Source organism: Eutrigla gurnardus (assembly GCF_963514095.1).
Source record: "Eutrigla gurnardus genome assembly, chromosome: 17".
NCBI lineage: Eukaryota > Metazoa > Chordata > Actinopteri > Perciformes > Triglidae > Eutrigla > Eutrigla gurnardus.
In genome coordinates this window covers 2,378,795-2,450,883 of record NC_139928.1, presented here as the reverse complement: position 1 = coordinate 2,450,883, position 72,089 = coordinate 2,378,795, and the positions used below count along the sequence as shown (strand labels likewise).

The 72,089-nt window shown below is 43.6% G+C and overlaps 4 protein-coding genes across 5 annotated transcripts in view; 2 read left to right on the top strand and 2 right to left on the bottom strand.

The window, feature by feature from the left end:
* Positions 1-3,682: 3,682 nt before the first annotated feature.
* On the top strand, positions 3,683-7,515 carry LOC311027868 (neurensin-1-like). 2 transcript variants are annotated; one of them, XM_084032050.1, is made up of 4 exons: positions 3,683-3,784; positions 5,176-5,243; positions 5,358-5,507; positions 6,473-7,515. In XM_084032050.1, the coding sequence occupies exons 2-4, from the start codon at positions 5,184-5,186 to the stop codon at positions 6,890-6,892; spliced, it is 630 nt and encodes a 209-aa protein (XP_083888176.1). In that variant the 5' UTR covers positions 3,683-3,784; positions 5,176-5,183; the 3' UTR covers positions 6,893-7,515. The 2 variants fall into 2 exon arrangements, with proteins under 2 accessions (XP_083888176.1, XP_083888177.1); XM_084032051.1 differs by having other exon boundaries at positions 3,768-3,784; positions 5,179-5,243.
* A 24,579-nt stretch (positions 7,516-32,094) lies between these two features.
* Positions 32,095-33,009, bottom strand: LOC311027451 (nuclear apoptosis-inducing factor 1-like; the record flags this gene model as incomplete). The annotated part of the gene is made up of 2 exons (XM_084031476.1): positions 32,463-33,009; positions 32,095-32,327 (listed from the first exon to the last, which is right to left on the bottom strand). Exons 1-2 carry the CDS (start codon positions 32,893-32,895, stop codon positions 32,095-32,097), a joined length of 666 nt encoding a protein of 221 aa, XP_083887602.1. The 5' UTR covers positions 32,896-33,009.
* Positions 33,010-38,487: 5,478 nt separating this feature from the next.
* On the bottom strand, positions 38,488-64,922 carry LOC311028214 (lysophosphatidylcholine acyltransferase 1-like). Its single transcript, XM_084032602.1, has 14 exons — positions 64,683-64,922; positions 55,437-55,576; positions 53,912-54,126; positions 53,104-53,216; positions 52,893-52,953; positions 49,101-49,159; positions 45,799-45,833; positions 44,785-44,839; positions 44,524-44,606; positions 44,285-44,410; positions 41,566-41,719; positions 40,631-40,729; positions 40,294-40,435; positions 38,488-38,937 (listed from the first exon to the last, which is right to left on the bottom strand). Exons 1-14 carry the CDS (start codon positions 64,767-64,769, stop codon positions 38,804-38,806), a joined length of 1,503 nt encoding a protein of 500 aa, XP_083888728.1. The 5' UTR covers positions 64,770-64,922; the 3' UTR covers positions 38,488-38,803.
* A 6,592-nt stretch (positions 64,923-71,514) lies between these two features.
* The window catches only part of ndufs6 (NADH:ubiquinone oxidoreductase subunit S6), a 1,773-nt gene continuing 1,198 nt past the window's right edge, over positions 71,515-72,089 (top strand). The window contains exon 1 of the mRNA XM_084031975.1: positions 71,515-71,694. Within this exon, the coding sequence (XP_083888101.1) occupies positions 71,551-71,694 (144 nt within the window). The 5' untranslated portion in view covers positions 71,515-71,550. The remainder of the gene's footprint in view (positions 71,695-72,089) is intronic.

Below are 72,089 nucleotides of genomic sequence, written 5' to 3'. Positions count from 1 at the left end.
CTAGGAGGATCAAGGAAAACGGCTACAAACTTAAACTACGCTATTTAAAAGGTACAAACAAAAGGGAACAGGCCGATTCTTCACGATCAGTTCCTGTGTTTATATACAGGGACTGAATTACTAAAACACGTAGCAGCGCTCTTCTGGCTTGAACGGGATCCGTTTTGCACTATAACAATAAAGAAGCTGAAAGCAGCCGGAAGTAGCCTGAATTAGCTGGCTAGCGGGAAGCAACTTTAATGGCTGCTGGCTGCGTCCGCAAAGGCAACTCTCCCATGAACCAGACACGACTTCCCTCGTCCAGCACCGGTCCGTCAACGGTAAGGTGCAGTCTGAACGCACCCTGAGGCTTTTTCCGTCAGTCAGCAGCGATTGGTCTCCCAGGTGGACGGAAGTATGCTGCGTTTACTTGTAATGGGAAATCAGTAACTTCCTGCTGCTGAGTCAGGCTCCCTCTAGTCTAAAGTGTTTGACCAGGTACATTTCAGGATCAACAGGCAGAGAAAGAAGACCATTCAACTTCCAGTCCAAGAAAAAGAAACAACAAACTAATGGAAGTGAAGACGGAAAGTCATCAAGAAGCAAAGTGACCGACAACGAGGGGAAACCACGGACCTCCTTTTAGTGTGGAGCATTTGAAGGCATTACTCAGATGAGAGACAGTCACACTGTTGGTGAGGGAGATGAGTCCCAGAGGCTCACCTGCAGTTCCATCTACCGCCACAGATGCCGCTAGAAGCAATGATCTCAGATCTTATGGCGTGCTACTTTAAAGCTAAGTCTACAATTTGGAATAAAAAAAATCCATTCAGTCTATCAGCCGTAGGCCTGCATAGAAATTGACCATAGCCATTGCTCCGGAAGGCTCCCATTGGCCCCTGCTCCTCGTCATCCCGCCTCATCCCCTTCAACTCCTGCCTCGTTGAATCATGGAACACTGAGGGGAGGGGTTTGGTTGGGGGGCGGGATGCTTTATTCAAATCTGTCTCAGAGGCTCAACTGATTTTCAGAACGTAGACCATAGCTTTAAGAACCACCTGAAAACTTTTCTTTTAAAAAAAGAATGTTAGTAAACATGCTTTTTTTGTGCTGCCCTTAAACCAGTTTTCATTCTGCTTTTATTTTGTTTTACTCTGTAGCACCTTGAAATGAAACATTGATTTAACAATGAAAAGTGCATAACAAATAAAATGTATTATTATTATTATTATTATTATTATTATTATTATTATTATTATTATTATTCCCCCAAAAGAGGCACAAAAATAGTTCTGTGCACTCAAATGTCAGACTGATTGAAAAAAGCAAAGATGAAAACCAGATGTCTGCCAGTGTGAATGTCTCTATATCTCTATTAGCGCTCCGCAGACCTGCCAACTGTGTCTTGCAGTGCATGCTGGGATAGTGGTCACTATCGCTACCACCCTGATGAGGATTAGCCAGGAACGGAAAAATAAAAAGCTGTCTTCTCAGTCATCAAAACCTAAATATTGTGGCTTTGGAAAATGGTTTACCCTTTCTATTTGACAAGCCAATAAATGAAAGGCTTTTCACAACTAATTAACTTGATAGATCGGATGTTCCACTGTATTGACAGCGGCTTTACAGGCTGCTGTGGGTTGATGCACAGGTTATTTTTAAAATACCAGACGAGCACAATGCATAATTCATCACACCAAAGGATAAAGCTCCCGAGCTGGTGAATAAAGGAAGTAATAAGGGCAGCAAGGCATGCGGCAGAAATGACTGGTAACAGGTTCTAAATAGAGTAGATGAAAAAAAAATCCTGTTTGCACATCATCTTAAAAGGAAGTGTAATTATCTAGCAGCCAATCAGCACTGAGCACTCACTTCCTGTGTCTGACCTTGCTGGACTCGTAACCATGGTAATTTCTTTCTCTTTCTCTGATAGAGCAGATTGGTCCTTCACAAACCTGTGAATGCGTGTGCGTGCCCGTGTGTGTGTGTGCGTGCCAATGTGTGTGTGTGTGTGTGTGTGTGTGTGTGTTTGTGTTTGTGTTTGTGTGGAGGTGAATGGCAAACAAGACCAGTTTCCCATGTCTTTCTTTTACAAGGGCACCTTGGAAACAGTCTTATCCTCCCTTTTATGGCTTACCATACTGTGTCCAAATATGAAGTGATGAACCACTACCCCCATGCACACACACACACACACACACACACACACACACATATTCTGCCTGGTAGTAAATGTAACAAATTTCCACACACAGATCGGATAAATATGTGAAAATGACAGTATTTGTTTTCTTTTTATTTAGGATCTGTTATGACAGTCTGCATAAATAATGCATCTTCAGGAAACTGAAATATTTACAGAACACATATTGGCACATCTCTGACTCTCTCTCTCTCTCTCTCTCTCTCTCTCTCTCTCTCTCTCTCTCTCTCTCTCTCTGTGTGTGTGTGTGTGTGTTGTTTCTTTTAACATTATTTTAGAGATGGACTGTGCCTTGAAGTGAGCCTGTCTTTAATGAGAGGTAGCGCTTCCAGAGGCAGCAGCGCTTCTTTCCGTTCCCAGAGGCATTATCAGCCATTGACAGCTGCCGAATGCAGCTCTCGCTTTAAGTAGACTATCCTGTCATTTGATGGACAGTTAAGAGACTTTAGAGTTGTGCAAAAACTTACCTTACCGGATATACCGGAATATTCATCTCATTGTTGGTGAGAAGTTGAAAGGATTCAACCATGAATCGAAGGACTATTGAGAATAGATAAAACGTCTGCATTTCTTTTTCATTGAGAACTTATTAAAAGCGTTCAAGACAAAAAACCAACAACTTAACTTTAAAACTGATTATGGAGTAGAATTTCTGTAAAAGTTCTCGAGGATGTTTTAGTTACTTTATACGTCACAATACTAAGGTTGTGATACGAGAAAGATCAATCTTAATCAATTAAAAATACACATTGACAATAAATACAAACGCAACAAAAGCAAAAATGCAGAGAAATAAACAGTAACAGGAAAAATAAATACACTGCGTTGCAAATTCATAAAGTTTTGTCACAAACTCCATAGACAGTGAAATGATATTTGCTGTGACGCAACCATTAATACTGTGTTATTTCATCCACCCTGCCTGCATGTAAAATACCTTGTTTATGGGTTCTTGAACCGAGCTTAGAAAGCCCTCTTCCTCCCAGTAAAGATCTGTTTCCACACAAGCAGGACTTCCGATGATGAACAGACTCACGGTTGTTGTAAAATTGGTGGAGTGACACTAACATCCTCCATTTTTCATGAAAGGCATTTTCCACAAGATTTTGGAACCGAGCTGCGGTGTGCAATAAGGCCCAGCTCACAAATGGCTTTCCAGTTCATCCCAAAAGTGTTGGATGGGGTCGAGGGGTCAAACAGCTCATCCAGCGCCAGACCTATAAGAACGGTTCAAACATAGAGGCACATTTTGTATAATTCCGCTGAATATTCCTTTAGGCGTAGTGACTGCATGGTGAGTTTGGTGGCTCATGCTTTAATCTCCTGGGGCATATAGACTGCTTTTTGTGTTATGTGAAAGTTCTGGCTCACTCGCTCATTAGGACTTCTCTAAACTAACTGTGGAGGAAACACTCATAACGATACGGCTTAACAGACATTTGTCATATATAATGTTTTGTTTACACCCCCATCTGCACGCATGCTCAGTGTCAACGTTCAGCTGATCCACCATCAGCGGCAGCGTTGGAGATCCGGCGGTCCGACAGCGCTGGATTGGGGACAGCGCTCCCCGCTGAGCAGAGCGACCACTCCGGCAAGGGGGTAAGACTGCCTCCGCTGTAGGACTCGAGGCTCCGAGCGCGGAGAGGCGCATTGAAAGAGTGGGAGCAAGGTAGCGTGATGGAGAGGAGCGCCGTCGGCTCGGCTGCATGGCCGCGATGACTCACAGGCGTTCAGCGTGTCCGTCTGTCTGTCCGTTGAAATGATAGATTGATGCTGCCTGTTGTCAAAGAATGCGATCATAACGCGACACGTCTTGTCTCGTCAGAAGGCTATTCGTGTGAACTCGTGTATATATAGTGTGGGACCTGTTTGTGGTTCCCATAAGCAAAATGAGGAACGGTAACAAGTTTGCCTCTTCAGCACCACGGACAGCGACCCATCTGTTAACAGGACATGATGCTGGAACACTATAATACTGAATAGGCCGTTTGAAAAACAAATACATAGATGAATGACTTTACTATTGATAGTCAGTCACCAGTCTTCACATAATGTAAGTGTGAAAGAAACAATTAGATGTGGTGTAGAACTACTCCATTAGCAGTAAAAGGCCTGCATTTAGAACCATGCAGCAAGTATTAGCACTTAGATGTGGGCAGAAAGTTTAGTGTCAGATTGTTCTAGTGTTGTACAGAGGTGCTGCTAGTTCAAACTTTTAGATTGAGTTGGGTTTAGTGGAATGGTTCTATGGGCCAAATCTAAAGGGTTACAAATACATTTCATGAAATGGTTACCTGCATAGACAAATTTCTTCTTTGTGAATTATTATACAAGTTTGCCTCTTTGGGGCTCAAGCTGTTATTTCATGAAAGTAAAGCAAAGTATCTCTTTGGTTGAACTGGAGCCACAACTAGTTACTGCTGTATCATGAGGGCTGATCTCAAACCAGACAACCTCTGCTATAATCATTGAAAATGAATTGCATGTTATGAAGGAATAGTTTTAAATGTGAAATCCTATGAAGGGAAATGTATTTGTGTTGCTCTTCAAGTCAAAGTGGACTCAAGAAGTCAAAAGCACAAACTGCAACAGGTCATTGAGAGCTTATTCACGCATGGACAGAAAAAAGTCTACGTTCTCACCTTATTTGTATGTGTTTTGTTCATATGCTCTTAATTTACATGGAGGAGGAGAGCAGGCCATATAGAGCAGAGTTTGCCTGCTGCGTGACTCATCCATGGGTGGTATTAGAGCCACCTCGCTAGCCGTCAACAGTTCCCACGCAGCAACAATAACTACGGGCAACCTGACGACACAGGCCCCAGATTTATCACCACACTCTGAAGGGATGGAGGCTTCTATTCAGGAGAATCCATACTCAGCAGATAAACAGTGTTTGTGTTCCAACGGCTGACGTGCAGACATCGATGTGCTCAGGGCTGAATGTGTACTCACACCGTGCATCTGTGTCGTTGGTGTCTTCGGTGTAGCAGGTGCCATGGCGCTGTGCTCTGAGGCCTGTGTCTCAGGCTCGGGAGGAGAATCCACCGGGAGCGAGGTGAGCTCAGTTTCATGTGGGTGACGATGGAGTCCCACTTGATTTAAGCATAAAGAGATCAGCGTTCTGCAGACGTGCAGTGTACGTGTGATGCATCGGTCCCTCTCCTTCCAGGCAGCTTCTAGCTGTCTTCAGTTCGGCGTTCGCTCCTACCTGCACCACTTCTATGAGTGCTCGTCCTCCGTGTGGGAGAGAGACCCGGAGGATCGGGGGTTCGTCCAGAGTCAGAGGTCAACCCCGAGGTGGAACTCAGCAGTCTGGAAGGTATCAATCCGTTTACTCACCGTCATATAGTCTTTGTTCATGGAGCTTAAAACCCTCATAGTGTCTCTGTGTTTTCATGACTCAGCCTCTTTGGAATTTCTTTGCATTGTTTGATAGTGAAACATATTGTGTATTTCCCTTAATCAGTCCCTCTGTGACACGGCACAGAAATAAATGTGATGTAACACATAAAGGTTAAATCCACCATTGGATCTGTTACGTCCCATGAGAAATCATACATTCATACAGTGAAGTGTTGCATGTTACTTTTCACATTTTCTTTGATACATTTCAATTCCCTGGAGAGAGAGAGGGTGTGGTACCCTCTTTTTTATTATTTTTATAGAAAGTGAATGAATCTTCTTTGGTAGGAAACTGTTCAAACATAGTAGGATATGTCCCATAAAACCTTACACATGAAGTCTATTTGTTTACATCTCTTTAAGTTAATCTTTATGCTCACTCCCTGGTGCTGTATATAATATAATGGTGTTACTACCACTGACTGTAACTGCATCAATCAATGCATTTGATTGGTGGCAGTGTGGCTCACTGTGATTGTAAAGGATTTTTGAAGTCCACTTTTTTAAAAATACATGAAGATCTAGATATGGAAAAGGTGTAATTTTTTTATTCCAACTAATTTAGAAGTGTCCCATATTATTCTCCAAGCTTAGACTGCCAATTTACCATGCTCTGCCCTCCTCACTGTCAGCCACCCCCCCCCCCCCCCTCCCCCATGAGTATATCAGAGCAACTAAGTAGTCGTGTAGTTGCTCTCATATATTCATGTAATATTGTGATATTGTGCATACAGTGCACTTTAAACTGTCTCTGCATGATGAAGTGCCAGCAGTGGTGTGGTGGTATTTGTAAAGGTGAGGTTGAGCGTTGAGCTAATAGAGGCAACAATAGAAAAGAAAACGGTCCAGGGCTGCATTCCTCCTTCCTGTCTCTGTCTCCAGGTGTACTTGGCGCTGGGTCTCCTCATCCTGACTGCAGGCGTTGTCGTCCTGTCCGTCCGTTATTCCACTCCGCTTAAGATCGAGTCGTTCGGCGAGGGGGAACTGTTTTTCGTGGACAGCCAAGCCGTCAGCTTCAACTGGGGGCTGCACCTCAGCACCGCGGCTGGGGTTGTGCTCTCCTGTCTCGGCTCGGCCCTGGCGGCGATGGGGGTCGTTATGATCCTCCCCAGGGCCAACTTGAAAGAGAGGCTGTTCCACGGACTGGGGGAGGGGGGACGGAGAGGAGAGGCGGGTTCAAAGGGGAGGGGATTTAGGGATGTGGTCACTAAGCCGCCAGGTGTAGAGGAGGGGAAGATACTGGTCACACCTCCGAAAGCAGAAAATGTGTGGTCCACCTCATTCAAAAAAGATCCTCGCTGAGCCAGCTGGTGTTCTCGTCCCGGGGCCTCATTTACCTGCTCTTATTACTGTAGTTGAAGGCACCAAGTGTCATTTTAGCGTGCACATGTTGTTTTGTGACCTGGTTATTATAGACATAAAGGTCTGGACACCAGAATTTACATCTATTAATTCCAATGGAATCTACTATCAGAGGAGGCTGAATGAATATGTGCAAATGTTGTGTGTTCAGTTTAGGGGATGGGAAGCTCTGATTGTAGCTTAATAGCTTTCATTTAACTGTCTTGTTGGAGTGAGAACTGGCAACTGTGGATTTATTGTGCCATAAGCGACCGAGCTAACTGACCCTTCGCAAGCTGGTTACCTTGGGTAGCTTTATTTTCCCTCTTCAATAACTTTGACTTTTTACTGCGCAGTGGAGAAAAATGCCAGGAGGGAGCAAACAGAAGAGTTGAGAGAAAACAGAGAGGAGCGACTCTGGCTGATTGGTTATTAGTGTGCCAGCTCTACAGGCTGATGGGCCTACTTTAAACATATACCTGGGTTAAAAACCACTACTTAATATGAATCACTTTTTTTAATAAATCTGTATTAAAGTGTATAAATGAGGCCCCCAGACTCCAACCAGATGTGTTGTGGCTCTCTTCAACACCTTTATTATTATTATTATTATTATTATTATTATTATTATTATTATTATTATTATTACAGGCTGGGATGGAGTTGTTGTATACTGCGACTGCCTTTGTGCAGTGCTCCACTGTTAGATTTTGAAAACAGACCTAACCCTCAAAATAGAGCACAATCCTAATGTCTGGTGGAAAATTATGTCTTGATGTTTTTATTCACATAATATTGTTTGTCTATATATTTATGTTGTATTTTTAAAATAAAATAATAGCAGTTCTATGTGATCCATGTAATATCACCACCTTGTTCATTTACATAGTTGAAGAATGAAATGATACATTAACCATTCTGTAGCCACATTTCCACATATCTCCATGAATGTTCAGCCTGCTGGTTTTCAACATGTACAGTCACATACACTTGCACTCACCCGTTCTCTCCCACACACACACACACACACACACACACACACACACACACGCTCCATTGACAATATCACCTCTTTTCTCCCCACTGTAATCTGGCTCCATAATTGACTGAATGTGTGCACTGAAAGTGCTCCATTTACAACGCCGAACAAAGACTATTTTTCTGATTGGCCCGGCACTTGCCCTCTCTTTATTTTAAACCAATCAGATTCTTTTGTTCACAGGCATACAAAGTGATGAAGCGGCAGGTGTGGGAGTTGAGAGGAATTTGCACTGGCACCTTAGAGGCAACCTGTTTGATGAGGTCCTCCAGTTTAGTCCAATGAGCCGATAACAGAGAGGAGTTAGGAAATGTAAAAAACAGATTATCCTAATTGATTAACTCTACTGATTTCACTGGATGTTATTATTGATGTGTTATTGTTTCTATTATTGATGATGCTCATGTTATTCCACATCTGCCATATTCATCAAGTGTCACTGGTGCAAAACAAATGGCACAAATAATAAACTTGTAATCTGCAAACCCCACGTGTTCGGCTTTCTCAGTGTTTGGCACCATTTAACAAATATGTTCTGAATCTGGTAAGTTTATGAACCCTACACTGGAAGCAACTTTTTTATGTTTATGCTCAAACAAATGTTTCTTGAAATGGTTGCATGTAGCAGCTTGATTTGGTTGACCAGATATTGGCAAAGTTCTCTATACTACGACATTTTGACATGGTATACGATGAATTGTTTATGGGGTACGATTCTATGGTTTCAATTATTATGACTTTTATATGGCATATTCTACAGGGTTTTTAACAATATACTATGCTTGAAGTTTTCACAGACATTTACTTTCACTTTGTGATGATAGACAGACTGTCTTTTTAACAATGACGGTCCATGTTCCCAGGGCCGTGGGAAGTGAGTTTTGGTTGGGGGTGCTGTAGTGGGGGGTAGTTTGCCAGAAATCCATAAAAATAGGCTTCATTTGAAATGCTACAAAATTGATTGTATTTTATTGAAACGCCTCTGTAACAGGACAGCATACTAGCATTGCATGGCACACAGCACAGGCATACATCACTGTCAAAAAAAGGCAACAAAATGCAAAACGCACACAGATTGATACTAACGCAAACAAAGTAACCGTTTGCTAAGGTAACAAATGTTGCTGTACGCTGTCGCTGCCCTTTGATTTCCCCGATGCGGAAAGCGCGGACTGAATTTCGTTGAATTTAGTTTAGGTGCGGTGACAAAGGGTTTGTCACCCGACTAAACCGAAAGAGAAGAATAAAAAACACGTTGTCCAGAGTCTCTACTGTGTTTTAGGAGATTACATTTTTAGATTAACTATACTGTGATCTTTTCATCCATAGCCCACGAGATCCCAGCCTCTTCTTCTCCTCACATCTGTGAGACTTTATCGTCAACACAAGTGAACCAGACCAGGTACACCGTATATAGCAATTTGGGGGGTGTTGAGTCTGCTAATCTCAAGTAAATGGATTAGCATGATTTCACAAGCACTACACTGATAAACAAGGTGGTTTTCATCAAGCTGGAGCAAGCTACAAAACATGTGTGGTATGAGCAGACATCATGTCAAAAAGTAAGGGTGATAAGCATAGGATGAGATGAATGAAAGAACATCTAACAGCTCAGATATTTCCAGACAAAAACAAACTTTAAAGAGAACTAGACTTGTGGCCAGAGGTATTTTTTTGTGTGCCTTCTTTTGATAAAAAAACTAATAATAATATGTAGTATAATGTACCTTTAACTCAGCAACAGTCCTTTGACCTAAATGTTAAAACCCAGCATACTAACATGCAATCGGTGTTGGGACATTTTGTTCAAAACCACAAATGGGAACCTGCTGGTGACACTAAAATGAGAGGGTTGCCAAAGCCACGAGGGTTTATTGTCAATATGAATGTCAGTCCCTTATCCTGTGTCAATCCATATAGTAGATATTGATATCATATATGTTACTCATGTAATAATCATGGGCTATCCTTGTGACAACTGAGCAAGTGAAAATTATGAAAATTCAGATGCAATTGAAAGCTCCTAAAAAAACTAGAATGTGGAGCTGGAGTCAACATTTTTGTTTTTTAATCTTTTTTCTTTGCCGAGTAAAAGGAGCTAAATGTATAACTTTAATGAAATAAATATAAAAGCTCCGCTATGTAACACCAAGGTTCTTCAAATCCTGAAACGTTGACATTTTAGAGCTTTACATTTTTAATCACTTAAATATTATGCAACAAAAGACGACAAGAGCAGCATGTGTAGTCTCACTTAAGGAGTTTGCAAAAGTGCAAAATGTATAATCTACCAGTGAGATCTGGTGTGTGTGTGTGTGTGTGTGTGTGTTTGGGTGCTGTATTTATGTCTCAATGAGAACATTGTGTTACTTGGGGAGATGAGTCGCAGCTGCGAGTGTGACTCATCTCGTCTCCGTCGTACACCAAATGGAGGGACACCTAATGTTCATGGAGACAGCACGACCGTACACACACTTACTCTCGGTCACAATCAGATTTATTTTGCAGCAGCTATAGGCCTGATGACGTGACACAACTTTTAATATGCTTTTTTGGATATACTGAATGAGTGCAGATTTGATATTTAAATATGGAATTTTTTTTAAAGCTAAACAATTCTTTCTTCCTGTGGCAAAATCATAAACCCAGCATGCCTGCATGTGAGCGTCAGTGCCATCACGGGGACTATTTTCCCTCTGTGATGTCAACTTGCTTCTTGCACACTTTGAGTGCACGTTTGCACGGCTGATTGGAGCGTCCTGGGTTTATTAGCGACTGTATGTAAGTGCATAATGAGATAGAGAAGTGAAAGTGGTGGCGGCGCGTCCTGTGAAGATGGAGGCTGACACGCTCCGCTGACTGCAGAGCTTGGAGTGTGAGTCACACTGTTGTGGGAGAGAAGCACACAGCCGAGGATTGGGCTGCAGTCTGATTGGCAGACCCATCCATCCCAGCGTGTGTGTGTGTGTGTGTGTGTGTGTGTGTGTGTGTGTGTGTGTGTGTGTGTGTGTGTGTGTGTGTGTGTGTGTGTGTGTGTGTATGTGTGTGTGTGTGTGTGTGTGTGTGTGTGTGTGTGTGTGTGTGTGTGTGCATGTGTGCATGTGTGTGTGGGTGCTGTATCTCTGCATGCTTGGGAGTCTGCTGCACTGATATGAAACCGTAACATCTCCTCTGCTGTTGAGCAGATAGGAAGCTGGAATGTTTCCCAGCCAGTGTGAGGGGTCGGGGATTCTTTGGACAAAAGTGGCTCTGTTGGCAGCCATCTGGAGAAAACATTTTTTCAGTTTTTCAATTCATCATTATTTAACCAGGAAAACTTGACGGAGATACAAGACAGAACCATGACCATTATGCAACATGAAGCATAAAAACATCAATAAACATGACGATAGGAGCCAGAATAGCTTCTGTGCATTTAACTTCAGTAAGGTCATAGAGCCAAAATGTGTAGCCAAGAGATTTTTAAGGAAAACAAAAGCTTAACACTGTGTAAATAACAGCTGTGTTGGCTTAATTTGTTGTTTGGTGTTGCATTTTCCATATTCCCACAGATGGCAATGCAGATGATATGACTCCATTTTGACATATTTAAAGCAAAACCTCCATTGAGTTGGGTGTCATGAAAAAAAACAAAACAGGTAGAATCACAAAGTAAAAAGAGTCAAATGAAATTAGGCTTTATTCCTGAAGAAAAAATAACAGCTCTTCTACTTCATACATATTTTGCTTTTAAAGTGGCAGTCCGTAACATTATCATCTATTTCATTGTGTTAAGTTCCTATCTATCAAAGAGTGAGTTAAAACAATGGTGGTTGATCATGTGACCACTAATGAAAGTGCTTGTTGCTGCTTTGTCCAGAAATAAGATCTCCTGTCTGTGGCCACATTCCAGCTAAACTCTAAATGAGTTTGATCTTTTTTCGTCAGTCAGCAGCGGTTGGTCTGCAGGTGGAGCTCCTCATAGAAGTATGCTGCGTTTACTTGGAATGGGAAATCAGTAACTTCCAACTGCTGAGTCAGGCTCCCTCTAGTCTAAAGTGTGACCAGGTACATTTCATTACTGCTGACTCACAATGGGGGATCAACAGGCAGAGAAAGAAGACCATTCAACTTCCAGTCCAAGAAAAAGAGACAACAAACTAATGGAAGTGAAGAAGAAAGTCATCAAGAAGCAAAGTGACGCCAACGAGGGGAAACCATGGACCTCCTTTCAGTGTGGAGCATTTGAAGGCATCACACAGATGAGAGACAGTCACACTGTTGGTGAGGGAGATCAGTCCCAGAGGCCCTGCAGTTCCATCAACGCCACAGAGGCCGCTAGAAGCAATGATCTCAAATCTTACGGAGTAACACTTTAAAGCTAAAAACATGTCTGCTGTCTTACACAGAGATGCTGCTAAAACGTAACACAAGACTGAGACAGCCAAGCTAGCAGCTGTGCAAGGCTAATGAAAGGCAATGCGTTGATACGAGCTAACATTCTAATGTCAGTATGCTAACATGCTCATAATGACTATGCTAACATCTCACCGTTTTAGCTTGAGAACATTTTTGTGACTTGCTAATTAGCGCTAAACAACCAATCACAACTCTCCGTGCTCACTCCTCACACACGCCTGTAGAAATTGCACATTAGATTGTATTGTGGGAATTCCCTGTGACCATGCAACACCAAATGGGGCACAAAATCAACTCGGGCACCTTCTGAGAATCTGCAATCGCATTCTGACAAGTCGCTGATGTTTCTGTTTCCACTGGCAGGTAGGACCTGCTACTCACCGCTGTTTCACCCTCTCTGCTATCTCCAACCTTCTGCCTCCTCGCCCTCTGCTGGTATCATATTACCATAATCACAATGACATCTGTTGCCTTGTGCATTTAGGAATCTGTGATATCTCCGTGATCTGTATCTACTCATGTGTGTAGCTCTCTGTGCTTTCATCAAAATCGTGTGCAGCTTGGATTCATTTGGGGTGCAGCCAGGGACTAACCATCCACATTTGGTCTAATTTAAATAGTCTTAAACCATTTAACATTAAGTGTGACAAACACAAAAGAAAATTGAAATTTCATTGAATATCATTAAGATGTTTGGAAAAAATAAATCTCCAAGAGCCAATGTTGGGCACGTGGGACCATTGTGAAGAACATAACACCCGGACAGGGAATATGTGTCATGTCCTAGAGAAATATGCCATAAGAGAAGAGAGGCATTCTCACTCTCACTCCCATTTGTCATTACATACCTTCAGGCTGAAATTAGCATTTCCCTTTTTTTAAAAAAAAGAAGAAAAAGCCAACCATGCACATAGCTCCATTACAAGTGAAGCAACAGCAGGCAATCACATTGCCAATGAAGTCATCAAAATTCTAGTGGTTATGGTTGACCATACTGATGTCTCACACATCACGACATGAAGAGATGCTATTTTCCTCCACTAGCACAACTCAATCTAAGCATTCGCAATGGCAGAACTCTTATCCGAGCAGCGCAGTGTAGAGTCCATCAGCATGAAAAAAATGCAGGCCACATGTATGTGTGCAGGAAGTTGACACGGCGATATGGAGAAACTCATATCAGTTGCTGAATGCTTGTATCCAGTTTAATTTGAACTATATGAGTCCTTCCAGTTGTGCACTCTAGTGTTCAGTACACTTGGGGCCATATCAGCTGTCAGATGCACTCTCCATACATCCAATATGAGGTTCTTCACATCCCACAACCAATCAACTTCTCCGCAGCTGACATTAGAGGCTGCAGAGATGAAACGAGATGCGGTGGGCAGACACCACCTTTCATCAGCCAAAAGTCTCATTACACGAGCACATCCTTCCACAGGGAAAAGAAAAACATGCAAAGACGATATTTACAACTGGCATATCTTCCAATCAGACACTGAAGCTCATTCCATAGGAATTAAGTTGAACATGTCTAACTATAAAATGACTTATTCAGTAAATAAACATTAAGGCTGATCCTCATGACACCTGCAATGAAACAAACTTAACTTAATTTACAGTGAATTACTGCTGATTAGTGTAGGGACCTCACCATTGAGACTACACAATGCAGCCTACACAGAGACCAAAAGCCTTCACATGTGGTCAGGACAAAGGGACAAAGGGGATGAAAACTACAACCAACATTTTGGTTTCACTTCTCACGAGGTGCGAAGTGCAACGTCACACAACTGGTGCCCTATTGGCTGACAACCACGGGAGCAGCCGTGAGGTATAAAACCCGGCGCCACCGCTGCAACAGGAGGCAAACTTTTAACGTCTGCAGCGTTTCCTTTGTCTTAGGCCACAGTCTTTTTCCCAAACTCGCTGAACGAGCGACAGACTGTTTTTTCCCGTTTTCCGCGACTCGCCCCTTTTCTTTAACTCATTTTTTTGGATCCTGAGGAGATCGCCGCAACCGCGCGATTCTTTGTTTGCCTGCAGAAGAGGAACGAACGGTTCCTTTATTTTAGCGACCAGCAGGAAGGATAACCTCTGCGCCCCGCTCCTGTCTGAAGTCAGCTGACTAAATCACCAAGCCGTGCGATTCTATTGTTGCCCGCGGAAGACAATAACTGCAACGCGGAAGGATAACTGCAACGCCCCACTCTCGTCTGGACTCAACCGACTCGTCGCGTCCCCCGCTGCCGCGGAGGTCTCCGCCGGCGTGTCAAGAAGCACCGCGGCCGCACAAGACAGACTTACGCACATCGACAAAGTAAGAGGCTATTTGTCTGGGCAGAGATAGAAGTTTGATAGTGTAGGATATGTTTGTAATTCTTGTTAACGTGTTTTAAGTTTTGATCACGGACCGCCGATTCCGTTGTTTTATGTGTTGTTGTATTCGAATGCTGATTGTGTACCCACGCCGCTGGGTTTCATTTCGGTAACAGTGTGTGTCCAACCTCGGACACAGTAAGTGATCTACCATCAGTTAAAGGACCGGGGTCCCACCAAACGAACGCCAGGTCATTCACGAGCTACCGTGTGATGGTAATAGCTTACTGATCCCTTGTGGATTACACGTGCATTCCCTCTCTCTTTGTTCTGGCTAACACACATGTGCACACACATACACCGCCCCCACATGTATCCTCCGCCAGCTGTTTCCGTCTCCGGACGCTAAGGAAATAGCTCCATCTGGTGGCTGTACCCGGCCATCTCTCTCTCTCTCTCCCTTTCTCTCTCTCCACACGCGCACACACACACACACACTCCACGTGTGTCTCTTCCTTTGTTTAGCTTAGCTTTGTGTGTTAGGTAGTTAGGTAATAAGGCTTTGTTGATTGCTGTGTTATTGATCGTGATCATTATTACTGATTTTAATAAATCTTATTATATTATAACTAGCGGTCTCTTGTGCTTGTTGTGTATATGTCACTGGATAACAGCAGGTTGTGAAGGCTAGTGCTCGAATTTCATGCCTTTTCAATTGTTCGATTGTTTTTATACTTCTATGCCAATGATCACGATGATTGGCATGTGAGTATTTATATTGAGACTGAATACAGTTTTAGGTTATCTTTTCCCTGATCCCAGGGTGGTGCCCCGTATATTTATGATTATATCATTATAATATATTAAATATAATTACTAATATCGATTATCATATTGACATTGATAATTATCTGTTGATAACCAAATATGCTCCTGCTACTACCCCAACATTGGTTAGCAACCTAAGTTCTGTTGTTGTATGAGGTTAAACCCGAATCATGCTTCTGTTTTGTTTGTTTTGAATATGAAATGTTAAAAATGTGTCGTTAATTAGATTTTTCTGTTGGTCCAGACTTCAATATCTAAATAACTATTGAATAGTTTGCCATGAAATGTGACGTGTGTATATCTGTGATGCCCAGAAGAATCTAAAATAATGATTTGGGTAAACTCCTGACTTGCTCTGGAGCACCACCATGAGGTTCATAGTTTTGAGTAACTACTTTACTGCAGCAGCTATTTGATGGACTACAATTAAACTTGTGTTGGGGCAGGAGCAGACCTGGTTATATATTGATAATTATTAACATCAAGAAAATTATTGATATTAATAGGATTACTAATATCATCAATAATAACGGGGCATCATCCTTTAAAAAGGAAAAATATAACTGAAACTTGACTCAGTCTCAATATAAAGGGGTTTGTACTCAAATGCCAATAATTAATACCTATTAGCATGAGTACAAACAGTTGAAGGATTTGTGAATTCAACATTAATAAAAACAGCAGTATAAGTGTTATTTAATTATACAAAATGTGTAAAGGAAAGTTCCCAAATGACAAAATGTTTAAAATCCTTGCAAGGTTAATAATGTTGTTTTGGGTTGCCTGTTTGTTTTTGTATTTTGCTGATGTCTAAAAGCTATCATACAGGCCATTGTGGGATTTTTGATGTATATGACATGACTAAAAGGTGACTGGGATTTTAAGCAGGGACCTCAGAGGGCAAGGGGAGGAGCTACGGGCAGGTACCAGGAAGCAAGTAGTGAACACAGGAAATGTTTGGGGAGAAGAGATGAGATGGGTGGCGTGTTTGGGAATGGGGTAATCCTGGAATCTTAAAGCCCCACTAAAATCCTGAGAAGGTTACAGAAAGAAGACAAACTTTAACAGTTCGACCTGGAGGTAAAAAGGATCTAATTAATGAAGAAAAGGGATCTACTCTTGGAATATACTGTTTGAGCCTGCCGTGCCGGTGAGAAATTTTTTTTACCTTCCTTGTTGTTGTCCAATGCATTGCTAAAGGACTATTTTTGCGTGTTTTTTCGGAATACTTTCTTATCTTTTTGGACTTTGGTGCTGGACTTTATGGGACTTGGGGGGAAGGGAAATTAGGGAAACTTATTGCGAATGGAAGATTTGTTTGGCTTGAAGTGACTGATGGATTGTGAACCGGCTGATACAATTATCCAATTAATTGTTATTTATTGTGATTTAAAATGAGTTAACTTAATTATATTGTGTAGTTTTCTGAACAAAATAGTGGCAATCTAATGGAAGAAGAAACAGTGTGATTGTTACAACATCAAATAGAAAATCACTTGGAAACATTAATGTCATCACACTTTCTTGAAAGAGGGTTGCTTGTTGCTCTGAGGAAAGGTTGCTGACTTCAGGTTCCTGTGAGGAAAGTTGCTGTCCTTGAAGTTGTGGATGGAGGAATTTCTAGTGAGATGCGTCTCGACCAGGATTAAATTATTTACCAATGTTGTTAGATGACAGTCTTCTTCTGGCATTAGCATTTAGCATTTAAAGCATTTAAAGCATTCAAAGCACTGCTGTACCAGTCCAGCCTGACAGAGCTGCTAGTGTGGACTCTTGAAGCCATTAGACACCAAGTGGTGACGAATAAATCTTATGAAAATCTGCCTCGAAATACTGGATCCTTTGAATTTGGATCATATTCATACAAGCACCAATGTGGATTTGCAACAATTCCAGTGATTTTTCAATACAAGAATGGATCCTATTGACCCAGAGCAGCGTTTCATGGTGCGAAAAGCTCCTGAAAATGTACCCTGTTACAAAGTAGAGTAGTAGTTTTTCACTGCTTAATGTAATGTATCAATATATTCACATGCAAAGTAATCACACAAAAAATGACCCCCGAACAGTAAAGGCCTTCAGTCTTGTAAAAGTAATGTTTATGTCAACAAAACAGTGTTTTGACTTTCAAATGTTTAAAATGTTGAAGTAACGTGTTTAGTGCTTTTTACAATATACATTTTTTTTTATTATGATTTACTTCCAGTGATTTTTTTTTTTAGAATTGAAATTCAATAAATCCATTACTTTGTGATTTTTATAAAAATTTTATTTCCTGTTAACAACAAACCTGTGAACAATCTGAGCATAGGCTAACTGAAAGGCTCACGTTCCTACCAGCTTTTTAGGGCAGTTTACACGAGTTTTAACGAGAATCAACACAGAATAGACAAAATTAAGGGTGCTGAAAATTCAAAATTCAAAGCTGAAGATCTCCGATGAACTTCTCTGGTGGTTGTCAAAAGTTATTCACTGAAATGCAGGTAATCAGTTGATCAGAATTACAAAAAAAAAAAAAATTTAAACATTAACATTAATATTGTGATATTGGTGGAAAAGCAGCATTTGGATGATCATTGTATCTTTTATCTATCTATCTCGCATAAAAGTGTGGCGGAACAAGTGGAAATCTCCAGTAAATGTTGAGTTCTGTGACTAAACCAATTTCCGTCTTTTTATCAATAACGTAACAGTGTATCTGGATAAGCAGTGTGTGCGCAACACTAATTTAAAAGCTGCGAATGCAAATCTGTGTGATATTAAAGTGGGTAGTATGTAAGATTGCTCCACTTAGTGTGACAACAGAAGTCAGCTTTGTCATCCCTGATAAGAATGACGAATGTAAAGAAGGTATGTTTGTGTTCATAGGGGTTTGACAGTGCTCTCTCTTACAGTGTATTTATTAAAGATTATGTCTTTTTCACAATGTCAATTTAAAGTCAACTGACAGGAGCGTCCAAACGCAGCACTCACCTCATCAAAAGTTTGCATTGTGCAAAAGTTATTTTTCCCTCTCCTTTGTCTGAAAGCCATCAGGAGACTTTGGCACAGTCAAACACCTCTCTGCATATTTGCAGTCACCATTGGTTTGTTGAGCATTAAAAATGTTAATTGGAATTTTTAAAAAGGAAAGAAAGTATCGCATTACCATCCCACCTCCTCCAGTCACAGGCAGTCAAAATGCAATATTCCAAATTAGATTGTATTTGGATAATCTTTTGAACTGTAATAGGTTTTCAGCCAGCAGGCATATTACTATTGGCACATCATTATTAAACAAAAGTGACACCGAACCATCACTTTGCAGGCGGCGCCAGATAAACGTTCGACACCGTGCAAATAATATTAGTTCTGCCTCCAGAGTCACTGGCTTATCTCTGGGATGCTATATTGGGTTCATATCCCTGTCGGCTGGCGAGGGCCTTCTGACGGAAGTGTCTAAATTTATGAGTAGGCCTAGCCCATACGTGTGAGGTGCATGTATGAATAGGCTGCTGTGTGTACTATGTATAACGTGTGTGTCGCATATTAACGCTTTTATATGTAAATGCTGTGTTTGTGTGTGTGTGTGTGTGTGTGGGGGGGGGGGGGGGGGGGGGTACATGAGTGTGTGCCTGCTTGTGTGTGTGTGTGTGTGTGTGTGTGTGTGCGCAAAACTGGCTGCATTCATATGTAAATAGGCGGTGTATGTGCGCCTGTATATGCAGACGCGACCCATATCATGGCATAATGAGATCCGCCACTGTTGGTTACCCTCAGACAGTGGTAATTAAGGTTGCAGGGAAAAGGACGGATGCTGAAGGCAGGACGGACGCTCACACACACTAACATATTCAACCACACACTGGAACTCAGTCCCACTGACAGCCTGCTGCAGGCAACATGACGACCTGTCCATTTGCCACTGGGATGGGAATAGGATGCCGCAAACTGGATATGATAAATTGGCACCGCGTTCACTTTCTAATCAGCTTCGCAAAACGTTATACCTGTTATAATAACACCAGAAAGACACAGGACATTCAGTTTTGTCAAGTCAATAAAAACATGAGAAAAAAACCTGATAAAGAACATTAATATAAGACAGCATGATGCAATGAGCTTCCAAAAAAACAAGAATGTTTTTCTGTATTCAGCCATATCATGTAACTCACTTAGTTTGATACGTCTTCTAGGAATGCCAAATCAAACATCACAGTTCCTAACAGCTAGTAAAGTGGTCTGTAGGTTGTAAGAAATGGACCAAAAACACGTCCCTTTGATCTGATGGAGGGAAAGGCTGGTTTGTAAAATAATCTGCGATGGTACAAAAAGACCAATAAATTGATTCTACCAACGAGGAAATTCTATATATTTAAAGCCTGGCATATCTGATTTCTCTGTGTCATAGAGATCCATTGTTGCCTAAAAAGAAAAAACATGATTTTACATTATCTATATTGAGTCAATTCTACAGACACAGCCTGACATCACCAGACCAATCTAAATGCCCCTGGATGCCATTGGATAGACCGGTAAACAAGTCAAACATAAACACGCAACTTTAAAATAACTCAACACTTTGAGTCCCAAACTCTGGTCTCCTGGTTGCAAGTCATGTGTTCGTTTGGATCAGTTGCAGGTGTGCAGGTATGTACCAGGGTGAGGAAGTGTTGAATGAGACGGTTTTTGTTTTGAGGGGGGCCAGAGTGTTGAGTGTAGGTGGAGTTTTTTTCTCTGAAGTTACACAGAGAAAATGAAAGCCCTGTGATAGACTGGCGACCTGTCCAGGGTGAACCCTGCCTTCGCCCAATGACAGCTGGGATCGGCTCCAGCCCCCCCGTGACCCTGAATACGGGATAAGCGGTAGACAGTGGATGGATGGATGGATGGATGGATGAAAGTGCACAATGTCTCACATCAAAATAATTATATACTTGATGAGAATCAATCTAGTCGAACGAAAGTGTGAAGGATTCGATTTTCATTGATCGTGTCGTTTGTTGTTAACACCATATTAAAATAAATGGAAGCCAAAAGATTGCCTTTGAGGTAACGAGAACATGGTGAGAAATAGTCAGTTGCTTAGAGTGTTTGTACCTGTAGTGTTCCATTCATAACATTCATCATCACTGTAATCGGCCTTGTCCTAGTGTTTCTCACGTATACAGCTGACAAGCCCTTCTACCTGATAGGCTCTACATACTGTTATCAGACTCACAGTCAGCCAAGCTCAGATTTATTTTCTTGGTACTCTCCTCGAACTGTTAAGCAACAATTCCTGCTCTCTTTACATCTCTCCATCTCTGATCTCTTTACATCTTCAAGCCCGCCGTTGCCTCCAAATGGCTAATGGACACCACAAAGCATGTCTTTTATGGTGAGCTTCCTTGATCAAGTGCATGTTTCAATGCCACAGTATATGCGACATAGAAAAAAACCATAAAAGATTCATTAGAATTATGTGACAATATTCTATATGTTCAGCCTATTGACCATGCAGCACTCAAGATAGTGGGCGCATGCATGTCAGGGAGCTGGAACACGCGTGTATCCATTTACAACTGCTTTTAACTTCACTTGGATACGTTTTGGATGTGAGGTGAAAGGGTTTACAACTACTTGTCAACCCACATATTTTTTATTTAACACCCACTTATTGAGCATGTTTATACTGCTCGCTTAGTGTGCTTATAAAAAAACCTCATATTATTGTTGTAGCTGTAATATACATGGGAATGAAAAACAACTAAATATTCTGTTTTTGTAATAAATTATTGTTTTTAGTCTCTTGTTCTGACAGTATCAGTCATATGTTTGGATATAAATTGGAGGAGGGATGTTAAAAAGTGAGCAGGTTGGATTAGAAAACATGAAAAGACTCAGAAGAATTTGATAAAAGCGTGATGTGTCCCTCCTTCAACGCCTACATGTTTGGAGCAGGCAGTGCACGTAAACCTCATGAGGCACAAGAAAGAAAAAAAAAAAGGAGTGTGGTGTGAGGCCCAAACCAGTGTGAGACCTCCAGAGAGAGCCCACAGATGTCGTGCTGCTCTTCACATCCAACCAGGACAAAGCGAGTTGAACCAACAGCCAATCACATAAAAGCAACAATGTTGACTAATTCCGATTCATAGCGTGTCACATTTTAGCATGACAACCTGTCGACTAAGGAGTGGATGTAGTCATCGTGACGTCACCCATTGGTTTATGGAGACTGTTTTGAAGCCCCCAAGAGTGTCATCTTGGATTTTTTGCAACCGGTGAACGGACGTGACCATATTTGGACTATGGAGGAGTCCTCATTCCTGGGTACATTTATTAATAGAGTAGATGTAATTTCCTGTATTCTGACGAATATAATATAGCTATAATATGAGAAAGAAATATAGGTACGTTTTGTCAAGTGTTTGGCTCCTGTCAGATCACATATTTAAAAATGTGAAAAAGAAAAAAGTATATAAATTGATTCCATGACTGATAGATTGATAGACATAAATAGATCCTCTGATCTATTTATGCTTGCATGCAAGTGTCATTTCTGTTGATCTTATCAGATGAATGAGTTAAAGGGATAGTTCGGAATTTTGGACATAAGACCTATTTTCCAACTCAGCCGGTGTGTTCGAGACGTCTGGAGACGTTTTCAAGACATTTCATTCAGTTCTTCTAGTTGCCGAGTTCGCTTGTGCTATGGCTAGCGCAAGTCAATGGTTCTAGTTAGCATGGCATTAAAAACAGTCTTGCCCACTCCACAGTGCACCCGAGGCAAATCAATTAAAACACAAGCCATAGCACAAGCGAACTCGGCAACTAGAAGAACTGAATGAAAAGTTTTGAAAACGTCTCCAGACGTCTCGAACACACCGGCTGAGTTGGAAAATAGGTCTTATGTCCAAAATTCCGAACTATCCCTTTAAGTGGAGAAGACAACTGTGGTCAGTATATTCTCCAATCAACTACATTTCCCTATCGTGGATTATTCCTGACATATTATATTCTTTCTCTTTGATAATAACAAGTCCGTTAACGTGAGCTGAGCTTCCATTAAGAGCTCAGTTTCTCAAGTGACAGAAATCAACACCATGTTAATTAACTACAATACATGTTGAGGACCAGTCACGCTTTTATCTGTGAAAACCCTTGTTACAAGGGATTCAGCTGTTACACTGAAATGAACTGATTCACAACTGAAACTGAAGCACTGAGTGGACAGACCGACAGATGTGCTGACTTTTGACATGGAAAACGTGTGGAAGGTCCAAGGTAATGATTTTTAAAAGTGAGTGAGTCCCACCCTCATACTGTGGGTCTGACACCCATGGATCTGCAGCAACTCCATCTGGCTCCATCTGGATTCTGGTGGGAAGCGTTAACAAAGTTAGCTTCTATAATCAAGGTCTTTACAGCTAAGTGTTTCAGTCTTCTTAGTCGCTAATTGCATTGGTAGCGATGGTAGGGAGGCTGGTGTAACCTGTCAATCACAAGGTAGGCCCGCCCCCTAAAGCATGCCCTGCTTTCTGGTCTGTTGGACTCTAAATGGACCATCATGTACTAAATGAACATCATGCTGGATTGAAGAAGACTTGAAACTAGAGATTGAGACCATAAACTCATGTTTACAATGTTTACTGCGAAAATACATCAAGAGAGAAGACTTCTATACAATCAGCCTTTATGAAAGTAATACTTAAATGCAAGTGTAACACCCTTTAGTTACACACACCCTGTAATCCCCAATATTTCTAGTTCAACTATGTTGAGCTATACAGTCTGATTGAGTTTTGTAGATGTAGTTCCTTTATTTCACCAGCAGGGTGCGTATTCCACACACGCAAGCGCCGCTCATGCTCGTAGTTCCTTGTATCCCCTGCTTGTTTTTTTCCTTCACTGATGCCGATGAGGACAGACACACTAGCCGAGAAGAGAGCTTGCTAATGTTAATAGCTAGACTAAAAGTGGTTAAAACTTTATTTTGTCTTGAGTTATTGATCCGTGAGGTATCCACAATCCGTGAGGAGTTTTTTTTGGAGTACCGGACATTACCGTGTTGTTGTGTTTTGTCGAGGAAAAACTCCGGTGAGTAGCAACAATTAGCGCTCAGCATAGCATGCTAGCGGATGCCGACCACGGCTAATGCTAACTCATTTCATGAATAAATCCTTAGTATGTGTCGATATGTTTCTGAGAAAATGTTTAAAACCAACCGGAGGTATGTAAGAGTGTGTATTTGAGTTGAGAATGTGGTTAATGTTGTATTTCTGTGTGGAAGTTATCAGTGCTAATCGAGCTATATTGCTATTTGCCTCGTGCTATGGCTAAAATGCTAGTTAATGCTAAACAGCTAACCAAGCTGGTTTTGCGAGCTGAAACACGTGCAGCTGTGTGCATTTGAGTTAGTGAGGGACCAGGGGCCTCATTTATAAACGTTGCGTACGCACAAAAGAAGGCGTACGCCACTCTCTACGCAAACCGTGGGATTTATAAAAAGAGAACTTGACGGGAAAATGTGCGGTAGTGATGTGTCGGTCGCGAACGATCCGGCTCTAAGAGCCGGCTCTTTGAAGTGAACAACGGGAGCCGGCTCCTCACTGGGAGCCGATACATTTTTTTTTTTTTTTTCCCTCCGCTAGTTTTGGTGAAAGCCACAGGTGATTGGTCAATATGTGTGGCGGCAACTGCGTGTCCATACACAGAGCAGTGGGGGCGGGGGACAGGGAGATTCAGACACACACAGCAGTGAGCACACGCACATGCACACTGAGGGAGACAAGAGAGCGAGAGAGAGGACGAGAGAACGAGCGAGTTAGAGAGAGAGAGAGAGAGGACGAGAGAACGAGCGAGCTAGAGAGAGAGAGAGAGCGCGACGAACAAACGGTGAGAAAATGAGTGACAGCAGCAGGAAACGTAGTAGAATTTGGACCCATTTCAATGCTATAAGCAGCTCAAGGGCGGAGTGTAACTTGTGCAAGGTGAAAATATCATAAAGAGCAGGCTCCACAAATAACCTGCACAGGCACATGAGGACCCTTCACCCAACAGTGCAATTTGAAGAAAGTAGACAAGCAAGGGAACCTGCAAATGAAGGTGCCAGTGTGTCCACTGCAACTGTTGCTGCTGCTGCATCATCCAGTACACCACCACAACCACCTAGACCTACCCAGAGCTCTATGAGCCAGTTCTTGCAAAAGGCTATGACCCCAGCCAGACAGAACACAATTGATGAGGAACTTGCAAAAATGGTTGCACGTGATTTCCAGCCATTCTCAATTGTGGATGACAAAGGATTCAGAAGCTACACACATGCTCTCAATCCAATGTATGCAGTTCCAAGCAGAAAAACCCTTTCCCAAAAAAATCATCCCAGGCCTATATGATAGAGAACGTGCTTCACTCCAGGAAAGGGTCCAAAAAGCCACAGCTGTTTGTTTAACAACTGACTGCTGGACATCCCGTACCACCACATCATACATGTCAGTCACATGTCACTTTGTTGAAAACTACAAAATGGTGTCATGTCTGCTGGATTGTTTTGAGTTCAGTGCCAGACACACTTCTGAGAACTTAGCAGAGGAGCTGCTCAAAGTGGCAAAAGAGTGGGGTGTGGAAAACAAAGTGGTTTGCTGTGTAAGTGACAATGCAGCTAACATAACCAAAGCAATTAAAATCCTGAAATGGACCCACCACCCGTGCCTTGCACACACTATCAACCTGTTCATAAGAGATGCTCTGAAGGTGATGAAGCCGACTGTGGACAAAGTGAAGGCAATAGTGGAATTCTTCCACAGGAGTACAACAGCCACAGAGAGGCTCAAGTCTACTCAACGGCAGATGGGCATGCCTGAGCTGAAGTTCAAACAAGAGTGTATTACTCGGTGGAACTCCACCTTTTACATGCTAAAACGGATTCTGGAGTCCAAGGATGCAGTGATCTCAACCCTGGCCGTCATTAAAGGAGAAATCCGGTCATTTTTGACCCCATGTCCGTTGTCCTCAGGGTCATCCCGACTTATTAGAAGCAAAAAACCCGACAAAAATTGACGTTGCCTAGCCCGAGATCTGTACCTGCCTGGCAGCCTTCCAGACTCGCTACAATGCTAACCCATTGGGGCACCGTTGTATCTGCTTTCCTGGGCCTCAGAAAACAATTCCAAGACCTATGCAACACAGGTTGGGTCCGTACGAGACACCACGGCGCTCGTTTAGCACAAATAGTGTGGCAAAACGACATAAATATGTGTGTTTTAGCATGAAGTTACTCACCTCAAATCACCCCGTAGAGTAGACATTAGCAGTAGACAGCCGAGCGCCTGTCGTCCCTCCCAGTCACCGCAGAAACGAAAACGTTTTTCACGTGGTTTTGATTTTGTATCCATAAAGAAACGACTGAGCAGTGCAGTCGTCCTGTCCCTAATAAATCCATGAAGCTGTTACGTCCGTATGACTGTTACAACATAGCAACATAGCTTCAGCTAGTAACGTGCCGGGCGCTCGTCCGTCCCACTCACCGCAGAAACGAAGACGTTTTCCTCGTAGTTTTGATTTTGTATCCATAAAGAAACGACCGAGCAGTGCAGTCGTCCTGTCCGTAATAAATCCATGAAGCCGTTATGTCCGTATGTCCATATAACATAGCAACGATAGCTTACAGCTAAACAGTAGCCGGGAGCCAAAACAATGCAAGTCTCGCGCAAGTTCCCGTCTGCCGTCCTCACTCTGGAGCTGTTTTCAAGCCAGTACAGTGAAACATCTTGGACAGTCGCGCGAGGGTCACTTTGTTCTCACTCTGTTGATGAGAGACTGCAGTCTGCACGCGCTACACGCTACACGCTACACGCTACACGCGACACGCGACTCCCACTCATGCCGTCAACACAACTAGCCTACTGAGACTGCGCAAGATTTGTTGTCGCTGTAGCAGCTTCAACTGTCACAAAGGCTAAGCAATATTACTATGTAGGCTAGCGCCAGTTACACTGTCATATGGACATGACGGCACTACTCGATGGAAAGAAGTTTGTCACTAGTGGCTTGAAAACAGCTCCAGAGTGAGGATGTCGGGAGACGGGAACTTGCGCGAGACTTCCATTGTTTTGGCTCCCGGCTACTGTTTAGCTGTAAGCTATCGTTGCTATGTTTCTGCGGTGACTGGGACAGACGAGCGCCCGGAACGTTACTAGCTGAAGCTATGTTGCTATGTTGTAACAGTCATACATATGGACGTAACAGCTTCATGGATTTATTACGGACAGGACGACTGCACTGCTCGGTCGTTTCTTTATGGATACAAAATCAAAACTACGTGGAAAAACGTCTTCGTTTCTGCGGTGAGTGGGACGGACGAGCGCCCGGAACGTTACTAGCTGAAGCTATGTTGCTTTGTTGTAACAGTCATGCATATGGACGTAACATCTTCATGGATGTATTACGGACAGGACGACTGCACTGCTTGGTCGTTTCTTTATGGATACAAAATCAAAACCACGTGAAAAACGTTTTCGTTTCTGCGGTGACTGGGAGGGACGACAGGCGCTCGGCTGTCTACTGCTAATGTCTACTCTACGGGGTGATTTGAGGTGAGTAACTTCATGCTAAAACACACATATTTATGTCGTTTTGCCACACTATTTGTGCTAAACGAGCGCCGTGGTGTCTCGTACGGACCCAACCTGTGTTGCATAGGTCTTGGAATTGTTTTCTGAGGCCCAGGAAAGCAGATACAACGGTGCCCCAATGGGTTAGCATTGTAGCGAGTCTGGAAGGCTGCCAGGCAGGTACAGATCTCGGGCTAGGCAACGTCAATTTTTGTCGGGTTTTTTGCTTCTAATAAGTCGGGATGACCCTGAGGACAACGGACATGGGGTCAAAAATGACCGGATTTCTCCTTTAATGCACATGTCGATCATCTGAGCCAAGAGGAATGGGACGTACTGCAGGAAGCGTGCACTGTTCTGGAGCCATTTGAGCAGGTCACTGTGGAGATCAGTGCAGACAGGCACAGTGTATAAATGTTATCACACTATTATTATTATCATCATCATTTTTATTAGTTGTTACATTAGTATGAAACACAAATTAGACATGACTGGAAATAATCACATATACTGATAAATAAGGATAATTTTAACACTTCTTATTTATTCTTTTTCAGCTATGTTACAGCCTCTAAGATGTTAATCCTGTGCAAGGGTCTGCAGAGAGTGACAGCTGAGCACCAGACCAGAGTAACCACAGGGAAAGTGAAAGAGTTAGTGGATACTCTCTGTGTATCCATGGACAGAAAGTTCCACAGAATGGAATATAACGCTGTCCTGTCAGAAACCACCATTCTTGACCCAAGATTTAAAAAGCTGGCTTTTAATGACAATAGAGCGGTGGATGAAGCTCTTCAGAGAATAACTGCAGCAGCAGCAAGATCCAGCCAGTCAACTCCACTGCAAGGGGGTCAAGAGGGAGAAGAGGCAGCAGAGCATGAACAAGAGGAGCCACAAGCATCTGCTGTTTGGAGGTTCTTTGATGAACGTGCAAGTGGAGACACTACAAGAAGAAATCCCTCAGCAGATGCAATCCTGGAAATGAGGTCATATCTTGAGGAGCCCCTTTTCCAGAGGAGTGCAGACCCACTGAGCTGGTGGGAGACCAAGGGTCTAGTCTACCCACGTCTTACCACTGTGATGGCACGGAGACTGTGTATTGTAGCAACATCTGTACCCTCAGAGAGAATCTTCTCCAAAACAGGGCAGATAATAACAGAGAGAAGAAACAGGATCAGCCCCTCAAAGCTGAGGCACTTAGTTTTTCTCAATGTCAATCTTCGCTAAAGATTTTGTGTCATTCTGTGAGTTTGTTCAGGTTGATTCAATGTAAATAGTCCATCTTCTTGCACATATGCAACCAGTGAATTTTCTGTTTTGTTTGTTTTGTTTTTTAAACACTGGTGAAACAAGGAGTCTGGAGCCCTGGATGGGACTTTGTTTTTTATAGCCTACTTAATAATTTATTTTTGTAGCACTCTGTTCAAATTTGAGTGTATTCAGTAGCTTAATAAACCTATATAAATGATACATATTTGATATAGTCAGGGTTTTTCCTGGCTCAAATTGAGGCAGAGTTGGTACCATCCTGACCATAGATCCAGTCGGCAACCTGGGAACGCCCAATTCACGTGATACACGAGGGGGAAAACAGCAAGAAAGCACACGATTTTGCCATTCACTCCTGCTTGTGATGGTACGGCGGTCGGCGGCGGCGACTCTGGACGCGCGCCGGGCCCTTCTCGCGGATCTCCCCCAGCTACGGTGCCCGTCGGGCCCCGTTCACGCGGTGGTCCCGGCGGGTCGCCTCGGCTGGCGCCTAGCAGCTGACTTAGAACTGGTGCGGACCAGGGGAATCCGACTGTTTAATTAAAACAAAGCATCGCGAAGGCCCATGGGGGGTGTTGACGCGATGTGATTTCTGCCCAGTGCTCTGAATGTCAAAGTGAAGAAATTCAATGAAGCGCGGGTAAACGGCGGGAGTAACTATGACTCTCTTATAAATGGAAACCGGAGTCACAGGGGAACACGTGGATACAGAGTCTAGTAAAGAACAATCGGTTGGGTCACACCTCCTCGTGGGGGTCCACGGGCAACATCCTTTAGGATGGCTAACGTGACCTGTAATCTCCCCAAAAATCGGATGATCATGCGGTCCAAACCCGCTACTTTGTTAAACCTATAATGGGGCCGTCTCGGGCTCGTCTGCCACTCCGTTCGGCGCGCTCCCCCCTCCTTCCCTCCTTCCCCGACCTTCGGGCCGGGGATGGGCCCCCGTCGGGACCGCATGTGCGGGCGCGGCAGTCGGTGGACTTTCAGTCTCTGGCTGACCGCGTTACGCGTGCGTAACCCCGACGGGACCGCCCTCGTGGGGGAAACGAGGGCAGCGTCGGCGGGTGGCGGCGGGTCTCGCTGCGGTCCCTCCTCCTATACCTCGGGATACCTGATGCTAGAGTCTGTAAGTCTCCCTCGAAAATTATGCGGTCCAAACCCGCTACTTTGCCAAACCCATGATGGGGCCGTCTCGGGCTCGTCTGTCACTCGTTCGACGCGCTGTTGATACAGCGCCCCCATAGTGGCGCAATGCAGCAACTGCAGTTAAAATGACATCCATAGCTGGGGGCAGAGCGATATGGCGACACAAAATTAAGAAAAAAGCTGGGGGCGGCACGAAATTAGCTGGAGGCGGCCGCCTCGCAATTTTGAACGCAGGAAAAACCCTGATAGTGTATGTTTTTTACATTAGTAATTCATTTTACACATGGTTTTGCATTATTTTTGGTGATAAACATACTTTAAGCAACAGAAAATCTGAGGAGCCACTTGGGAGCCGAAAGAGCCGGCTCTTTTTAGTGAGACGAGCCAAAAGAACCGGCTCTCCAAAAAGAGCCGGAATTCCCATCACTAATGTGCGGTCCTCCACGCCAACTCTGACCCATGCGTACGCACATAACTGGGGTAATGAGAAACTGCGCCACTGATGGCAGAAGAAAGAAACGGGAGAAACTGTGTGAAACTGATACTGATCGTTTAAAATAAATAGTTATATTACCTCTCATATATGAACAGTTCATTTGCAAGAAATGTAGCCATAAAAAAAAAACACTATTTCTACAATGAATAACATACTCCCTGGAGTGCACACGGGAAACATATGATTTAGGACAATAGTAAGACAACAGCAGGGCAAAGTATGTTCACACTGATATGAATGCAGTGTAATATATTAACATCCTATATCATATAGCCCATTCCGTTTCATCTCCGTTTTCAATGCATAACGCATAAAACACTGTGTTTTGTTGCCATACAAATAAAGACTATAATGATCTTATATTGTTAGTCTGAAGAACTGTTAGTTAATCGGGGTAATCCTCACACGTGTAGCAGATTCCACCTAATAGATGGGCATATAAAGGCAGGTACTCACAATGCGTCATGACGCACAATGGCTGCTTTGGCACTGTTAGAGGATGTGGCAAACGGAAGGATACGGAGGGAGCGGAACTTCAGAGACCAGCAAGATCCACTGGCCAACAGTGATGAGTGGCTGATGAGCCGTTTCCGACTCCCACGAGCTGTCCTCTTGGATCTGTGTGCGGCATTGGGCCCAGCCTTAAGGCGGGCTCACACCGGACCGAAAATCGGCGTCTTTGAGAGAGTCGGCGTCCGTGACATGAGTCCACTTGGTGTGGTCGCTCGAATCGGCCCACGTCGGCGTTCATTTCAGCCGATTCAAATGTGTAATCCGCCATTCGAGTCGGTCATTCTTTTACCATTCTGATTGGTGGAGGCTAGCAGCTTGACTAGCGAATCAGTGAAGCCCGGAAGTGACGATGGTAAACATATCAGATAACCAGTGGAATCGAAGAAGGAGGTCTAGAGAGGACCGCCTACTTTCGGTTTTCGTGTTTTTTGGCCCACAATACAGATTAGCGCCGCCTGTTGTTTTGGAGACAAGCGCGGAACGTATGGCGTCGGCTGTAATTCCGTAGGTGTGAACCGCCCATGTCGTTGTTCGAGTCAGCCATATTAAGTAGCCGACGCCAAATTTACCGACGCAAGTCGGGCAGTTCTTCCGGTGTGTACACACCTTTAGAGAGGAGCACCCGCAGAAACCACGCCGTGCCAGTCCCGCTCCAAGTGCTCACAACAATCGGGTTTCTGGCAACCGGCACATTCCAGAGGGAATTGGCAAACAGGTCAGGGATATCCCAGCCAACCTTCAGCCGTGTCATGCCAGACGTGTTAGGAGGTATAATTGGTTTGTCGAATCAGTACATAAAGTTTCCTTATAGGGTGGGTGACAGGCAAATAAAAAAGCGCAATTTGCAGCAATGTCCGGTTTCCCAAATGTAATCGGTGCCATTGACTGCACTCATGTTGCTATAAGGGCACCGAGTGAGAATGAATTTGCTTTCATTAATCGTAAGCATTTCCATTCCCTCAATGTCCAAATTGTATGTGATGCAGACATGTTGCTCACAAATGTAGTGGCTCGGTGGCCTGGGTCAACCCATGATTCATTTATACTGAGACACAGCAGTGTTGGGTGCAGACTGGAGGCCGGCGCTGTACGTGATGGCTGGCTTCTAGGTACGGATAATTATGTGGAAATCCTGAGACTTGCAATTCTGTATTTGTGTTTAACACGTTCACCGACCTTGCAGGCGAGAGTGGATACCCCCTCAAGCGGTGGCTGCTCACCCCTTTTCCCAACCCACAGAGCGCAGAGGAGAGCACCTACAATCTGCGCCACAGCCAGGCGCGCAGTATTGTAGAGCGCACCATCGGGCTCCTGAAGGGCAGGTGGCGGTGTCTCGACAGGACAGGGGGAACGCTAGCCTACAAGCCCGAGAAGGTCTGCAACATTATCAGAGCGTGTGCTGTGCTGCATAACGTGGCAAAACTGAGGGATGTGGCCCTGCCCCCCGACGCTGATCGTCTTGGCCCCGACCCGGACCCCTATCCCCAGGCATTTGAGCCAAACGCTGCTGCCGTGCGCCAGCGTTTGGATGTGATGCGTCGCTTATAAAAATACAGGTATGGAAACAGATTCTAAATAATCATTTATTGATTAACTCCTTGATGGTGGTGTTGAGCTCGGACAGGACACGTTTTATCTCCCGCAGTTCTCCAGCAACTTCATTGATTGCAGTGACTGTGTCTCTCTGTGTCTGCAGGACTGCATCTGAGAGGACACGGCTGCTGGAGGGCTGGGATGCACGAGGTGCAGTGGAGACACTGGGCGCACGTGGCTCAGCTGCAGCACCACTGACCTCGCTTGGACCCGCAGCAACTACAAAAAAAAAGTTGAATAAAGTCACTTGTTTTGTGAACGGAGTCTCAATCGTTTCTGTACATAAATGGGTGAACACAACTTTAATGCATTTGGTTTACACTCTTTTCACATATGGGAATACAAATTACATACCTTGGTCTTCTGCTTCTTGTGGGCCGGCATCGGTGTCCCCCTCCACCTCCCTCACCACTCCACTCAGGAGGGAGTCCCCGATGATCCCCGCCAGTTTTTCCTCCAGCGGGGTGAGCTCCGGTTGGCCCGTCCCCCCGCCCGTGGCACAGACGCTCTGCCTGTGTGCCGCCAGGCACTTTTTTGCGTCTACTTTTATGTCTGACCACTTTTTCTTCACCTCGGCCACACTCCGACCTTCTGAGGCAACAGCATTGACGTTATCCGTCACATGCTGCCACTCTAGGGCCTTTTTGGCATTGGTGACCCGAACACTGAGTCCACCAAACAATAAAGCCTTCCTCTTCTCCACCTCCCCGACAAGTACTTCCACCTCACACTGGGTGAAATTGCGTTTTTTGGCCTTTCGCTCCGATTTCGCCATGATTTCAGTCATGAATCAATAGTCATGAGGGGCGTTTCTCTGAATATTTATAGGCAAATATGGGCGTGGTATGGCCCGCACACAGGTGCGCCACATTTAGAGTGGATTGTGATTTATGAAGGGAAATCGGCGTAGGACGTATGTGCGCACAGTTTTATAAATCCGATTTTTTTTTGGCGCACGCAAACTTTGGCTTTTGGGCGTACGTACACTTTTAGTAAGGATCCTACGCACAGTTTTATAAATGAGGCCGGGGTGACTATCATGTACTTTTAAGGTTAGGCCAAAATCAGAATAAATAGTTTCGCTCAAGGAGGATTTAAATGACGTGGACCACAGTTTAGAAAAGAGTAACAAAACAATTCTTTATTGACAGGAAAGCCACTCTTAATACCAACACTGAATTAGCTCAGCTATAACTGGATTAATAATTTTCTCTATGTATCAAAACCCAGTAAATTCAACCTGGTATTTACCATTCAAAACCTCAGTTGTAACCAACCGCATAAACAAATTTACAACTCACAAAAATGTTGTTTAAAGTGCAAATGAAAAAATGGGCCCATAATAATAAACAAACAAAGTCCAAAAATAGTCAAATGTCCAATTTAGTCAGTGTCCACAGTTTTTGTATTAGTCCTTTAATGTATGGTAGTGCAATTGTTTATGTAATTGTTCATCTACCCGGGTAGTGTGATTTTTTTTTGAGTCTTAACTGTATGGTGCGATAGATGCTTTCTCCAGATGCACGATGAGCTGTTCCGACGTCACACCCTCCACGCATGTCCTGCTCCACGTTCCTCGGGTTTGGGCTCTGGCTCGCCATCAGAATCGTTTCATACACCAAAATAAAACCAACCTGCATAGAGCAGCAGTTTTATATCTATTGTTAATCTCTTTCTCTCTTTTTATACATTTATCTAAATCAACTGCACAGTATTTATTCTCTTTTTAAATCTCAAATCAATGAACTTGACTATTCACATTGACAATGTTTCATATACAGCTATAAAATGAATTTTTAACAGCCAACACACATAAAAGTGTGTAATATGAAATGTTTTTAACTGTTTTTTAGCTTTAACCACCGCATAGTGCACATAAAATATGAATTAAACCACATATCAATCATGTTTAAGAATGATTAACCGAATTACTTAGCCCATGTACTGTAGACATGTGTTACACAAGTTTAAAAACATAACCGACAGAAACAAATATTTGTTGTGATTATACAACATGATGTGTATTGTGGACAACGTCTTGCATTGTTACTTTGCACCCTGTCAGTCGTAACAAAAGCAACGCACAGGTGGGTCAAAAGAAACATAATGGCATAAACTTGAATTCAATTATTCTGTTTATATGATAAACATATACAAAAAAACAGATTTACAAATGTACATTGTATTTGATTAAACATTATAAAACAGTAGGAACAGTAACTTTTAAAGAAAAGTTGCTATGTGATTCAGTGATTCTGACTCAGACAACTTTGAATGATAACACATTTGCTCTATTACTCACACTAATGCTGTAGAAGGACAAAGGAAACATCTATTACTTTTTCTGTTTCAGTCTGACATGGCCTTTTCAATCACAGTTTATATTTAGGGCTGGCATTTCCTTTTAGATAATAGAAGAAAAATCATTCAATAAATATTTGCCAATTGTGTAAGTGTGACACGTATTTCTCTCCAGACTGGCTTCATGTCTGAACAGGGTGGCAGAACGCCATGAAGGCTGAATTTCCCCGGTGATGATTGGTGTGCTATATTTGTCAGTATAGTCAGTGGGCTGATGAGCATGATGATACCACAACATGAAGCTGAGTGGCAGGAGACATGTTCGCTCAGATGTGTCATCAATCACTCCACCCAACATACATTTCACACAGAAGTGAATAAATAAGCAGAATTAGGTCACAGCTAAAACCCACTGAAATGGGAATCAAACAGTGAAAGTCAAAACATAGTTACAATTACTGGGTCAATTAAAGGGGAAATTTAATTAATTTAAGAGAAAAATAGCCATTATTTTGTCTGATATACGGCCACAAGCCTGTCAGGTGAACGCAAGTATCCACTTAAGGGGCGCGTACCTACGTTCCCCGGGTTCATAGAACATAACCTGGGGAACATAGAACCCGTGGAACGTAGACCCGGGGAACATAGAACCCGGAAACATAGAACCCGTGGAACGTAGAACCCCGGGAACATAGAACCCGGGGAATGTAGAACCCGGGGAACGTAGAACCCGTGGAACATAGGACCCGGGGAACATAGAACCCGGAAACATAGAACCCGTGGAACGTAGAACCCCGGGAACATAGAACCCGGGGAATGTAGAACCCGGGGAACATAGAACCCGTGGAACATAGGACCCGGGGAACATAGAACCCGGGGAACATCCGTGGAACATAAAACCCAGGAAAGGTTCCCCGGGTTCTACGTTCCCCGCTTTGTATGTGACTGGGGAACATAGGACCCTTTTTTTTTTTTAAATACACAAAATACAGTAAATACTGTATTATAATATAATAAATAAATAATACTATATAAAAATAAATATGAATAATAAATCAAGTAAATAACAAAATCTCAATCTAAATAATGAAATGGAGAAAAAAACATAGGGATGACCCCACTTAAGCTAACAACTAGCTCATAGCTAACCGTCTGCCTATCATTACTAAACATATACCCCATTGATCAATTGGTGTAGCTAACTAGTTTAACTGTTTATCTGTTACACTTAGTTAGCAAACTATGATTTGTTTGAATGTTAGCCTACTTGCTGCCAACTATGTCAACCATTTATCCATTAGCCTACTGTTAGCTTTCATTCATAATCTGTCAGTCTACTTTTATCTTATGATTATAAACGGTTTGTCCATTATCCTACTTTCAGCTAACTATGTCAACTGTTTATTCATTAGCCTACTTTTACCACTAGTTATCAGTTAATCTACTGAACTTACTAGTTCATATTATGCAGCTATTTTCATTAGCTGCACGGTGGTGTAGTGGGTTTCACGGTCGCCTCACAGCGAGAGGTTCGATTCCCGGGTCAAGTTCAGGTTCCTTCTGTGTGGAGTTTGCATGTTCTCCCTGTGTTAGCGTGGTTCTCCCCGGGTTTTCCGGCTTCCTCCCACAGTCCAAAGACATGCAGGATGGACCTGTCTGTCTCTCCATGTCAGCCCTGTGATAGACTGGGACCTGTCTGTCTCTCCATGTCAGCCCTGTGATAGACTGGGACCTGTCTGTCTCTACATGTCAGCCCTGTGATAGGCCGGTTACCTGTCTGTCTTTACATGTCAGCCCTGTGATAGACTGGTTACCTGTCTGTCTCTACATGTCAGCCCTGTGATAGACTGGTTACCTGTCTGTCTCTACATGTCTCCCTGTGATAGACTGGTTACCTGTCTGTCTCTAAATGTTAGCCCTGTGATAGACTGGTTACCTGTCGAAGTTTACTCTGCTTTCGCCCAATGACAGCTGGGATCGGCTCCGTCCCTCCGTGACCCTGAATACAGGATAAGCGGTGGGCGATGGATAGATCCATTAGCCTACTGTGAGCTACCTATTTCAACCGTTTATCCATTGGTCTACTGTTAGGTTTTATTCAACAGTTTATCTGTCAGTCTACTTTTAGCTTACTATTGTAAATGGTTCCATTTGCCTACTTTGAGCTAACTATTTCAACTGTTTATCCATTACTTGTTACATTCAAAATATAAGCGCCACCACAGACCTCCACAACCTGTCTCAGAGAAACGCTAAATTGCTATAATTCCCAGGCAGGCCATCAAGAGACAAGAGACTCATACACTTTGCCTGTAAAACAGAAACAATACATTTCCTTATCTTTGAACCTGAAAAGTACAGTAACCGCAAGGGATCTCCAGTAGATGTTGTGTGACTACAGTCGGTGGGATTAGCTCCAGGTTTGTGGGGGCTTTTGCTTAGCCAGGATGACGGCTGGAGATGGCTCTCCAAATACTGTGAACAGTTTCCAGCCCTGCCATGTGGTGGGCTGCTGTCTTTCATGGCAGATTCCTTTGAGGCAGAAGTATCTGAGAGAGACTGCAGAGAGGCACTGCTCAATGAACAATTTCTATGTTCTCAACAAAGCTTCTTCTTTAGACCCCCAAGGCAGGTCTTAATTGTTAGACGTGATATCTCCACTCCCCCTCTGCCTCTCCTCTTTCTTTGACTGTTTTCCTCTCCCTCCTCCCACCAGCCGTCCCTCCAGCTATTAAGAATTGGATTTGGAGCAGAACGATCCATTTAGTCTCTCTCCTCCATCTCTTCTCCCTCTCTCCCTTGCTTCCACACCTCCTCTGTAGGTTTCTCTCATCAAAGCGAGGCTTAATCTGTCTATTTTTACCTGAAGGAATGAAAGGAAGGGATGAGGTAATGCTTTCCCTGTCCATCAGGTGGGCAGCGGTGCATGGGCTCTCTGGTGTGCATGGTTTAGGGAGCTAGCTCCACCATGTGGACTCAGAAAAAGATGAACCATTACGTCTACGTCGGCAACAGTCTGAAGAAATTGACAGGATGATCACCAAAAGGGATCAAATGGAAACACAAATAACTTGAACAAGGAATTTACAGCCGAGTAAGAAAATAAAAGCCCTTAATGATGGAATAAATAATAAAAAATAATGAGGCTTTCATGAAATGTGAGAACCTGAGTCCAAAAGTCAAATCACCTTGATGTGAATGTATGAAAGCAGAGCTCCACCTAGTGGATTAAGAGAGTAGGTGACAACACAAAATTATATTTTTTAATTGTTATTAAATTAAAAGGCAAGGCGCTTTAATTTCTGTATTTAAGACTCTTGAGAAATTACACTTGACAGGTAAAATTGCAACCATAAAAAAGTACAAAATGTGTCAGTCCACTGTTTGAGTTGGATATTTAAAGATAAGAAGAATAAATTCATCCGTCTGTCAGGTTCAAAGGCAGGATTTGCTGCTCTAAACTATCCTCTCACGTTTTTCTCAGAAAAAAAACAAAGCTGGATGATCTGATTGGTATTCCTATCAAACACATACACTATGTAATGTATAGCAGTCACAGCTGCTGGAAGTAGGAATGATTATGAGGCAGATTTTTCTGGTATTTGTTCTCATCGTAGGCCGCATGATTTTTCTCCTAATCCTTTTTCACCTGTAATTAGGTTCCATGGTTCTATTCAAGCCTACACTATGTATATGAGCAGCAGGACAGGATAGCAGCATGCTAGAACCAGAACCAAACATGGAGAGGCAGCGTTCACTTTCTACGCACCACATATCTGGAACAACTTCCAGAAAACTGCAGGTCTGCTGCAAATCTCAGCTCTTTTAAAACAAGACTGGAGACATTTCTGTTTGCTGCTCTCAGTTAACAATACCATTCATGAACTTCTTATACTGCACTGTCATTTCTATTGCTTTGAAATTCTTGTTTTTATTTGATTTCAATTGCTTGTTTTTCCAATGTGTTCAATGTTTTATGTAAAGCACTTTGAATTGCCTTGTTGAAAGGTGCTATACAAATAAAATTGCCTTGCTCGTGTCTATTTGCCTGAGATCATCAAAAGGGCTTAAAAAAATAAAATAAAAAATACCCCTCCTTTTATTAAGTAAGTTCTTCAAATATCATATCACATATGAAAATACATGAAAAAAAATAAATAATACATATTCAGAGAAAAAAGGAAAACATGTTTCCTAATATCATAGCAGGGACAAAATGCAAAGGAAAGCAAAACAAATAGTTGAGCAGAGAATCGAGATGAGTGATTCCATCATCTGTGCTCCACTGATCCATCCACACCGTTCCAAATAACTCCGTCAAGTTGTTTCTCTATCAGCGCTGGAAAGGCACAGCTGCAGAAGGACAATCGAGCGGTTGCATTAATGTCCATTCTTCAGTCATCTTTGTTGTGGTTCTGGCCGTTGCAGCTGTAAGGTGGACCGATGCAGCGTTTGCGCGGCTTGTTTTTAAAATCGAGGCACTGCTGGACGAATCGTGGGTGCTGCTCTATAAAATGATGCAGTTCATCTGGGAAAAAAACATACGAAAATGGTGTTAAATGTTATTACCACCATCAGTGGATATTAGGTCTTTAAAAAGATCAGACATGTTTAAAGGAAAACACCACCGCATTTCCATACTGAACTATGTTCTGCCCTGATCTTAGACGAGGTGATACATACCTCCCTCTCCTCTGTGCGTGCACTCAATGGCTCTTGCGCGCACTCCGCGCAGCGCTAATTTGCTAGCATGTAGCTTGTCCCAGTATATTCCTTAGGATCCAAAGGGGGGTGAAGTTAGAAGCGACCAAGCACTTCCACGTTGTCCCTATTTAAATACGGTTACGTGAGTAGTTACACGACCCAAGTTTGGTTACACAAAATGAAACATGCCAATTTTTCTAAGCGGATAACAAGGATAACTATATAGTATGGCGGAATAACAACTGGAAGCACTTCGACGTCGGCGCAGTAATATCATCACTCCCCTCCCCCTCTTACTTCCGTCAATAGAACCTACGTGACCTGCACGCCGTCGCCTGCACCAGCTGTAGTAGTTTGTGCACAGTTGAGGAAGCATCAGGTTGTAGTAAGATAGTTTGTGAACAATCAAACATCATGGTTATAACGTGCATCGTACAGGGTTGTGAAAACAAGCAGAAGGTATATAGTCCCGTCATGTTTTGAGTGATGATATTACTGCACCGACGTCGAAGTGCTTCCAGTTGTTATTCCGCCATACTATATAGTTATCCTTGTTATCCGCTTAGAAAAATTGGCATGTTTCATTTTGTGTAACCAAACTTGGGTCGTGTAACTACTCACGTAACCGTATTTAAATAGGGACAACGTGGAAGTGCTTGGTCGCTTCTAACTTCACCCCCCTTTGGATCCTAAGGAATATACTGGGACAAGCTACATGCTAGCAAATTAGTGCTGCGCGGAGTGCGCGCAAGAGCCATTGAGTGCACGCACAGAGGAGAGGGAGGTATGTATCACCTCGTCTAAGATCAGAGCAGAACATAGTTCAGTATGGAAATGCGGTGGTGTTTTCCTTTAATAATGTAATGTTTAAGATATCAGACAGAGGAAAACTGCAAGGTTTTTACTTTTTTTTTTAAAAACAAATTTAAGATGAAATGAAAGAGTTAAGAAAAGAATGGACAGATTGTTGAAGAGGCAGATGGTGGATGTAAAGGACCCTGGAACCGATGGTTCTTATCCTCTTCATAAAGCCAAGAAGAAATCAGATGTGACGGTGACAGCACAGACAAAGTAGGAATAGACTTATAGATGCTGTCAAGCATCTCCACAATGGTCTCATACATGTACAAAAGGTATAATAATAATAATCATAATTTTGCAGATGTTGAATGAGTCTTACCGTACGTGATCTTCCCTCGGTCAGGTCCGCCAAGGGATAAAAACAGACCTGAAAGTTCCACCTCTTTGACTCCCAACATTATTTCCAATATGGCGGCGAGGTCCTCTTCTAGGACGTCCCCGTTGTCCTCGTTTTCATACATCTATAGAAGAACATTTGTGCTTAGAGCAATGCGTTCAATGGTAGATGTATTGAATTGCATTGCTTTATTTTAATGCAATCAGAAGAGACAAAACGGTGAAACGGTGCAAGGAGAGGCATGACACCCACCTATTCTAAAATCAAGTACAAAACAATAACAAAATAGGGCATAGAAATATAGGAATAAAATACGCACCTTAAAGGCCAATTTGAGGGTTTCCATTGATTTTGATGGCCGATGGACGGTAGACAAAGCAGTAACATAGTGTCTGATGTCCATCTGTCCATCACCATGCTGTCAATGAAATGAGCAGTACATTAAATGCAAAGCCCAAATCATGCACATTTAAATGTATAGACATTTAGCAGAGTTCATATTCTCCACAAGGGGGAGCTGGTGAGTCATTGTCAAACTAGTTGAACACATGGAACTGGATTTTGGATTTCCACAAAAAGGTCTTTATCATCACCCACAGGAATACCATCAGTCTCCAGAGCTTCGCAGCCTTGCAGCAGCTAGTTCACCCTCTTCAACTGAGCATTGCCTAAGCCCCGCCCCCACGCTACTGTCGCTTAAGCTGTCAGAGCTACCGCTCACGGCTCATAAATATGACACTGAAAATATTTTAGATACCACTAAGCTGTGCTTTCTGTACTTGTGTCTTCCACCACTGTCTTCGGGCGACACGGTTACCGCGCAAGATTTCAGAATGAGATTTCTACTTGAGCGAGACTCCTTCCATGATGTCAGACCATTATAATAACATTTAGAGCCTGTCAAGCACTCTTAGTGGATGTAAGGGCAGGAGTGTGCTTGCCCCGATATGATTACATTAAAGCCTGTGAGCGACTGCCTTTTATATCGCTCTTGCTCAATACAGGACTAATTTCAGCAATTGTTGTCCCTATTAGTCAGTTATACAGAACAACATGACAGCAAGATGTATTCTTTAGCTCCATTTCAATGTCTTCTAACCAAAAAAACATCATCTTTTAATCTCTACTTTTATACCGTTCCACATGTCCTCTTTTACCAGTTTACCCGTCTCATTGTCTGTATTTACACATACTTCCCACTTTTTAAATGGTTTTAAAAAGAAGAAATGAAACGTGGGATGTGTCTGTGTTTACCTGATCAAAGAGGCTGTGGGCCTGCATGAGTGTGTCTGTAACTGGCATGTTGAGGAACTGAGCAAAGTCCTCCAAACTCAGCCGGCCTCCCCGCAGCTTCCTGGCTCTTGTGGCCTGCTCCTCCAGCACGGCGTCTGTCTGTCCTGCACTCAGCCTGTTAATACACATCATGTGACAACGTGTTAGTTAGTCATACTGTTACCCACGTGTGTGACACATACGGAAACAAGGTTAGTCATCTCCATGTTGATTGAGCTGCAGAAATAACACATACCTATCCGAAACAACTATTTAACAATTAGTTGAGGAGAAATACCCAGGCTTACATGGGTCTGGCAGTTTTAACTGGAAAACACTTTATTTAGAATAATCCATCCATCCATCGTCTACCACTTATCCTGTATTCAGGCAATTTAGAGTTACCAATTAACCTATCCCCATCCTGCATGTCTTTGGACTGTGGGAGGAAGCCGGAGAACCCGGAGAGAACCCACGCTTACACGGGGAGAACATGCAAACTCCACACAGAAGGAACCCGGGGCCGACCCGGGAATCGAACCAGAGATCCTCTCGCTGTGAGGTGACAGTGCTACCCACTACACCACCGTGCAGCCCTATTTAGAATAATACTAATGATAGAAGAGTTGAGTGCTGAGCCATTAGCAATCGCCCTTCGCAATGATGCTGATATAAAGGGAATAAAGAGAAACGGCTCAGAGAGCAAGGTGTCTCTTTATGCTGATGACATGCTTTTATATCTGTCCGACCCTTTAACTAGCCTTCCAATAACACTTTAACTAGCCTTCCAATAACACTTGATCTCCTCAAAGAATTCGGCAAAATATCAGGTTACAAAATAAACTTACAAAAAAGTGAGATAATGCCAGTGAATACTGCAGCTAAGCAAATTAATTTAGACTCATTTCCACTAAAAATAAGTGTGCAAAAATTTAAATATTTAGGAATCTGGATAACTCACACAGCTAAGGACATCTTTAAAGCTAATTTCTCACCACTACTTTCTAATCTTAAATTAGATCTGGAACGCTGGAGTCTATTACCTTTGTCATTGGGAGGCAGGATTAATACAATCAAAATGAATGTGCTACGCAAATTTTTGTATGCATTTCAGTGTATTCCTATATTTATATCTAAATCATATTTTTTGTCAATTGACAAATTGATATCTGCATTTATTTGGAACAAGAAAAACCCTTGAATAAGGAAAAGCATGTTACAACGGCATCGTCAGCAGGGGGGATTATCTCTTCCTAATTTTCAGTTTTATTATTGGGCTGCCAACATTAGGACATTGTTATATTGGAAGCAATCTCCATCTCATGATAATGCCCCTGCGTGGCTACAGTTGGAGAACTTATCTTGTTCAACTTCCTTGTACTCCCTGCTCTGTTCAAGACTCCCCCTACCGGATCCTATATCCAGATTTTCCTCAAACCCAATTGTGAAACACTCTTTAAAGATCTGGAAGCAGTTTAGGAGATTCTTTTCTCTCAAACACTTCTCGATGTGTGCCCCTATGGTGAGAAATCACCTTTTTGTGCCATCAGTTATAGACGGAGCTTTCCATGAATGGGTGAGAAGAGGAGTAAATACAATAGAGGATCTTTTTGTAGATAATACTTTTATATCCTTTGGTCAGTTAATGCTAAAATATAATATTCCCCGCTCACATTTTTTTAGATTTTTACAGCTCCGTAGCTTCATATCGGCATCATACTCTCTTTTTCCATCACAACCACCCAACTCTCTTTTAGAGTCCATTCTGAAACTTGACCCATGTTCCAAAGGGACCATTGGAACAGTTTACTCTTTGTTAAACTCACAAAATCTGGAACCCTTGACATCAGTAAGAAATCGGTGGGAGGGAGATTTGGGGACAGTGCTTTCTGATGAAGTTTGGAAGAAGGCCATAGATAGGATACATTCTTCTTCTATTTGTTTACGTCACACAGTCATCCAGTTCAAGGTCTTACATCGCCTTCACTGGTCAAAAGTAAAGCTGGAAAAGTTCACACCTATCGATCCCATATGTGACCGATGCAAGCAAGTGCCGGCTACGCTTTCACACATGTTCTGGTCCTGTCCGAAACTTAATAATTTTTGGCAATTGATATTTAAAACCTATTTAAAATTATAACCCCCCCCCTCGGGGGGGGGTTATAATTGGATGAATCTAATTGTATCTGCATTGCATTCTGTAAAACGTCAAAAATACCAATAAATAAACCTTGAGAAAAAAAAAAGAAGAAGAGTTGAGTGCTATTGTGAAAAATAACACAATAAGGAGGCGATTTTGATAAATATTAAATAATCCAAATTTAAAAAAAAACTGAAGGTTCGTATCTTTTTACCACTCATACCACTGAACATTTCCGATTTTAAAGGCTCCACTGGATATAAAATCGGATTGCAGAAAACTAAATCTGTTGAAATTTATAGACATTCAGGGTTCTTTTTCTCTCTTTTTCCCTTCATAACATGTTAGCCAAAAATAGTTAAGTTGTAATGTGAAAAATGTCACACAAATAAAACTTTTGTTTGATTGATTTTTGTTTAAATAAAACCAATATTAAGTTCTGGCCTAACATTTGTGCTTTTGAAGAACAAAGTTTTCCTCATTTGTTTATTCATCTCGAGTTCCCCAAAGTCTTGGACCAAAACCAACCACCACCGGTCGATCCAGTCCACAGTCACTCACCCCAAACGGCACAGCAGCCGGTGGAGCTCCAGCAGGCTGCTGTAGTCGTGGATGCGCAGTGGACCCTGCGTGAGGCTGATCTCACGGTCATCAAAGGACAGGTCTGTGAGTGGAAGCTCCAGCGCCCTGATGGAGGGACAGGTTTACCTTCTACTCCTCTGTGCATGTTATGAACACCCAAAACAAGCATGTGCCAACCATGAAACAATGATTGTTTATGCAGAAACACCAACACTCACTTGGCCATGAGCGTCCTGACGTTCTGGGCAAACAGGGCAGGGTCTTCCTTCTCCTCGTTTGATGGAGTGTAAATAGGCAAATACTAAGGAAAGAGGGAACGCGGCGTCCTGTTATGAAACTGTGTACTGATCCACTATATAACAATAAATATCACATTCATTGCATATATTCAGCTAATGTCTCTCAGTTTGGGAGGAAGATTTAAGATACCATGAAATGGTAAACACAGTTACTTTCTTCTGGCTTATTAAAGCACTCACCTCTATCTCCATGGAGTTATGAGGTTGGCACAAAGTGAGCCACAGGATCTTGAACCTGCAATACAGAAGTGTTGCCTTTGTCTACACAAGATAGTCTCAGGAAGAGGAAAATAATGTGAGGGACGGAGACGAGAAGGAAGATAATGGAGGTTTCCCCTCGAGCATCGAACCATGTTTATTCTGAATGGAACACGGGTCACTGGTGTGTGTGTGTGTGTGTGTGTGTGTGTGTGTGTGTGTGTGTGTGTGTGTGTGTGTGTGTGTGTATGGCGTCAGAATCGTTTCATATTACTTGCGCAACTATCAACTGAACGCGTCACACCCGCGTGCTTTGACGCCTGTGCAGCACACAGCGCCTGACGTGTAATGTAGTTTCCTCATTGACTTATAATGGTCACGCGTTCACGCGCACGTTCACGCGTGATGGCTGCTGCACGCCTGTGATCACATTACGCGGAGTAACTACGCGTAACATTCATGCGTTTTTTAGCGAACGCACGCATTAACACTCGCATGAAGATAATTGAACATTTTTGTCAGGCGCTCACATGTACGCGGAAACGACGTGCGCAGACTCTGTCACGCGTAACAAGAAGCTGCGTACATATGAAGCAGCGTGCGCACGTCTGTCTGTCACTGTTTGACAAATGTTGTTACGCGTTCACACGCACGTGCGGTCGCAGATTCTGATGCTGCGCGGCCAGAATTGATCTGCTGTGCGCACCTACTCCGCGTAACATGAGCGTGTAATGTAGTTGCCTCCCCTGGTTGACTGAAATGAACAGGCCAACTACATTACGCGTTCAAGTTACGCGGAGTAGGTGCGCACAGCAGATCAATTCTGGCCGCGCAGCATCAGAATCTGCGACCGCACGTGCGTGTGAACGCGTAACAACATTTGTCAAACAGTGACAGACAGACGTGCGCACGCTGCTTCATATGTACGCAGCTTCTTGTTACGCGTGGTTAGCGGTGTATGTCAGGGTGAAGGTGTGAGAGACAAAGAACACTTACGCTGCGGGACCTCGCCACGTCCACGTAACCGTATCCTGTGGACAGGAAGGAGAAAGACGAGATGGTTCAGGACAAACTCACAAAGGGGAGGAGCGTCCTCAAAACGCTCTTGGTTGTTTCCCTTGGTTGTCTGGGAGTTCTGAGGATGGCTGAACTTTATAGATGATACTAAATGAATATTCATTGTTGCCGAGTGCCGCCTAAATACCGTCATACTGACTTGTACTAAGGCTGTCACCCACCAAAGAACCACTTTAAATCTTGTGTTTACCAGATATGTGCTCGTTTGCAAATGAGTCATCAAGTATGAAAAAGGCATTCAAATAATTAGCAAGTGACGTAAGAAATCTCAGTCAAATGAGCACAAAATGACAAATTCCTCAACTAATATTCCCAGAAGAAGCAGCCCTACTTTGTATGAGTACTGTTGAAACACTTTTGAGCCAGTAAATCAAACTACGCCTCCATTGTTTTTGGGGTTGTGGAGTTGGAAAGAAGTGATCTTAACGGACCTCTGCAGCTCCTCCTCTCTGCTTGAGGCCAGCGGCTTTAGGGGTGGGAATATGTTGGCACCTCATGATTCGATTCTAAACCATTTATTGATGCATCTAGATACAACCATTTTTTTGTGTACATTTCCATGCATGATTTGTTAAAATATACTCTAATTTTGCTACTCAGAGTTTGCTAGTCACTTCCTACTTTTGTGATGATCATTAAGGAAGACTTACCTTCTCTAATATTTTATGAAAGAAAATATATTGCCAAGAGTATTCACTCATCCTTTCTAATAATATAAATCTGGTGTTCCAATCACTTCCATGGCCACAAGTGTATAAAAGCAGCACCTCGGCATTTAGACTGTTTCTACAAACATTAGTGAAAGAATGGGTCGCTCTCAGGAGCTCAGTGAATTCCAGCGTGGTACTGTGATAGGATGCCACCTGTGCAACAAGTCCAGTGGTGAAATGTCCTCACTCCTAAATATTCCAGTCAACTGTCAGTGGGATTATAACAAAGTGGAAGCGATTGGGAACGACAGCAACTCAACAAGAAGTGGTAGACCACGTAAAATGATGGAGTGGGGTCAGCGGATGCTGAGGCACATAGTGCACAGAGGTCACCAACTTCCTGCAGAGTCAATCACTACAGACCTCCAAACTTCATGTGGCCTTCAGATTAACTCAAGAACAGTGTAGAGAGCTTCATGGAATGGGTTTCCATGGCGATCAGCTGCATCCAAGCCATAAATCAGCAAGTGCAATGCGAAGCGTTGGATGCAGTGGTGTAAAGCACGCCACCACTGGACTCAGTGGAGACACCTTCTCTGGAGTGACCAATCACGCTTCTCCATCTGGCAATCTGATGGACGAGTCTGGGTTTGGCGGTTGCCAGGACAACGGTACTTGTCTGACTGCATTGTGCCACGTGTAAAGTTTGGTGGAGGGGGATTATGGTGTGGGGTGTTTTTCAGGAGCTGGGCTTGGCCCCTTAGTTCCAGTGAAAGGAACTCTGAATGCTTCAGCATACCAAGAGATGTTGGACAATTCCATGCTCCCAACTTTGTGGAACAGTTTGGGGACGGCCCCTTCCTGTCCCAACATGACTGTGCACCAGTGCACAAAGCAAGGTCCATAAAGACATGGAGGAGAGAGTTTGGTGTGGATGAACTTGACTGGCCTGCACAGAGTCCTGACCTCAACCCGATAGAACAGGTGTGTCAAACTGATCCAGCTTGATTGGTTGGATCAGGTGTGTTCTCACTTGGTTGTAATGAAAACCTGCAGCCACAGCGGCCCTTTACTGGATCAGTTTGACACACCTGCGATAGAACACCTTTGGGATGAATTAGAGTGGAGACTGAGAGCCAGGCCTTCCCGTCCAACATCAGTGTGTGACCTCACAAATACACTTCTAGAAGAATGGTCAAAAAGCCTCATAAACACACTCCTAAACCTTGTGAAAAGCCTTCCAGAAGAGTTGAAGCTGTTGTAGCTGCAAAGGGTGGACCGACGTCATATTAAACCCGATGGATTAAAAATGGGATGTCACTTAAGTTCATATGCGAGTCAAGGTGAGCGAATACTTTTGGCAATATAGTGTATGACTTTCTATGAACACAAAGTCCTCCTGTTACAGGCAATAAGCATATCCCTGAGAGAAAACTGTAACCTATACACAAAAAAAAAAAAAAAAAATGCAATCAATGCAGCTTGCATTTCAACATATTATGGAACTATGTATCAGCTCTCATGCTAACACATGGCTACTTTTGGTCATTGATAATCAGTCAAAGATAAGAATAAGACCCAGTAGCTATGCTACTTTATGCCGCTTGCATTTTTCCCCACCCCTAAGCAGTTTGAGGCTACATTAGCTGCTACTAGCACAATAGCCGTTGAATTAAACATTGGTAAAAAAAAAAAAAAAGAAAAGGAGAAAAAATACATCTTTTTGTTTTGGTTGTGCAGCATTGATTTTACTTGTTGGGGGGGTCTGCACGGTGATGTAGTGGGTAGCACTGTCGCCTCACAGCAAGAGGGTCCCGGGTTCGATTCCCGGGTCGGGCCCCCCCAATGGTTGTTTGTCTCTACATGGCAGCCCTGTGATAGACTGGCGTCCTGTCCAGGGTGTACCCTGCCTTCACCCAATGACAGCTGGAATCCCCCCACCCCCCCTGCGACCCTGAATACAGGATACTAACAATCAAAGTTTTGTGCGATTTGTTTGAAACGTTTGAGGCTGAATGGTTTGCTGGCGTTTCCACTTCCATTTGCAACATTTCTCCACAGCTTAGTGAACAGATGGAAACACTTCTGGTGGTGCAGAAATAAAGAGTCTTATTGAGGTTTCCTCGTCTTGTGCTGCCATGTTGTCACTGAAGTCAGCACAAAAGGGAACCAAACCAAAAACAAACAAAAAAAGGAGTAGGTAATAAGAACCGCATAATTCATGAGAGAGTGAGGAGAGGTGCTGAGAGACATGACACCTGTGTGTGTGTGTGTGTGTGTGTGTGTGTGTGCGTGTGCGTGTGCGCGCGCGAGTGAGAGAGAGAGAGAGAGAGAGAGAGAGAGAGAGAGGGGGATGAAATATCAACCTACTAGAACATGAAGTCATTCAGCACAGGGAGGAGACTAACGTGAGGGAATGAAACCATGACATGGCAGGTGTGTGTGTGTGTGAGTCAGCATGCGTAGCTTTGTGCACATGGCTTATACATGTCTGGAGTGGAACTTGAACTGTGTCCAAGGTTACAGGCATAGAGTGGGCACCGAAAGGATTTTAAAAGTAAGAGCCTTTACCAGTTTGTTTGGGTAGCGAAGCACCACAGGCTGGACTGGGAGTCCCGGGATAAATGCACCTGAGGAAGATAAAGAGAGGAGGGTGGCGGTGAGACAACAACAGGAAAGGGAAAAAACACTTAATTCAATGACAGAATGTATATATTACGCAGATGGCAGAGAGACTGAACAAGGTGCTGGGCCGTGTACGGCTTTAGATGAGTGACTCACAGCCTCAAGATAACCTCCCGCCCGGCAGACGAGCTCTCTACTGACATTGTAGAATGTCCTGCCACCGCTCAGTGGGGGGAATCCATGAGGCAACAAGTGAACATTTTTTTCAAATTTGATAGAAGCAGGGAAAATGGGCGAGCGTAAGGATTTGAGCGACTTTGACAAGAGCTAAATTGTGATGGCTAGACGACCGGGTCAGAGCATCTCCAGAACTGCAGCTCTTGTTCCCGGTCTGCAGCGGTCAGCACCTATCAAAAGTGGTCCAAGGAAGTGTCAGTGTGGGGGTCCGGGGCTGTTGATAAGGCCAGGTGCAGGTGGGAAGAAACTATTTGTGGTAGGGCTGAGCGATTTTATCGATTCTGCGATATAAATCGATATTTTGTTTCCACAGAAAGTATCGATTTTTTAGCCACGAGTATCGATACATTAAGTCCCATTCAAATCCCCCTGGCACTCGGCTCGCTGCGCCGAGAGACGGCCACGCAGCAAATAAAAGCAAATAAAAAAAAAGGGTAAAATTACAACTAGAATAAAGTTAACTAGAAAATTCCCCCGCGGGAAATTTTGAAAGAGCCACGGGGGTTACTGCCGGAGTGTATATACATTACGATGAGATTCTTCGAGATTTCAAACGAGACAGAGTTGTTTTAGAGGCAAATACAGAGACTGCTTGCTGAAAAACTGTCCCTGAAAGGAACGCGCATCAGCAGTTTTGCATGAATTTACCTCTAAAATGGCTCCGTCTCATAACGTTACATTATTATCACATAGCGTGGTGAATGTGCAGGTCACAACTTGTCCACAAAAGCGTTTTGGAGTTGTTGGATTGTGTATTTGATGAGTTTGATAAGTTTGATACATGTCACCGAGCTCAGCTGTCACTCAAGTACTCAGTACTACTGAGACTCAAGTACTGAGTACTACCAAGTACTACTGAGACTCAAGTACTGAGAACTACTAGGTACTATGTTAGGGATGTCCCGATCCAGCTTTTTGCACTTCCGATCCGATACCGATATTGTAGCTTTTAGTATCGGCCGATACCGATACCGGCCGATCCAAGCATGTATTAAAGATTGAAGATGCCGGTTGATGGAAATGATCCAAAATTAGGGGCTGGAAAAATATGGCTGGAGAATGATGAGCATCACATTAATAGCTACAGATACTGTAAAACACTACAACGACATGAGTGCATATATTGTCTTATTTTATCAAGTAAAATATAAGTTATGGGTTTACTCAACAGCTTAATAGTTCATAGAAATTCAGGTAGAAATAGGTTAACTCAGAGTTCCACAGCTTATCAAAAACAATCCTCCCCCCACAGGGAGTCCCTTGCTTTGCATTCACACTGCTCCAGCCCAAACGGGCTTTAGCCCGTACACACGTCATCACGTCCTAATACTACACACACAATATGGCTTGATGTTGTTTTGAAGGAGTGCATATATTTATCGACAACACTCGACCTGCATCAGCGCATGTGCGCACGAGCGGATCTGTGCGAGCAGGCAGCGCGGAAGCCGGTCCGGTTCCGGTACCGGTCCCGCTCACACCACGAGTCTGAAGAGTGCAACAGCTTATCAAAATACAGTGTCAACTCCGTGTTTCCAAAGTAGAAAGCGACATCGTGGTGGTTTAACGAGGCGGAACGGCATCAGAACAACATCAAGCGCGTAAAGTACACGAAGAAGAACGTAGCGGGAGCGCGCGGCGAGGATTGTTGTGGCTGCGCGTCTTGCGGAGCAAGTCTACTGTGCTGCGCGGAGGTGCTCCTAATGTAAATGATTATTGATTTATGAATGAATTGATAGGTGGCTTATTTTTGGCATATTGATTTCATGGCCTGTACAATGGTAGGGGAAACACTGGACATGCACACAAGTCCGTCTTGTTGTTGTTTAGGGGATGCTGGACAGGTCGCGAGGTGTGCGCTAGGTGTGCTGGAAAACGCGGACCGGACTTTGGGGAAAAACAGAAAAAACTGGAATGGATTACTACATCGGTGCGCTGGAAAACACGGACCGGAGTTTTGAAAAAAAAAACTGGATCGGGAGTCCGGATCGGGATTTTCCCGTGCAGGCCGATCCGATATCGATATGCATTTTTTGCTAATATCGGCGGCCGATCCGATCCAAATATCGGATCGGGACATCCCTATACTATGTACTGTCAAACAGTTGAGTGCGTCGCACTGCGATTGCCCCGTGGCCCTAATAAGTAGGCCCTAATAAGTAGGAAAAAATCCTCTGAATAACAATAGTGCTCGGTGCGATTGCCCCGTGGCCCTAATTATGATAGAAAGGCCAGAAAGCTGCTGCAAAATATGTTTAAACAGCTTTATGTTAGCCTTGATGCTTAATGTTAACGTAAGCCCTGTGATGATGGGATGGGGGGGGTGTGGAGCCAGTGAAGAGACATAAATAGAGGAGACATCCACAGGGGACTGGTAACACACATCCGACAAATCAAGCCGGACAAATGCAACCAAAACAGGACCAGCAGGGCTTACTGGGAATGACAGAATTACAGACTGGAAGGAAAGGGATTAGAAGGGCAGGCAGGGAACAATAGCTGACAGCGTAACACCAACACGGGATGGAGAAAAAAAAAGGATGGAGCCAACAGTTACGTGTCCTGTTGAGGCGTCTGAATCCGAACCTGCTGGGCCAACGTCATGCTAACTTGCCCAAACAGATCCACCTGGAGTTGGCAGCTCTGCAGTCAACCCCACTCACGCTGAATTACAACATGAATCCTCAACGAAGTGGGCACACAGCAAGAACTACGTCAAATAATAGTAATCATTTTATTTCAGGACAACCAAGATCACCTTACAATGCAGCCATTCTGAGCTGCAGAAAACCCACACGTTATTAAAGTCAAGTATTAAAATCCAAAAGACTGCTCTTCACGAGTCCACGTCCATGCGGACCGTGTAAGCGAGTCTTCAGGGTCCAGGGTGCAGTATTTACAAGTAGTGAAGTGTGTATGTGTGTGATATATTACCACTTATTACCACAGTGTCTGTTAAGACCGCAACATAAAGACAACCCGTCTCTCACGCAAATACAAATACTGTACGTGGCTCAGCTGAGCTCAGGTGTCTGGTTCCAACACACGTGGTGAGGAAGAAGATAAAAGACGTAAGTATTTTAATTTTAGAAGCCACTGAATAACCAATATTTCAAAATCACAAAAAGCTGAATATATTATTTTCAGCGTCAAGAAATTCAGATCCAAAAGTTAAAGTGGACAAAGATCATTGTACATGACATACAGAACATGGTATTTCAATATTAGCGTTTTAACTGGTTGTAAAACACTTTCAATTGAACACTGTTGGCTCTGTGTGACGCTACAGAAGTAAATGTGGCCATCAGTAAGAGGATGGCCTTATTAACGCTCATCTTTAATACCAACGCGTCTAGATTCTGTGTAAAATCAGACTAAATCCTGCAGGTTTTTAACAATACAATTTCATTGCAATGAGGATGTTTGGATTTTGTGAGGACACACACACACGGCTACCTTCCACTGGGTTTCATGTTGCCATAGAGAGGACTGAACACATACCAGCCTTGAACAAGATGAGCCCCGACCTGTTGGTGCACGTCCCCTCTGGGAATATCATGATCTGGAACAAATGAATACACACTAAAGTGCACATACACACATACACATCTGGCTCTAACTCATTATTTTAAATGGCCCTTGATCTATGTGAGCTGAGGTTAGTGAGCTGTGTGTGTACATGTGGCTTTGTGTGCGGTTCCATGTACGTTACCTGAGGCCACTCCCCTCCAGACTGGGCTCTCCGCTTGATTTCCTCTACGGTTTTCCTTCTGGAGTCCTGATTCGACCGAAACACAAACACCGGCCTGATGTAGCTGATCAGAGCTGGGAGGACAATGGTGAAGACAAAGCTTTTAGAAAATGTTCATCTAGAAGAAAAGCTAATGAACCCAGCAGGATGCATGTTTAGCAGTTGAAGTGAAAGGGAGGTACTGGGCATGATTATGATTACCGTCTCCAATAAGAATTTTGTTCACAGATTTCCAAGAGCATATTGGTTTACACACATTTTCACCCAATGCAGCCAAAAGTTTCCTGCTGCAGATGGACATTGTTCACTGTAGTTTAAAGTAAAGTAGGGCGTCTTGAAACAAATACAGCTTCAGTGAAGAGAAAAATTTTTTTCCCACATGTATTTCTTTGTCAAAGAAAAAAAAGCATTGCAGCACATCCACTCTAGTTTAACTCTAGTCCTATAGTTACCTGCAGCACCCTTATGTTTAAATAGAGTAAAATACTACTGAAAAATGTCTGCATGTGTACTAGTCAAGAACACTGGTTTGTCTAACAATCAAAGGTTCTGTATCCCTCTGTGAAAAAGAGTAAAATAATTGTGTAGTTCATCTGTCCTTAAACTCTTTTCATGGTATAGTGCGGTAGCTTCTACACAGCATTTAAAATCATGTGCCAGCAGTTTGCATTAAATGGAGAGTATGGTTCATGTTATTATGGTGCGTAAGTGTTACTTCTTTTTGGAATATCTATGAGTCAAAGCGGCAACAGAGAAGTGCATTACTCACTGCCCCAGACAGGAATGCTCCTGCTCTCCAGTTTGGTGACTATGGAGCACATGGTCATGGTGACTGGGATGGCATCAAAGTAGGAGGAGTGTGGTGCCACGGTGAGGATGGGGACTTCAGAGGGCGGCGCCCGTTCACCTTTCACCTTGATCCAATGGAAGCCTCCACAAAACCACATGGCTCGCATGATCACACGCAGACTCAGGTCGATGAACCTGATGGAGGACACGCAGACAGTTGATGCAAAGTGGAAATGCAAATGGCCGTCATAAAAGTGGGCAATCTGGAAAGTCAACTCAAGCACAAAAACAATATTTGAGGCTCGTTGGTACGTTAATCCAGATTCTTCAATGGGATCATTCTCAGTTAAAATATGTTCACGTAGCTCCGATGAACACTGTATATTCATTAAATGAAATAAGCAGACATGTGCATCATGTTCAGTAAATAATCAGCAGATACAAGACAGTGTTTGTCTTGGCCGTGATCCGTTTGTCATAACACTATTTACAGGACGCTGCGATTCTCACACATTTCTCAGTAATCTAACATTTTGGCTCTCCCTCTCTTACTTTCCCTCTCTCTCTCTCTTTTTTACTCTCTTTTTAATCTAAACTTGTTTTAAATTGACTACTATCCCTTGTGTTGTTTTAGTTCTTTTAATTGTTTGTTGTAGTGTTGTAATTAACTCTGTTGTGCTTTTGCAATTGTACAGCACTTTGGTCAACTGAGGTTGTTTTAAATGTGCTTTATAAATAAATTGTGACTTGACTTGACTTTAGTTCAATAGACTTTAAAGGCAGGAACACACCGGCCCAACCGTTGGACGTCTGAAGCGTTTGGAGAGGCTCGGACGAGGTCGGGAACACATATGTTTGGTGTGTACAGCTGCGTCGGAAGCTTTCGGAGCCGCGCGGACGTTGTCTGATCAGACTGAGCATGCGAAGTCTGAGGAGGTGAGCTGTTGGACGTCTGAGCCATTGGATACTCTGATTGGCGGTGTGCTAGCGAATCAGAGTATCCAATGGCGGTGTGTGGGCGGGGCGGAAGTGACAATGGTAAACTCCGTATTACTCGTTCCCTACTGAGACGACGTCTCCGTAAAATAATGAGCCCGAGAGCACACAACGCGAGTGTCACCATGGCCAGAGTCATCTTTCCAGAAATGCCAAGTATTTAGTCCACAAAGGTCTTCTCGAGTCGAACGAATACTGAACCAAGACTGTGTGTGCATTGTTTTTATCTGCACTCCGTTCCGTCATTTCCTGTTTTCCTGTTTTGGAGTACTGGCACGAGACTAGCGCCACCCGCTGTTAAGGAGGCTTATTGCATCTCGCGCAAGCGCAGAACGTACACGCTGCTGTGGTGTCGGAAGCACGTCGAAGCGGTGTGTACAACGCAACTTTTCTACCAAACGGGTCAGACGAGAGGCAACAGAGTGGGCGGAGAATGGTCGGATAAGGCAGTTGGACGTCTGGGCGGTGTGTGGGGGCCTTAACACTCTCCTACACAGAAATACACACACCTCGTCCACCATGACTGTGGCTCGATGACAAATTCAGAACGTCCCAGGGAGGCGGCGAAGGCGAAGGGCCACGCCAGCAGCATGAAGAAGGACACCAGCAGCAGCCGCACTGGAAACACTGTAACCGACATCAGTCCTATCTGAAGAGACGAGAGATACAAGGAGTCACATTGTTATCATTCACTGCACTTCCAAAGCCCATTATTCTCTGTTCCATCGTCACACATGCACATAGCTTTACAGCCAGCCGTCATTCAACATTCGCTACATTCCTGTACAGCGGGAGGATCTGCCTGCTCCGACATGGGGGTCAAGAGGAGGGAAGGCCCATTCCGCCTGTGTCTTCAGGGTGGAACAGTAGTCAAGCTCTAACCACACTTTCCTGTTTATGGATCGCTCGAGCTCAAGTGTTTAGATCAATACTGAAGTCTCGTCCTTTACAGCACTAACATTAGTTCCAGCTGTCACTGAAGTCCCCAGAGGAGGAGGTTAAGGGGACGCTGACTCCAAGCTACTCCAAGGTGTAGCTGAGGACTGGGAGGAAAAGGTTAGCGGACGAAGCTTTGCTGCAAGAGTCTCAAGTATCCCGCAGAGTCCGGGTCTGGTGACCCCCGAGGAAAGAGATGGGCTGGGAACTTTTCACAACTTCCTATTATGACAAGGCCAACGGGAAGGAGGCAGGTCAAGGAGGAAGAGAGTGCAGCGACGGAGGCGAAGAGCTCTAGCAGAGTCACGTTGACTGAGGTCTAGCAGGGCCAAACCACCTGGGCCCTCATTTATAAAACTGTGCGTAGGATCCTAACTAAAAGTGTACATACGCCAAAAAGCCAAAGTTTGCCAAAAAAAAAAATCTGATTTATAAAACTGTGCGCACGCAAGCTGTACGCAATGTTTCCTTTATAAATCACTGGATCACCTACAAGTGTGCGTACCTGAATCCCGCCCTGTACACGCCAACATTTTACCATATTAATGAGCCGGCATGCAATCGTTTCCGTGTGGTGAATCACGGCGACAGGTCAGGAAAAAGCAAAGAAACGTAACTTTTCAGAAACGGAGAAAGAGACACTTGTTGGGGAGGTGGAGGCCCGGACAATAATTTAATTTAGTGGCCACAGCAGCGGGATCACGAATAAAAAGACGCAGTGCGAGTGGCAACACATTGCTGCTGCAGTCAACGGCGTCAGCTGGACGGAGCGGACGGTGATCTGAAGGTAAATGACATCTTTCCGCTCCTAACATGGATTTAATGTATTGCTAGAGTATTTGAGGAAGTTTGATTTTGATGTGACTTTGACGGGGATTGTGTCCGAAAAGGAGGGAGAAACAGACGCGACTGAGACCAGAGGTATAAGGGTGAACAGATTTTACACTTTTATTGTATATAAAACAAAACGTTAAATAGTTTTTGTCCTTCCAGAGTCTGCAGCGTGTGGCATAGAGGAGGGTGACGTGAGGAGGATGATGTGAGGAGGGTGACGGTGAGGAGGGTGATGTGAGGAGGGTGAAGGTGACGGGCCCTCGGCACAGCGTCCGGGTCCGGTGCAAAGTAGCAGCGCACCCCGGACGCATGGCACATCAAGCGGTCGGGTGCTCACTGATGCCGTCCTGCAACTTCAGCGAGACACAATCACCGCCATCAACAACGTTGCAGATGAGCTACGGCAAACGCGCACTGTGATTAATAAAAGAATACGTTTACAATGAACATGGATTGTTGTCTTCCTTATCTTACAAACGCAGCATAACATCCTCACGGATTCTTGCGCCCTGTTGATACCCCTCCAGTCGGGCAGGGGGCCGAGGCTCATCATGCTGGGGACTCTACCACCTTTGCCTGGTGGAGTCTGCCTCCTGAAGTTCGGTAAAGTTGCGCTCTCCACGCTCCACGACTGAGCGCGCACGAGCGTGCCACTCATTATAGCGCATTTCCTCTGCGCTCTGGTGGTTTAAAAACGAGGATAAGTGTAACAAGTATACGATGGCTTAATGGCTGTATGTATGTGCGGTGATGATATATGCACATAAATAAGGAGAATATTTAGTTATTCCCGCTGTGTTCTACAGTGATCTAATGGAAGGTATTTATTGTATACTGTATTACATGCATTTGGGCCGTCTCCTCCTCCTCCTGCGGTGACAGCGCTGATTCAATATTTCAAAATGATTTTGATTTAAGATACAAGTCAGATTTTAAAAGAAGGTGTTAACATGAAAAAAACTATCACTCATTAAAAGCGTCAAAAACATTGCTGGAGTTCCTCATGATAACGCAGATCTAACGTAGGCCTATGATATATAGTGTAATTAAATGTGTGCGAGTCATCAAAAATATTAAAATAGTTCTTCTCACGTTTACTGCTGATTCCCTTCCAGTCTCCAGAATGTGCGTACCGGTACGCATGCCTCAGAGTTTGCTTACGGGTACGCACACTTTCCCGTCAAGTTTGGTTTTTATAGATCACAACATTTGCGTGGAAAGTGGCGTACGCACGTTTCCAGCCCCGTTTTGTGCGTACGCAAGCTTTATAAATGAGGGCCCTGGTCCAGGCCGTGTACGATGTCCTGCCCAACCCATCGAACATCTTCCTCTGGGACAAAAGCAGAATGATTCAGATTGACCACAATGCAAGGGGCAATGGAGCAGTGTTCAGTATCATGGAGAAGTGCCACTGCCTGTGATACTGGGATCAGTCTCTCCAAAAGGGTGGAGAGAACAACAGGAACACGTTCCCAAACATGTTCAGCCTCCATACAGAAAAAAGGTTTTGGAACCACTGACTTACACAATGCATCTCAAGAAGCTTATCCTGTAACCACACAACTCATTTTCAGACTTTTTTTGGGGGGTGGTCAGTTCAGCCGTAGTCCATACAGTTTAGCCTCTCACTAAAATCAGAGTTCAATGAAGCCAGACAGTGGAAATGAGTGGTCAGCTGGCTGGCCTGTCATGCCTGTGTGTGTACTAACAGGGTCATAAAGTCATGTCCTCCAGTGTAAATTCAGACTGTGTGACATTTTAAGCCCCACTTTTGTTCAATCACCCCGCACTCCCTCGTCCCCCGTTCATCAAGCTTCCGGCCTGCCTTACAGTAATCACCAATCCAGGAGGAATCCCTCTCTTCATCCATCCATCCTTCCTTCCTATTTGCTCAGCTGCACCTTCATTTATCATGCTGCTCTCCCTTCAACTATTTCCCTCCTACTTTGCATTGATGTGCTTTTTGTGACCACTCTGGGGAATCATGTCTACCCCCCTCCTGTCACATCTTTCCTTTCTTTCCACTGTTTTCCTCTCTCTCCAGAGGAGGAACCCAGGTGCACACTGCAGGGCTGTATTAATAAATAAACAGTATGGGGAGATTTATGATGCTCTAACGCCTCTCCTCGCCTTCCCACCCCCCACGCCTGATGCACAGTGCACTCATCGTCAGAGCTTAACGAATCCATCTGGGAGGAGACTGACATTTTCTCAGGAGGTGGCATGAGAATGAGCTGGGGCGGGTAGGGGGAATGATTGTTAGTGGTTTATGAGAGCACCGGCCCTTCCTCCACTGATGATCTGAAAATGTGCTGTGCTCGGCTCCCTTGTACTACACATCCTCCCTCTACAATAAAGGTATATTCAAAGGGTTTTTACCATAACCCTCTCAAAAAGGCTCCTCTTATTTGCAAGTCTGGATGTAACAAAGCATCTTAAAGTGCCACTCCACCATTCTTGAAGAGACGGGGGCTAAAATGATACAGCATGAGAAAAACAATATAACCCCATTAAATACGGCAGATGACTTTTTGGAATTTTACAATAATAATAATAATAATAATACAATTGATCAATATTAATAAATAGAGCAAGTAATCAAATTATAAAAAAGGAATAATACCCTGGGGCATGGAATTTAAAAGGTGTGATTATTTACTTGGCAGCGAAGGTTGAAGAAAAGGGCCAATGGAGTTTCACACTATGGGAATTGTATTGAATTGAAATTATTTTTTGCACATACTTGAGACTTAAAGTGAGGATATCATACTTCCTCCTCGTCCAATCCTGGTGTCTGGTGCCTGGTCCCATGACCCACAATGCAACTGGCTTGGGTCAAGTGACATTACTTGTGGCAATTTATCAACTTTCACACCGCTCCCTCTGAAACCATAACATTCTTTGTACAACTTTTCCCCCCATGCATGCAGTAATCGATGAAGTTCCCCTTTCATGTGTGTGTAATGCTAGATAGCCAGAAAACCCCTCTATCAGTTTACTGGTATACAAAGAATATGGTGGAAAAAAAGCCACATCAAACAAGCAAGTCTACTTCTTCACAGAGTCATCAAACTGGTCTGCTTATCCAGTGTTTCCCCTAGAATTTTTTTCAGGCCCGGTGGTACCCACCGAAAAAACCCTAAACAGACGAGACGCGTGGGATGGTGTATTGGTGCAGTTGGATTAAGTCAGGTGGCACAGCAAGCAGTCTGCAATTCTGCAATTATTATATTTGCATTCAACATTTTTGTTCAACCTGAGTGTATTCAAGGTTTTCAAGGAGAGAGTGACTTATTAAGGTGCCGGTTGATGGAAATGATCAGGGTCCAGAAAAATATGGCTGGAAAATGATGAGCATCACATTAATAGCTACAGATACTGTAAAACACTACAACGACATATGAGTGCATATATTGTCTTATTTTATCAAGTAAAATATAAGTTATAGGTTTACTCAACAGCAGTTAACTCAAAGTTCCACATCTTATCAAAAACAATCCTCCCCCCCGGGGAGGGGGGGCAAACGGGCTTTGGCCGGTTGTACATACGTCATCACGTCCTAATACTACACACACATGGCGTGATGTTGTTTTTAAGGAGCGCCGTCTCTGCTTATATTTCTCGACAACACTCGACCTGCATCAGTGCATGTGCGCACTAGCGGATCTGTGCGAGCAGAAAGCGCGAGCGCAGCGGGTTTTGGACGGAGACACACAGCGGCATTTTTATTATGTAAAAATAAATAGTAATGTAATGTAATAAAATAAATATTATGGACCCTATGGACCGGTTCCGCTCACACCACGAGTCTGAAGAGTGCAACAGCTTATCAAAATACAGTGTCAACTCCGTGTTTCCAAACTAGAAAGCGTCATCGTGGTGGTTTAACGAGGCGGAGCGGCATCAGAACAACATCAAGCGCGTAAAGTACACGAAGAAGAACGTAGCGGGAGCGCGCGGCGAGGATTGTTGCGGCCGCGCGTCTTGCGGAGCAAGTCTGCTGTGCTGCGCGGAGGCGCTCCTAATGTAAATGATTATTGATTTATGAATGAATTGATAGGTGGCTTATTTTTGGCCTGGCGGCAGGTCTCCTTGGCCTGGCGGGCCGCCAGGCCTGTACAATGGTAGGGGAAACACTGTGATCTTTTGTTATAGTAATGGAACGCAGGCCCCGAGGTAAGTATAAAATACAACTGTGCATATCACAAAGCAAATATTAGAACAGACATTCTTTTTTGTTATCAATACATTTTAAGACAACATTTAAAACAACATCATTAATCCTAATAATGTATTTATTCATATAGGTTTTAATATTGGACATTTGGGTCTCCATGTAGTCTAGTAATTGCTTACTGCAATTAAAAGTCATCAGATTACAGGGTTGTGTTATTAAAGTCCCAGTTGGCAAAAATGTTTTGATCATACTCACCGAAGCCGACACTATGTTCAGATAGAATAACATAAATCATCCGGTTTTAGAAAAAAAGCGCGCCTCTACGTGCAAAGATTCAACAGCGCACGGATCATCCTGTCCAATCAGACGCAGGGCTGTGTTCGTGCACACACAGAGCCCCTCCCCCCTCGGGTTGTTCCACTATCACAGGGGGAAGACGGAGGTGTCATGTCTCTCAACGGCCACGTTCAGGATGAGCGCAGCAGTGCTACGTTCTTTTTCCAGGCTGAACGTTTTTACAGAAAACCAGAAGCATGTTATTATATATTGTACTATTCTATGTATTGATCCAAATCAACTGTTCAGACCTGCACAGACACTGACTGGCTGCACTCTTACAGGCATTTCCCCTGTTACACTTAGTCGTTTTCAAAGAGGAAGTGTGCTTCCCACTTGGGGGCTCAGTCTACGGTTTGTCGTGTTGTTGGTTTGTAGATGTATGGGCCATATGTCAGGCTGGGAGTTAAGACATGCAGTCAAGCAAGTCTGAGAGAAAAAGGTAGAAAAACCTGTTACACAGTTCAAGTCACACCTTGTATTCAATAACTGCAAGGGGTGAAAATGCACACTGGCCTTTTTCTAATTATTTTTGTAAAAGGATCTAGCTGCTATTAATCGAGAACAACAGACAGACGCACCGGTAGATTAGCCAATACTGGAATAGTTAAAAAAAAATGTTTTTCTTTATTTACTGAGATTTGAGCAGGGCACCAATACAGTCTGTGGACGTTGCAGCTATCTATGGAATGTCAAAGGTTGGCAGTCATGTCCGTATGATGGTCACTGTTCAGTAATGTGTGAATGAGCGCTAACGTCAGGCTGTCCCTTTCACTTGCTGACCTAGTTGGTCTACAGCGCTGCTGCTGATCATGTTTTCTGGAAGTCGGAAAACAAAAAAAAACATTCAGGAAGACCAAGCGCCGGGGGAAGGATGTTCTTATTCATCAAGCCTCACATGCTAGCAATATATGACAGACCCACAGATTCAAAAGCAGACCCCATGTGGTCATATAGACCTGAAGCTTATAGTATGGTAGCTACGTAGGAAGTTGTGTTTCTTTAATCAACAGGTAGAGCTTGCGCTCGTTTACATGGCAACCATGCTTGCGTGCACAAGGCCAAGTCGACGCGTGTCTGAAGTGGAAAAACACACCTCGCTGCTACATTACGAGCAGGCAGTGGAACTCGACACAGACACGCATGGTCCAGCTTAAGTTCCCCGGACTGCAGCTGACATCTAGCAGAGACAACGGTTTACAATCTAGAGCAAGCTCCAATAGATAACCTGAGAAAAAAGTGTAGTTACAGCATTCAGCGAGCTAAACTGCTTTGGTTAGAAGATCTTCACAAAGCCAAGCTTAAAGCATAGTTTACTGCGGTGAAAGAATGGAAAACCAAAAAGGCAGAAAGGGGTTTACTACATTTCTCAGCGGAATGTAATTGTTGGGAACCGGCCGTGCCCACATAAAGGCCAATTTCCTGAGCCTTGTCCTTTGTGAGTGTTGCTCTGAATGAAAGCAGGCATCGCTGAGCATGGAGCTATGGGGAAACAGATAGACCTGGTGGGAGTGCACTTCCTCCTTTTGTCTGCTTGTGTAACTGCAAACAAATAGAGAAAAAAACGCATCTGTAACTTGTTTTGGGAAGAATGACGAGAGGGCAATTGACTCTTCACTAAGCCCCCACCCCCCGCTTCTACGCCACCAACCTGTCAGAGCTACCATGGAGTTTTGGAAAAACTATAAAGCGATTTTAGAGAGACGCAGGCAGAAGGACACAATTAATTTGAAAGATATATATTTAGGATGCCGAACTTAGCGAAGGGTTAATTGACAATGCTTTAATCTTACCTTGTCAAGCTGACCTCAAGGTGATTCATTTAATATTTACAGAAAACCAGATGAAACGACTCCTTTAGTTGGAGAGTTGGACTACAACAGCAGTGATCCTGTAAGCAGACCACCAAATCACTAAGCATGAGAACCCATTGATCCATCGGTTGATTGATGAGAAGGCCCTCCTCCAGCAGTGAGAAACCATTGATTTCAATGGTTGATTTAAGATGTAGCCAAAGCTGGTCCATCCATATCCAAAACATCAGAGTATCTGGCGTTCATGTTTGGCCTCTGGCAACATTACTGGTTTTAACAAAGTGCATGCTGTTCTTCAAATGTGCTATCGGTGAATTTAAGTAACAGGATGGAGCAACGCTAACGGGGCAGATCCCAACATTTATGGAGTTATGGCTATGGCTGACACGTCTTACATACGGTATCCATAGTAGACTTTGATATTATATTTGATATTATATTCTATTGTTTATTTTTAGCATTAGTAAATGTCTTTATCTGTCGTGCAATTTATTGTTTACCTTAGTGTTAATGTCTACGTCTCATCTGTCTTGCCTGTACACTTCATCTCTTTTCACCGTGGGACAGTGAGAACTGCTTCTTGATTTCTTTGATTGTGGTACATGCAAAGAAACTGACAATAAAGCTGAGTTGAGTTGAGTTGAGCCGTGGGATTGGTGTGTCAGGGCCTTAACCCAAACCATTAGCGTCTCTTGCTACGCCATCATCCATTCTAATGAGGACTACTTGAGTACACATGAAACTGGCCTATCGGCTTGTGTAACCCTGTGCCAACAACACAGTGTAAACGTGTCTCAAAAGAAACTGGTGTAAACAATGAGAAGTGAGAGTGATGGAGGGAGAATGTGATAAAAAAAAAGGGCATTTCTTTTCTTCGCTTTGTCAAAAAGGGGTTTAAAAATAATGTAATGCAAATGTCAAAAATGTGGCTAATGGAGATTCAGCTCTGGCTTTGAAGATCCACCCAGGACAAAGTGGACGGCTGGCCCACTGTTGACACCACAGATGACACTTATTATAGAAGCATGTGGGGCAGCATGGCAGTTACTTTATTGATAAACAAAACAACATTTAAGTGGGAAAACTGTTCCTAAATCTGAGCTAAATGCAAGGCTGCACAGATGCTGCCATAACCTCTGTGGGTGCTACCAACCCGACTGATGGCCCACAATTATTAACTGAAAATGTGTTTTTCCTGCAGGGCTTCCTTCTGACAACAAGTCAAAGATTTACCATTAATCAATGTGGTTGTTTCCAGGACGACACCACCATGCAAAGCCACGAACACTGAGGTAAATCCTGCTGAATTTGCAATGTGGTGACTTATCACATTCTGTAACACATGTGGGTTGATTATTACATAGTACATGAACGAAAGCTTCGCTGAACACTTAAAATGGATTATTGTTTACTTTAAGGACCACTTCATGAACACTGACTACTACCTGGAGGACATTGTATCTTTCAGCAAGACAAAGTTTACACGTTCAAGTGTAAACCGCCCCACGCATTGAACAAGGTGTCCCTCCGCTCAAACACGCTGGATAAAGTTTAGGGCGTTTACACAGCGTAAAGAGCAGCATCTGTAGAGGAAGGCTGATGTTTATCCATAACTTTACGGTAACATAATGCTTCGTTCGTCATCTTTGTTGTCTTACCTTTATTTTCTCCATTGCGGTGAGCTTCAGATCGTGGACGAAGGGGTTTCTCGCCACTCTGGAGGGGCAGCTGTTTGAACACTTCATCGCTGAGGAGCGGAGCTTGAACCTCGAAATAACAAAGAAAAAGTCCAGAATGTTCCGTTACGCGAGTGAAGCTCGTCGTTACACGCCGTAGTTGAGCACCTCCTCGGGTTTCCAGTCCACCCTCCTCCGAGCAGAGGAGAGACTGATGCTGGCGGAGGACTCGGCGTCGCGCTAACAAGATAGCCAGATGAAAACGACGGGACTTCCGGTTGTTGTAAGATTCAAAATAAAGGTAGTGTGGACGCGGCGGGCAGGTTGACAATGCAGCCTGTTAGTAATGTTACAATGGCGTCGTATTGTTTGCACGTCCAAACATGTATATAACACATGCGGCTGTATTAATTATTCCAAATATTAAAATGTGAAATATATTATTAAATTTACAAATATTCGGTAAAGCTTTTATTTTGAAACCAATGACCATGAATTTGACAACCTGGTGGCAGGTGCGCGCACCCACGCCCGTGTCACACAGGAATGTAAAGGCCTAATCCAGCAATTTTATGATAAAATCATCCACTTTAGCTTATTACAAATACAACAGCTGTATCTGCAAAAATCACAACACTGTCAATTCTAGAGTCTGGGAGATGACGTCATGTGATGTATGATGTGCAGAACATGTAAGACATGGGTGAACAAATGCAAACTCATTTGTCACAACATGAACCTTCTGAAGAAGGGTGGACATTTGAAATAATTAAGTCGCTCATCTCAGCGAAAATCACACACACTCATATGACAGGACACTGATTTAGAGATAAGAACCCTGTGACTGTGGGTGTGTGTTTGAGATGTTTGGGATGATTTGCCTTTAATTAGATTCAGTATGCATTTGAAGTCGAGTTTCCTTCTGCGTTTGATCCACCCATCAGTTTCTTATTTTTAGATAACAGCAAGTGCCTTTTTAAACAGACTTTGTTGTACCAATGCACTTCATCACAGTGTGTCTATCTCTTCTGTGTTGTTATCTCACAGGAAGCTTGCCTTTCTCCATGGCCATGTATTTAAGTGAAATGCCGTTGAAATGTGGAAAATGCAGACTCAGTGCCTTGTTCTCTGCAAATTGATTATGCCAGCATTAGGATGTAACATAGTATAAATGCGCACATGCAGCTCGTTTGTCATTCCTTGTTCCTCCATGAGTAAATATTAACCTTTAGGCCAACTTTCCATGTGAAGTGACAGCTGTAGGCTCAGTGTTTGTTACCAAACAACTTTCAAACCAGTCAGCTTTCCATGCCTGCACAGTAAGAATGTTGCAGCCCGCCCATACAGTTTTATGCATTGGTTTCTCTCTGCCTTTCAGTTATAATACAATGACAGAAGAGGTGGCCATTCATTTTAGGATTATCAACTAGTTTTTGACATGACCTCAAAACAGTTAAAGGCAACTTTCAACAAAGGATTCTCGACAGTTTGGGGGTTTTTTTGTAGTCACTATTGTAAAGACACTTATAGAACTGATCTGTAGGAGCCACAGGGTGATCGGGTCTCAGTACTAAGGTAGAAGTTGTTGGAAAAGGGACATCAAAGGGACAAAAAGGGCAGGTTGGATCCTGTACACATGTCTTTGGCTCCCTCTAGTGGGACAACGATAGAAAGAAATCTGACATTCTAAAAAGTGAACCATCTTTATCCCATGGATGGGATAGAAATAATTATAACAAAGCATACCTTTATTTCTTTTATAAGAGAAAGGCATTATTATTATTATGATTATTATTATTATTTTGAAAGCTTATCTCAATTAAACTATTCTTCTTATATTACACATGTAGAAGTTTATGAAGGTTTCAGAATGTTAATATTCAGTTTCCTCAATTAGTGTTAAGAGAGAAACAGAAAAGAGTTCTTCAGCCAAACAATTTATTTTCACATCACAGCAATCTTCTTCAGCAATATTCTCAATACTCCCATCATTTCAGCCCTGCCTCTGCTTGTGTCTCGGATTTGTCTTGCAGAACACAAACAAACGGCCCCTCCGTCGGACAATAAAACAGTCTTTGCAGCGCCTCTTCAGGGCAGACTTGGTCTTCATCCCTGCAAACGGTTGGATGCAGGGAAGATGCTGACACTGTCCCAAAAGAGGTGGGCCACGCTGAGCAGAGGGGCCAGACAAGGGGGGCTGGATGGAGCTGACTCTGGCCGATGACAAGAACAGTGTGCGGGGAGCTGTGGTGAGGGTGCAGAGACATCTGTATACACGAGCTGCTGGTGAGGAGGTCAGATTTAACCGGCTCATCTGCGCCACCTGGCACGTCAGGGAGGTAGCGAGGTGCTTCAAGAGGGATGCCATGGCGTCAAAAGCTACAGAGGGAGACAAAGAGAGATCATTTATATGCAATTATAAGTGCACAGTTTTGTGACAAAGTATATTTTTATTCTGGGGTTTGGCGAGTGTCATGTTGTGATGTGACTTGCGTGTTGTATTCTTATGGTTTTCTAACTCTAAATAACTAATTTCTAAGAAATAAACAATGAATGCTCTCAAATCCATTCCCATAAATTACAGCCACAAACAACGATCCATTGGCTAATTGATTGATTAGATAGAAAGAAAATAATTGCAAACAATTTTCAAAATGTAGTACTTTTATGTTTTCATGCAAAATTTTCAGAAAAGGCTGTTTTCAGGTTCCTAAATATGGAGGCATGGCATCTTCAACCGCTTATCCGGTGTCTACAAACATCAGTGAAAGAATGGGTCGGTCTCAGGAGCTCAGTGAATTCCAGCGTGGTACTGTGATAGGATGCCACCTGTGCAACAAGTCCAGTCGTGAAATGTCCTCCATCCTAAATATTCCAGTCAACTGTCAGTGGGATTATAACAAAGTGGAAGAGATTGGGAACGACAGCAACTCAGCCAAGAAGTGGTAGACCACGTAAAATGATGGAGTGGGGTCAGCGGATGCTGAGGCACATAGTGCACAGAAGTACTTGTCTGACTGCATTGTGCCACGTGTAAAGTTTGGTGGAGGGGGATTATGGTGTGGGGTGTTTTTCAGGAGCTGGGCTTGGCCCCTTAGTTCCAGTGAAAGGAACTCTGAATGCTTCAGCATACCAAGAGATGTTGGACAATTCCATGCTCCCAACTTTGTGGAACAGTTTGGGGATGGCCCCTTCCTGTTCCAACATGACTGTGCACCAGTGCACAAAGCAAGGTCCATAAAGACATGGAGGAGAGAGTTTGGTGTGGATGAACTTGATTGGCCTGCACAAAGTCCTGACCTCAACCCGATAGAACACCTTTGGGATGAATTAGAGTGGAGACTGAGAGCCAGGCCTTCCCTCCAACATCAGTGTGTGACCTCACTAATACACTTCTGGAAGAATGGTCAAAAAGTATCATAATCACACTCCTAAACCTTGTGGAAAGCCTTCCAGAAGAGTTGAAGCTGTTATAGCTGCAAAGGGTGGACCGACGTCATCTTAAACCCTATTGATCAAGAATGGGATGTCACTTAAGTTCATATGGGAGTCAAGGCAGGTGAGCTAATACTTGTGGCAATATAGTGTATAATCTCTCCACCTAGTCCTGGGTCCTCCTGCCAGCTGGTTGTGCCTGAAACACCTCCCTAGGGAGGTGGTCAGGGGGCATCCTTACCAGATGCCTGAACCACCTCAACTGTCTCCATTCGACACAAAAGGAGCTCTACTCCGAGTCCCATTTTCCGATGATTTGTTTGTTTGTTCAACTTCATAATAATGCTGCTGATAGCTCCCTACACTTTGTGTTCAGGAATTTCAGCAACTTTTGATGTTAAAGGGATAGTTCGGAATTTTGGACATAAGACCTATTTTCCAAGTGAGCCGGTGTGTTCGAGACGTCTGGAGACGTTTTCAAGAAATTTCATTCAGTTCTTCTAGTTGCCGAGTTTGCTTATGCTATGGCTAGCGCAAGTCAATGGTTCTAGTTAGCATGGCATTAAAAACACTCATACCGACTCCACAGTGCACCCGAGGCAAATCCATTGTAACGGCAGACTATCGATGTACATATGTGTGTTGATAGAATGTTTGAAATAAAACCAACCTTGCATTTTTAAGGATTTATGTCTCAGCAGCAGCAGCAGCGTGTCATACTTCCTAGTAGGCTATGGCAGCGGCGGAGTGATATCACCTAGCACTTATAAGTTACCAGTTCTATAATAGTTTGTTTACCTGCTGTCATTGCTACAGACGCAGAGTAGCCTGCAGTGCTAGTTTCTTCAATCTCACAGAAATGGCCACTTTTGGAGAATATACTGAAACTTTTGAAGACTCTGATGAGGAGTTTTTTTCCACCCAAACCCAACCGTACCTGTACGAGCATGAATATACAGAGGAAGAATTGCGCGAGAGGGATGCTCAAAGGGCAGAACGTGAACGAGCGTCTGTGGAGACCGAGATAGCCCCCGCTGGAGCTGTGAACCGGGACCGAACAAACGGAGACTGGTGGTGCCAGGAGGGAATCCCCCGCAACGCGTCCGAGGGTTTACGGTTCTCCGGACGGAAAAGAGGTTCAGGTTTGCGGTGCATAATTGTGGGTTGGCTGGGCTGTCCGGTGTTTGCGTGAGGTCCAAGCGCTTTTCACCCAGGTCTGAGGGCATGAGGCCCGACAATTCGGCCCGGTTCGATTTACGGGCAGTATTTCGGGCAGCGCGTCTTAGAGTTTTGAGTCTGACGGAGAGTCCGCATGTGTGGATTCGCGTGGCCGTGTGCTGCCCGGTGTTTGTGTGAGGTCCAAGCGCTTTTCAGACCGCCTTGGGGGCATAAGGGCCGACAATTCGGCGGTGTTCAGGTGTGTATTTACCGGAGGGATTTCCCACAACGCCTCTGAGGGTTTACAGTTCTCCGGACGGAGCAGAGGTTCGGGTTTGCGGTGCGTAATTGTGGGTTTGCGGGGCCGTGTGCTGCCCGGTGTTTGAGTGAGCTCCGAGGGCTTTTCAGACAGCCTTGGGGGCTTAAGGGCCGACAAATCGGCAGTGTTCAGATGTGTATTTACCGGATGGATTCCGAGCAGCGCGTCTTAGAGTTTTGAGTCCGACGCAGCAAAGTAAAATTCCGCTGCTGCTGAGAAACTAGTCCCTCAAAAAATGATGGATGATTCATGCGATGCAAGGTTAGTTTTGTTTCAAATATAATTCTATCAACACAGATATGTACATCGACAGTCTAGTGTTTTAATTGATTTGCCTCGGGTGCACTGTGGAGTGGGCAAGACTGTTTTTAATGCCATGCTAACTAGAACCATTGACTTGCGCTAGCCATAGCACAAGTGAACTCGGCAACTAGAAGAACTGAATGAAAAGTCTTGAAAACGTCTCCAGACGTCTCGAACACACCGGCTGAGTTGGAAAATAGGTCTTATGTCCAAAATTCCGAACTATCCCTGTAAGAGTTTGTGTTATGATCGTTTAACTGCAGACATACATCCGTTTAAATAAAGGTTACCGCTCTCCTAGACACTAAAATTATAAATTGGTATCAGCTCTGGAAAAGCCATATCGGTGACCCCTAATATTGAAGTATGTATTTATTTATTTTTTAAAATGCATTAAAGACTGTCTGTGTCACTCACACAGTTAGTTGAGGACATAGTTCAAATGTATAATAAATATAATTATCAACTTAAATATCAATATACTGTGGCGGTAATACTGCTGAGCTTTTCTATGAACCGTGGGCATCTGCATATGTAACGTACAGGCAGATTCCTTCACCTTTGAGCAACGCAATGCAAGTCCACGCATGCGCAGCTGTACGACAAGCATGTTAGTCGCCCTGCTAGCCCAACAGCCGGACATGAAGAACGGCCCGCATATTAGTCCCCGACATGACACAGTTCCCACAAAACGGACCAACGTAGACAAACCTTTCAGAAATCACTCGACGGTTTCAAACAGGGGATATGTCCCTGAATGTTCCTGTTAATCGCCTCAACGCGACCGTGACGTTCTTCTTGCTTGCAAGGAGACAGTTGCCTCCGGTTTGCTTCTTCTTCTTCTTTTTTAGGCGTTTGGCAAACAACTTTTTGGTGCGTTACCGCCACCTACTGGTATAGAGTGTGAACCAAATAACCTTAAAAGAAACTAAACTAAATAAATAAAATAACAAACAAATATTAATAATGTTCAAACAAATGAGTTAACATGAGAAAATGCAATATAATTTCATAGCACTTACTTGAATTATTTTGTAAAATATCTATTAAATCAAATTGTACTTTTTCTGTTCTCAACCCTTCTCTCATTTGTCTTCTTTCTTCCTCATACCGCTCACATTCGAGATGAGCCAGGCCTGTGCAGAATCGCACAATGCATGCTGGTTAGTTTTGCCTTTCAGTCAGTTTCCCTCCGCTGCCTTTGGCCAAATCTAGCCCCCCTCGCTGTTAGCATATCCAGAATCTAAAAGTAGTTTAAAATATAGTCTTGTACAACAAACCCAAACGAAAGCACTCCAGTGGAAAGCTTGTTGGTGAAAGCTGGCTAGTAAAACCGTGTGAGCCTGACAAGCCAAACTCAGGGTCTGAATTTATAGAAATGTTCTCTGCAAGGCATCCTGGGGGTTACACACTGTGATGAATGTACAGATCATAGGGGGCAGAAAACTAATTTTGAGATTCCTGACAGAATCAGGTCTTATTAAAAGATTTTAGAAAGGTATATGATGTAATGTAATGTCAAGGTTAGAACAGAGGGAGGCAGTAATCGAACATTATGGATGTAAACTGCCGTTAAACCCCAAAGAAGAAGAAGAAGAAGAAGAAGGCATCCTGGGAAAACGGGCTGTTGTAAACATGGCGGCCGCGGTGGGTAGAGTTGTGTCCTTCAGTAGACATGCTAAGCGTCTTGTTTCACCTTTGAGGCTGTCCGCTGTGCCCGTCCACCGCTACAGCGTGGAGGTTTCTAGTACCGGCGAGGCCATCACCCACACCGGCCAGGTACGTTTAAAAGCGACTCTCTTAGATTCTGTCGTATAGCGTTTACCGGATGCCGTAACGTTAGCTTAGCCTTGTGTCAGTATAGCTGATAGGACAAGTAACGTCACGTCCCTTCGCATGACATGGCTCTTTAAAGTCAGTCACTTTTACCCGTTCACACACACATTCATACACTGATGGCAGAGGAGCCGCCTTCACATCAGGATCTAACTCATTCACACACCGATGGCGCAGCATCGGGGTCAATAGGGGGTTCAGTATCTAATACTACTTCATGTACACTGAAGGAGCTTCGACGAGGGATTCGACTCGATTCTTCCGATTGGAGGACGACCCGCTCTACCTCTTAGCCGCAGCAGCCCACAGTTCTTATCCACCTTGACACAAAACAATGT

Bases quoted from the DNA above. Each gene is read 5' to 3' on its own strand.
- LOC311027868 (XM_084032050.1), top strand. From the start codon at position 5,184: ATGGCGCTGTGCTCTGAGGCCTGTGTCTCAGGCTCGGGAGGAGAATCC. The intron at 5,244-5,357 runs GTGAGCTCAGTT...CTCTCCTTCCAG, and splicing joins GAGAATCCACCGGGAGCGAG to GCAGCTTCTAGCTGTCTTCA. The intron at 5,508-6,472 runs GTATCAATCCGT...CTCTGTCTCCAG, and splicing joins GGAACTCAGCAGTCTGGAAG to GTGTACTTGGCGCTGGGTCT.
- LOC311028214 (XM_084032602.1), bottom strand. From the start codon at position 64,769: ATGAAGTGTTCAAACAGCTGCCCCTCCAGAGTGGCGAGAAACCCCTTC. The intron at 44,840-45,798 runs GTAAGTGTTCTT...TCTGTATTGCAG, and splicing joins ACGTGGCGAGGTCCCGCAGC to GTTCAAGATCCTGTGGCTCA. The intron at 41,720-44,284 runs GTGAGTGACTGT...GTGTATTAACAG, and splicing joins CGGCTGCTGTGCCGTTTGGG to GCTGAGTGCAGGACAGACAG.